The sequence below is a fragment of the Sinocyclocheilus rhinocerous genome, unplaced genomic scaffold (genome assembly GCF_001515625.1).
Source record: "Sinocyclocheilus rhinocerous isolate Xijiao unplaced genomic scaffold, SAMN03320098_v1.1 scaffold1561, whole genome shotgun sequence".
In the NCBI taxonomy this organism is placed as follows: domain Eukaryota; kingdom Metazoa; phylum Chordata; class Actinopteri; order Cypriniformes; family Cyprinidae; genus Sinocyclocheilus; species Sinocyclocheilus rhinocerous.
The window spans coordinates 630,076-700,358 of record NW_015652263.1 but is presented as its reverse complement, the minus strand read 5'-3'; the positions used below and the strand labels follow the sequence as shown (position 1 = coordinate 700,358).

The following is a 70,283-nucleotide window of genomic DNA, read 5'->3' as shown; positions in this document are numbered from 1 at the left end:
AAGGCTTGGTGAGCAGAAGAAACTTCTTTAAAAAACATAAAAAATCTTACTGATCAAAACCTTTCGACTGGTAGTGAAAAAAAACACAATTTCTAAAGCGCCTAAATGTCAAAATTAGTACAATATATTTGTTGAAAATTCTAATACTCTACACACTATTGAATTATTAGGCTGTGACTCATATTATTTTTGTGTTGCTGTCTGCTCTAGCTCCCTCCCTCCCTATACAATAAATCCATGTGAATATCTGTCTCTGCAAAATTTTTTAATGTAACTTTACAATCGATATTGATGTCAATATAAAAAAAAAAAAAAAAAAAAACAGGGCAGTGGGCCAAATCAGCCGCCAGGCCACCGGGAATTCTCCCGGTGCTCCCGATGGCTAGTCAGGGCCTGGTTAAGAACCTAGGATGCTAACACAAAGATTGCATCTCACAATTATCAATCAGTAATACACCCTTAGACAAGGTTACCCTCGTAGTTTATTTCACTGTAAGTTGCTTTAGATAAGTATCTTTCATTTGGCGGTTTTCTAGGCTCTAAAGACATAATGGCAATAAGCAGAGGGCCATGATGAAGCGCTGACCTTTAGTAGGTCCACCTTTCTTGCTGCTGGACTGTGTGATCTCCTCACAGCAGCCCAGCCTTCTCAAAGCATCCGCCAGCGCCGCCTTCAGCAGCTGAATCTCATCCTCCTGCAGCTGCACCCTCTGCTCCAGGTGAGAGATACGGTCATCCATCTCCATCCCACTCCCGGCTGACACATTATCATCTGAAAGAGACAGACAGAGAGTTATAGTATAAGAATCTGCAGAAAATTACATTTGTAGAGTTTATTCATATCTGTATAACTTTCTTTCTTTTTTCTTCTTGTGCTCCAAAGACAAAAGTCATACAGGTTTCGAAAGACATGAGGGTGAGTAAATGATGACTATCCCTTTAAACCAGTGGCTCTCAATCCTTTTTGACTCAAAGGCCCCCCATAGTCCAACACCATATTCAAAGGCCACCCAAAATAAGGTATATAAGGTATGATATTATAATATTTCCTTTGGTACCTCTGTAACTATGACAAAGCTGCTTGTTTTCAAACTTTTTTTTATCAGAAACTTGAATCTTTGATATATTTATTACCTACAATTAATTGTGTGATTCCTTATGTTTTAAATAAATAAATACATAAATAACAAGCAATAGTTATTAGGAGAAAATATAAATTCTGTTTACATCTTGTTTTAAGCATTTCAATTAAGTTAAAATATTTACAATATTATTATTACTATTAATATACGTAAATTTTATTTTAAAAATATATTACATTAAATCATCCTGCTGTCCCTTGAAAGTTTGCCGGGGCCCCCTGGTTGAGAAATACTACTTTAAGGTATTTTTTAACATTTTTTTTTATTTAATACAATTTGGATAGAGACTGCGGAAAGAATTTGGTTCAAAAAGTCACTCCAATTATCCTAAAGTGGAAAGTCCATTTTAATTTACAATATTTCAACATTTAAGTCATTAGCCCTGCTAGGAAACCTGGCTGTCACTTCATACATCCACTATAACAACACTGGGATCTAGTTGGTTGTAAGCAACTGAAAAAAATGGTAGTTCAAAGAAAACCTTGTTTGCACGAATAAAAATTTGTGCATTTTTAAGTGTCAAAACTTCTGTGATTAAATATATTTATCCATCAAAATGTGTTCTTACCACAAAAATCCATTAAAATCACTTGAAAACAAAAACTGAAAGCCTGAGCAAACAATTGAGAAAGTTTCAAATGCTAACAATGCTGATTCACTGTGGCAGCCATCAAATGTGTTTCATTTAAATATACAACATATAAATACACACAATAACCAAAACTAAACTGAATTTTTCTGTCACATTTCTTTTTTAAATTTAGCTCCTCAATATTTCACATAAAACAGTGGCTCCTTGTCTCTGTTTCAATTTCAAGGGCAATGCAACGGGCTCCACGCTAAGTGTGCATATATAATAAACCTCTTTTAGAGCCTGCACCGCTAACACATGGAGATCACAGCTGTAAAGCAGCATCAGCAGGTGGTGAGCACGTCAACTGAAATAATAAAAGTGAAAGAATAAATGGGAGGCAAAAGTGGAAGGTGAGAAGAAAGCAGGATAAAGCTGAATAGTGATGCTGGAAGACAAAAGCAGTCTGGAGGAAACCGGATGCTCAGTGACCGAGCGTGTTGAAATATTCATCATCCCGCTCTGCTTGTACTCCCCTCCTACCTGCCATTCCAGTCAGTACTATGTCCGCCTGTCAGTCACCCGCTCAGACAGCCTGATCCTCTGCAGCTCTCTAGGGGGTTCCTAAAGGTGCCAAACGCCTCCCTGGCCAAGGTTTCTTTCTCCCACCTTCCCCTTGGCTTGCTGGATGGCTGATCCCGTGTCTGGACCTCCCTTTCTCACCCTCCCCCACCCCTTTACCACTCAGTGCTGTGTGTAAAGAGGAGAAGGGTGATGTTTGTAACAGGACGCTGATTCCCGTCTCCTATGCGGTAGAAAACTGCTGGTGGTGCTGTTGGCAGAGAGAGAGAGCTTTGGCTCGACTCCAGACCTGTCTGATGCATTGGCCAGGCACTACCAGGAAGTGCACTGACCAGCCTCTCCACCAATGGGACGCTGAAGTGTGTACATGCGTTTGACAATTTACGACTTGTTGTTTTATACCCCTAGGGCGCATGCTCATTTTCTTAATCAATACGATTCACATGAGGGATTTTTACTGTACAAATTGAATTGCTAATATCATAGCCTGACCTCAGATAGCTATGCAGAACCAGTGTTTAATATCAGTCGAAGCCATCCAACTGTACAACACCGACAGATACTCTCTCTGACCCAGGCTCATCTATACCGTCTACCCATCCATCTGTCGTCCAGTCAAACCATCTGTCGCAGAAATTGACTTACTGGAAAACCCAAACAATGACCACTATGTACACTGATACCTATCCTTGAGAGAATCTGTAATTCACAAGAACGAAGATGAAATAGTCATTTCTAAGTGACAACAACAACATGCTGTGCACAATGGGCGTTAGCATGAGGATGCCATATAGTGATAATATTGAATTTGCTAAAAATTTTATTCAAGCATTTTAACTGTCTTTATTTTATATATATTGTTTTATGTATTTGTTAAATATTTTCTTATATATTTGCACCAGCCGTATATATACTGTATAAATAAAGATACATATTTATAACATATTTGAACATATTGAAATTTATTTTATATCAGTGGTTCTCAAATAATGGACCACAACCCAAAATGAGTAACAAGTCTGTTCTTCCAACACTAGGGGAAAACATGTTCAATTGAAATAATAAAATGCAATTAACCATATAATCATTAGGATAGCAAAATAAATAGGCTTACTGTCGCTAAAAGGGAGGAGAAACATCTTATCTTATCCACATCTTTTGGCTGTGGTTGAGGTCAAAGGCCATGTGTCCAAACAGACTTTATGATATTTTGATCCACATTCATCAGTTGGTAGACTGGCTAATACTAATGCAATATTCAGAACAATGTTTTAGACAGGTAAATCACATTTCTGCTGTTGTTTACAGTATGCATTTACAAAATTGTCAGACATGATGCATATAATTTTGCCTATGCAATAATAAATAAATATATATTTTTTTCTTTTTCTGCATTTCTCTTCTCGAGCTTGCTTCCTAATCTAATCTAGGTGTTTAATAAACCTGCCATTGTATATAATGAATATTGTTTGCTCTTTGAGAAATTACTTTTGCTTTGGATAAAAGCGTCTGCTAAATGCATGAATGTAAATGTAATGCTTTCATGATAAGACTCTATATCATAATCAAATCTGTTGCTCTGCTCATTCACAACTTGACAGTGTAAAATCTGGTTGCTTTGTAAATAAAAATCTTTTGGTTAATGTTTGTTAATGATTGAATCTTACTGCAATCCCATTTCAAATCAAAATCTTTGTATTAATAGTCATTATAATGCTGACAACAGACAAGATGTTTACTTTAGCACTACGGATACAATGTAACCCAGGTAAATCCATCTTAATAGGTGCATAATGTTATACACTAGATTACTGGATCACAATAAATAAGTAACTCAGTACATTCTTTCCACCAAAACATTATGCATAGCTGAAATCAAATAACAAAGGCCCAGAAAAACAAACTGAATCAGGATAAGAGGCTCAAAGCGTATCACCAGATGAGGGGAAAAAATGAATGAAAAATGTAAACACATGAGAAATCATGTAGCTCGGACTGAAATGCTCTAATATTTAACATGAGCCTGAATCTCTGAGTAACGTTAGATGTTCATTCTTGTACCCTGACACTGATCCCAACCGCACATATGCGATAAGAAAATGCCTTAGGGTAAAATAAAATTTGCATGTAGGCTATATAAAACTGATCATAATTTAAACAAATATATTCATCACTGACAACACTGAGACAGTTTCTTTTGTTGTGCCCTCGCAGGCAGTGACGCACCGACACGTCTATAACATTAGTGCTGGAATGTTCATGTAAAAACCGATTAATATCAAAGACAAAATTCGCTTACGTTATCGACCTGCGTAATGAAAACAAACCATCTCGTGAGGCTCTCTAGCGCATTCATTATGAATGCCCAGTCAAGTCGCTGCCAAACTTACCGTTGCAATACCGAAGCAGAAGCGTGTTCGTGTCATACAGGTTCCCACATGAAGCTACTCGCTCCGACATGTCCTTCTTCTGATCAATTCCTTTATTATTTCTCTTAAATCACCGGTCCTCAGATCCACCTGCCTACTTTCCTTACATACGAGTGAACCTTCACTACCTTTCCACCGAACAACCGACGACAACCTGTGCTGCCTGCGTTTCTATAGCAACAGCCTCAGCGCTGATCTGCTACCCCGAGGGAACAAGAGAGCATGTTTATTGGAGTCCCATAATATGCAGTCACTACTTTCATATATTTAGATAGGTTAGTCAAATTAGCAAGGCCTGAGGGCAAATGCTACAAAGATATCTGACTATTGTGCACAGGTATGAAAGAGATTTAAATTTGTATATTTAAATTAAATGTCATTATTGTCGCGTGTAGCCGGCTATTTATCTTGGGAATTTACTTGCTAATAATGGTGGTGGTGTCATGAAGTGCCCTTGACAGTCAAACAACTGTTTTTCTATTCTCTAACAGTAGATGGCGGTGTAGGTATGATTAAAACATATACGTTAAGCTCCAAATGTTTTTGTAGACTATTTGGCCAGCGAATACTACACTTGAGTGTCCCATAACATTTTAAAGCACCAGCGCCACAAAATCCCTGTTGCGATTAACTATTATCCAATAAAAGAAAACATAAAAATAACGTTGCTTTTTAAGCAGTCTCTTACAAGGTGGTGATGATAAAAAAGGAGATAGTGGGAAAAATATTTCAATGAGGAAAACTATTTTCAGTTCTTAGGGGGAAGCAAAACATTTGCAAGAAAACTAAAAAGCATTAGTATATAATTGTTCTCATATTGATAAATATTCTCCAAATCCTTTCAGGGCTCCGTAGATTTGGCCTGCCCTTCATGGCGCCATCTCTTGAGAGGAGCCAATTTACCAAGTAGGTCTAGGCACGAACACCAGTAAAATCTTATCGATAAATCATTGTCTGACTAGTGATATTACCGTATATCGACTTGAACCATGCCCTCATAAAATTTAGGCAAACATGTCGCGTATCCGGTGTTTCTTTCGACTGTTTAGATTCAGAACTAGCAATGTCCGATTCACGAATGAATCACTCTATTGATTCTGTTCAATTTCAAATGTTTTCTGCTGCGTGATAGCTTGAATCGGATCGCGATTCAGTGTGAATAATGTGAATACGGCATCGTTTGAAACAAAACTCCAAACTTTAGAATACCAAACAAATTGACCGCTTATTGCAATGGAACACCCATCACAATCCATTGAAATCAAACCTGCAAATACTATCGTTTCCCAGCGATTAAGAAAAACCTTTAAGTTCAACAACTGAATGAACGTGCCGTGTACGACTCCCTTCCTTCCTACTTCAGGACAGGTACGCTATCAAGACACGTAAATATCAAATACGTAATACAAAATAAGGGTGAACCTTTTTACTTGAGTCAGTGCACCAGTGGACTAGAAACGCCCCAGGTAGGCCTATGTGTAATTTTTAATATACATAGTTAAATGCCGATCAATATTTATTGCATATCCAATTTCTAAGTTTTAGTTGGGTTGCTTGTATTTTTCACATATTCTGTGTAGAAACTTAGTGTGTTTCTGGTATGAGTTCACAGCTTTAGTAACAATATTGCAGACTTTGGAAAGTAAATCCTTATTTGTTTGTTTGTGATTATTTTTAATTACAGAGCTGCAGGGAGTAAGCCTACATCATTGCACATTCTGTACCTTCATGTTTTTGCTCTTGTTGTCCTGTCTTATTTTGCCTGATCATGTTGTGGATTTTTCTTGGGTGCGGCCAATGAAGTGGAGGAGCAGAGTTCCAGATGTCAAAATAAGACTTTATTTAACAAAGAAACAAAGCCGGGAAGACAGTCACAGCATTCCAAATCATTCTCCCCCCGTCTCTGTTTGTCAGCTTATATTATATACCCTTTGTTCTCTCCAAATTTGGTCATTTTCTGTTTTTTCTTTGTTCCGGTTATTTTTTATTGGTTATAGATACCTGATTTGCCACAATTGTTTCCAACCCTTTTGGCCTTGTTTTTTAATGGTGGAATGTGGTCCGATCAGCCATTTTTTTAAAAAGCTTTTATTTCATTGGTTGGTAGTGGTCACATGAGGAGGTGTGCGTCAAATCCATCCACCTCCTCCTGATAATATTAGATTATTTCAAGTTCACTGGTGTACTGTCTAATGAAAGGTCCACTGTCTAATGAAAAGACCATTACACGTGTTCCTGATAATATTAGATTATTTCAAGTTCACTGGTGTACTGTCTAATGAAAGGTCCACTGTCTAATGAAAAGACCATTATACGTTCATCATTCCCCATCACTACATCCAGGGTTAACATAATTCAGCATATTAATTTATATACTGATTATTTTCACATAACGTTCAATAAAATTACACAATAATCACTGAACAACTATCTATTTTTGCATCAGTGAGTTGTGAATTCAGTTGACACTGAGGCCTCAACAGCCGTCTTTGTGTTTGTTTATAATTTCCCCTTTCATTAAGGCAAAACAAGTGAGGCTCTGCAGTGAGGCTCACATGTTCATTTTACCGTTTAATCATGAAGTGACTTAAGCCAACTGATTCTCAGACCATTTTTGAGCAGCTCTATCACACCCCTCATTCATGAATTAAGAGTGGTTATTGTTAACAGTGGCTTGTTAATGGCTCTATGGGTCATGCTTATTCGAATTCATTATGGTTGGCAGTTCAGGCAAATTGGTAACTGGTGTATTGACTTGATGTTTGGGGTTTATTTGCATGTGCACCACTGCTCAATTCACTTCTCATTTCATCCCTCACTGGCAACGTGCCAGGGGGAGAAAGAACAGAACTCTCATATGGATGTCAAATAACAAATGCTCTATGTGTGCCACTGTGTAAGGTCAGAGTTTTTCTGATTATACACAATTGGATGGGTGAATGGAGCAGAAAGAATTTTAATTGGGTTGTAGACAATTGGAGAATGAGAAAGATATGCATTGTGAATTTTTTATAGATTTTTCCGTCATTCTACTAAAAAGCCCCACTCTGCACACAGTGCAGCATTTGAAAGATTAAAAAAATGGTAACTTAAGTCTCAAAGTACTACATTTTCTTGACAAAGTGAAATAAAAAGCACAAATTACGCTTTGATATACTTCATAATTTGATGTGCACTTCAAAGGCGTGGGAAACTTGTTTGTAATTAAATTTTAAGAGGGATAATTTTCTTTAAAGAGATAATTACACTATCTACACAAAACTAGAGTGCTTTGATTTTTTTTTTTTATGTGATGATATGTCTTAGTAGTAAAGAAGATATTCAAATAATGAATATTTCATCCCATGGAATCAGTTCTCTGTTGGCATCCATTTGAACTTATAACTTAATGGCAGTTGCTTCGCTGGTGCAAGAAGTGCAATTTGCAATCTGCCATCACAGTCCATTACGTTCAACTGTCAAGAATAGATTGATTGATTGATTGATTTATGCTTGACATTAACCAGACACCTTTTCTCCGTGTAAACATCCTCCCATTGAAATTTCCACAAGAGATTTGTTGTCTTTTGTTTGTCATACACTTCCCAAGTGTGTAACTTTAAAATATAGTTGGTCCATGTGTGGAAGAGCGAATATGCAAATAATTTTGGACTTAAGGAAATACACTTTGAATCTTATCAGTTGGTTGGTATTATAAGTAGAGAATTTTCTAGTCCAATAGTACATTATATGCATACTTTAAGTCTGAAACTCTATGCTTATGATTCACTAATGAATTGATCACACTTTCAATAGAAGTGGTTTGGTTAGGTTTGTTTGGCATTGCACACTGGAAGATTTTTTTTTTTCAGTGTATCATCCAGGAACTACTGTACATGAAAAAGTAAGTGAGTCAGTGGTTCCGAGTCAGTTGTACCACACTGAATGTAAGCCATAGTAAAGCATACACAGCCCCAATTATTAATGAGTCACTGTCCGTCTTCAGGCTCAGACTGACCTCACTGTCCATGTCTTGCAGTGTGTATAGTAATCTATATACATATAGAGTGATAAAATGATCTGCCTGGCTAACATAAAGGTTTTGTAAAAATTTAAGTAATGTCTTGTGATTGGTAGCATAAGTAAGAATAGGATGAAAATGACAAACCAATCAGTAATGTTTTGCCTGTATGCCATCATTTTCCAGCAACTGTGTTGTATTGTGTGGTTTATAAAAGGGGTGTCCAAACTCGATCCTGGAGGGCCACTGTCCTGCAGAGTTTAGCTCCAACTTGCCTCAGTACACCTGTCTGGAAGTTTCTAGTAACAATAAGACCTTGATTAGCTGGTTCAGGTGTGTTTAATTGGTTGGAGCTAAACTCTGCAGGACAGTGGCCCTACAGGAACAAATTTGGACTTGTATAATTAAAATGATTTATGGTCTGTTTTCTTTTTAATTATATAATTTACAGCTATTAATGGAAATGATATTTTTATTGTATACGTTAACTTAACATTTGATTAAAAAAGTTTTAAAAATGTGTAATATAAAAAGTAAACTATACATCAAATAATTTTCAAATGAAATTAAAAAAAGGTTAAAATATGCATTTAAAATAAATGTTTTTTAATAATTCATTAACATATAAATGTAAACATTTTTGTGCTGAGTCATTTAAAATGTTGGCAGGGCAAGTGGAAATCTGAACTATCAGAAAAATACTTAGTGTTTGAGCTGATTTTGGCATGTTTAGTCTAATATGTCCCAATATTCATAGTTATTACTTAGAATGCCTTACAGTACTGTAGTAGATAGAACTTCAATCTTTTGGTCAATTGTTGACTCAATCAATACTGTAAATGTCACTTGAGATGCAACACAAACTAGTTTTGACAATGCATGCTGATCATTTTATCAGTTATACTTGTTTTGTCATGTCAAAGACACTGCATACACATATACTGTAAAAAATATCTTAATGCATGAGTAATACTCTTGATGCATGAGTAACTGCTGATGAGGAAGTACAATTGAAAAATCCTATTTTTTAATCTAGAATTTCTGCTTCTATACACCTGTCAGGACAAGTTCTTTGTGAACATGGCACTGTTGCCATGATAATAGTAAACAAACAGACCTACTAAAACAATAGATACACCTGAACACCTTTGCATCTTAATTCCCATTACTAGCTTTACATTTTTGACATCCTGGCAGGGTCACATTCCATTAGTTTGACGCATGACCAATAAAGCCTGGAAGCCATTTTCATTTGACGCAAATGTGGGGTTACTTCACGTGGAGGTCCCGACTGGGGTAGGCCTGAAGCTTCAGCTGTCCTGCTCTCAAAAAGGAATGCCCCAAAAATTCTCAGTCTGCCAATGTGTTTTCTTATGACTAGCAGCATGACATAACCACACAGCTGTTTCTGCCTGGAGCAACTCTGCCAGAACAAGACTATTGAGTATGTCCCTGTGGTAGTTAGTAAACCTTCTTTAACTCAATCTAGACTTTCAGTTTTCCATCCTCATTATCCAAGGTTTACCGTATTAACCTGCATGGACCAAGGTTGAAGAAAGTTTTATGTATAGGAAAATGATTGAGCTATTATACAGTAGATAATATATATTTTTCTTTAAAAGGATAATTCTGTCATCATTTACTCACCCTCATATCATTCTACTGCTCTATGCATTTCTTTCTTCCACAAACTCTAGAGACGATATTTCAAAGGACATTGGAAAACAAATGACATTAAAGCCTCCTGACATCCACTGTATGGCCAAAAATGTAATCTTCTTTTATATTTCAGAGAAGAAAGTAAGAATATAGGTTTGGAACAGCATGAGGGCGAGTAAAAAAGGTATGGATAAATGTAGAGGAAAAAGTGATTGTCAGAGGGGCTGCACTTTCGGAAGAAGAAAGAGCATCTAAAAGCTGTGCCCCTGCCAAGAAATGTCCTGCATCTATTGATAAGAATGTCTTGGCAATCAAGTACCTTTGCTCTTACTTGTTGGGCCTTGCACTCATCACAGAACCACTCCAGCTGATGGCCCATGAAATGCTGGTTTCTTTGGCTCTGAAAGAGTTCCTCTTTGCATTTAAGCATTAAGAGTAGACATGTTGATGGTGTCTGGTAAGATTTTTGTCCTCTTCTGATTTTCAAAACACCTGTCATCCTGTGATTATTCGCATTATTGTGAACAATGATGTCATTTCACAAAATATTTGGGTAAAGCTTTAATATAGGGACCAATTCTCAAGTTGCTTATGAGCATGCCTTTTATTAACGTACTGGCTGTTTAGTAGTACTTATAAAGCACATATTCTGCATGACCATATTCATATATGAAAACATATACTTTTTGGGCCCTATCATACACCCGGCGCAATGCAGCGCAACTCATTTTCCCATCCTGCGCCGCGTTGTTTAAATAGAAAATGCATTTGCGCCCATTTGTGCGCCCATGGCCGTGCTGGTCTAAAAAAAGGGGTGTGTTCAGGCGCATTGTTGGCACGTTGCTATTTTGAGGAACTGAAAATAGACTGCGCCACAGACCAACTGGAAACCTGGTCTAAAGTCTGGCGCAATATTTTTTCTTTGTTATTTAAAGAGCGCGTTAGTAATATGGGCCTATAGAGGGGTGCACAACGGCGCGTACACTTTGCTTATTACACACACAGGGACGCGCAGCAGCACACAAACATTTTTAAAAATGAAAAATTACATTCCGCCATGTAAATAGCGAACCTGCCACGGCGCGAGCGCAACTGGCTTTTAAAGGGGATGGGAGATGAGACTCTGATTGGTTTATTGCACGTTACGCCCAAAAAAACATCCATTACTCATTAAGAGAATAGCACCAACCGTTTTCCCGTCGTTAAACTAGCAAAAGTGGATTCGGACACGCCCTAAGTGCACCTGCGCGGTGCGCTTTAGACCATGCACTTAGATCGTTAAAATAGGGCCCAATGTGTGCAAAGAAAACACTAATAACATAGCCTAATTTATTCAGCAGTTCTTCTCCCCGAGTTACCGTCTTCCGCCATTTTGGAGCGTACCCCAGAACGTAAATCAATGCATGCTGAACATAAACAATGCTGAATAAGCTGATTAAGCTCTGGGGTACTCTCCAAAATGGCGGAAGACGGTAACTCGGGGAGAAGAACTGCTGAATAAATTATGTTATTATTGTTTTCTTTGCACACAAAAAGTAATCCTGTAGCTTCGTAAAATTACTGGTTTAAACCCCTGATGTCACATGGACTGTTTTACCAATGTCCTTGCTACGTTTCTTGCGTCGATTGTGGTAATATCATTGCTGTCTATGGAGAGTCAGAGAGCTCTCAGATTTCATCAAAAATATCTTAATTTGTGTTCCAAAGACGAACGAAGGTATTACGGGTTTGGAACGACATGAAGGTGAGTAATTAATGACAGAATTTTCATTTTTGGGTGAACTATACCTTTAACAACGACCTTACTAACTATTAATAAGCAGCAAATATTGGGAGGTTATTAAGGTCAAATTTGTAGTTTATGGTTTGTTAATAGCAAGAATTAAACCTTGAAATTAAGTGTGACCAATATTTGTATCTATGCCATCTTATTCTCATTACAATAACCCCTTAAACCCCTTGAAAAGAAAAATCGGTGCTTGGATTTTCAAAGCAAGGCTGCAAAATAGGCCCATAGAAACCATAAGTGGCAACATGCAAAAGAAATGGGTCTTTAAAAAAATCTACAATTCAATTATTAGATTGATTTAAAAAAAAAAAAAAAACAGTAATGTACAGTATGTGGAAAATAATGTGTTTTTTAACTTTAAACCGCATAAACACATTTCATTACACCAAATACACAAAATAATGTTCTTTTTAGCAGCATCATATGACCCCTTTAATGTCAGAAAATGCTGATAAAAGAAAACAAAAGATTTCGAGTTAAATGTTATGTTATGAAAGCCGTTGCCACAATCACTAGAATGAATGTTTTTAAAGACTCTGCCTGAAATGGCATTTTCATTTAGATTTTATATTTAGGTCATTTATACTTCATCTCATTTCTGTCAGTTCTGGTGATTGGCATGGATTGTAGGTATAATGGTGCCAGATACTGAGGTAATGGGAATTAAGAATGCAGTAAATCTGTGCTGGCAAACTAGACTCCTCAGATCAGCTCACTGACATGTTCCTGGATGATTTTGGGGTTTTGCTTCAATTGAGCGCAAAATTCCTTTTAATGGTTTGCAAAAGTACTATGTTCTGTTGTTATACTTTATTTGATGTATTTGGTATGATGTCAGACAATTTTTAGGAAGTTCAGGTAAATCATTTAGTTTACAACTGAATCATTTCAGTTGCATACAACAGTGCATCACATCTTGTTGTTTTCCATCCCATGCTAAATGTCAAACAATTATTATGATTTACCAGTATGCCAACACAGGATGTAAATTCTCTGCCACAAATATACACAAACAGTCACTCTTTGTCTTTTTGGGTGTCTATATGGGGCTCCTCTTTTTGGTTAGCATGCTTGCCTGGAGGAATCCCAGATGAAGAGTATAATCATTTTATTGATTAGTGAGAGAGACCTCCAGATAGTTATTTGTCAATTTCATTTGCTGCACACACAGAGCTTTGTGTTTTGATCTCCCCCCTCCCATTTTCAGATAAAGCTTTATTATTGTTATTCTATTGCGTGATATCTTCAAGAATCAAGCCCTGCTGTGGCTGATTTATCACTCACTCTGACACTTGTTCGTGTGTTTCATTGCCGTTATCTGAACATCTGATTCCTCACGAGCACTAAAGTACTGGACAGAACGATTGGAGAATGTGGTTTGTAATAATTATACCAATGAAAGATTATTTTGTGGCAGTGGCACGAATGTTGTGGAAAATATGTGAAATCACAAAATAGAGAGGACACTCCACTGAGAGTGCTAGGGTTTAATTTGATTTGGTTAATTGAATGTCAGTTTTTGCTTGAGGAAGTTTCCTCTTATGATGATTCACTACTAAAATTTACATTTTATCCTTATAATCAAAACAACAGTTACCACCCAGTTTAATTAACTTGTCTTGTTTGCTTAAGAATATTATGAAAATGGCTAGTCAAATGAAAGGGCTAATTTCTAAAACCTATTTTATTTTATTATGTTTTTGTAGGTTTAACAGAGTAAAATCAAAGTCTTTGATCAAAGCAATTTTTGTACATATTGTGATTTCATTTTATTGCAGACTTTTGTAGTTTAATAATTACACAAGGCCATATGGTGGTTTATTTTATTTCAAATTAATTGTTCAGCTATAAATTAACAAAAACATTTAATCAAAATAACTGAATATTGTAGCTGAGCTCATAAAGTCATCATGACAAACTTGCTGATCTTTTGTTTTGTACATGCAAAGCTGCGCTGTAATCGTTCTTTTTAGTTCGTAATTGGCTTCAAACAAACGATATAACAGTTCTTGTTCACATTAATAAAACTGATTAAAGATTAAACTTTAAGATTTTAAAAATGCTCAACTGCCAATTAGGTAGCGATATCCATTAAGAGTGTAATTTGCCATTCAGTGTGACTCATGGATTCAGTGCTCTGTTATAAATATCTGGTGTATTCGCTGTGAACATACTTTGGGTTGACAACTTATTCGGAACTGGCATACCTTGGGTAAGGAAGTTTAGGGTTAATTAACTGGGCATTCTGGGTATAGGTGGCAGTAAGTTACACTCTAAAAAATGCTGGGTTGTTTCAACCCAACTTTGGGTCAAATATGGACTAACCCAACTTTTGGGTTAAAAATTTAATGTAAAAATTTAACCCAACGGTTGGGTTAGTCCATATTTGACTAAGCTTAGAAATCGCCTATCTAGCATGTTTAAAAGTATTTTTTTACCTTTTTAGACAAACCTGGTGCCAGTCACATGAGAGGAATGTGCACACACAGGTACCTGATTCATTTAATCAGAGAATGTTTAATAAATGTTTCAGCTTGTATGTCTTCAGATATATTTTATATTTTGTGCTTTGCCTTAAAAATATTTCTTTTTTTTCATGGTTCTCCTTAGGCGTGCTGCAGTGCAGACCACAACTTCATGCTTGAATAGTGTGCACTGTGTTCAGAATCTCATTTTGTCGCTAAACCCATCATTATGTAGAGTCATGTGAGCAGTTCTAAACGCTCATTTCATTTTAATCCAGCAGTAATACAATAAAGAGCTCAAGTGTGGTAAACAAACACTATTACAGGTTGACCTGCCGACCTGTGGGGAATTAAACTGTCGTGAAATTTCTCTGGGGTTACCTACAAGGCCGGACACTCAGATGGCCTTCATTTATTTTCCAATCATGTTCATCTGACTAACATATAAACATTCATATAGTTATTCAGAGCATATCAGAAATGAAAATGCTAAATTTACTCCTGCAAATGTTACCAGCAGGACATTGACAAATCTCATTGTTCTTATCGGTTGTAAGTTCGGAGAGGAATACTGAGGATAAGTGGAAGGCATTTTAGTGCAATTCAAAGTTACAAAGACTAAAAGAGGAATGTTGCGTATTTGTAAAGATTTACTAATGTTAAGCAGGCTTAAAGCTTTCAACTGCTAAACTAATGCCACTCTAGACATGCTGATTATACAACATACTGGAGGTTGAACAAGGTCTTTTTAATGTATTTTTTATATAATATTTGAACCTTTGACGACCCCAGCTCCATCCATCCATCCGTCCGTCCGTCCGTCTACAAATTAGTGGTCAGTCACTTTTTATTATAAATAAAATATTTATGAATCACTTTAATTATATAAATAAGTGAAGGGGAATAATATTGTTTCTAAACATCTCGTTCATCTGTTCGTTTTCAATTTGCCTTGTTTTTTAATTGGTCTGAATTAAATAAATGACAACTCTCAAGAGGCCAAATTTTCATAATTCTTGTGCTCCTAATTTAGGCCGTTTTTTTAAAAAGAGTAAACTCTTCACAAATATCTGACAAAGTGATTGCCTCAGTACTTTTTTTTGAGTACTAGAAAAAGGTTCATCAACAGTGCTCAACAGACATTACTAAAACATGGCCACCGTCATCGCAGACCTGTCTGGAATGTGTTCATAAGCTAGAATATTTATCATTAAGCTACCGCGGTCGAGACCAAGTGTCACCTATTGTGAAGAAATTTTTTTTCATCTTGTTAGTTCATTTCCTCTCAAAGCTTTGCAGCTACTTGGCAGCCTTAGTAGAAAGTGTCAGCTAGTGGAAAGTAGACTTTAACTTTTGGAGACAAGAACCAATGTCTGGAGCTCATGCCTCTCGCCAACACCACCGATTTCTACGCTGTCAAACATATATTTAGAAATATATAGCTTTTTCTCATGTTTATTTTCTGATGGATTGTGTCTGTAGAGCACAACAGGTGGGTTCCAGAGCTAAAAATCCCATTCATTTTCTTCATTGAGAAATAGATTTGACTGATTCTGTATATAAACCTTTCAAAACAGATGTACTATGAGCTCGGAAAATATCAGTCTGCTATACTTCTTTTAAAACCATCAGCCAGCATTACTTCTCTAAAAATTAAATCTCATTTTAAAAGAATATTTAATTGTCATGTTCTAGGTGATTAACTTTATATTGTTTTTATACATTTAACTAATAATTATAAATCAATTTGTTTGATTTAATATGTTATTTGCAAAGCTTCATGGGATTGTAGTTCATTCATTCATAAAAGATATTAAGCACAAAGTCCTTTTCCTGATTTTTGTATGTTTATTCATTTCATTAATATTCATTCATTCCGTTTGTAATATAATTTATCTTGGAGCTGCTTGTTTTAGTTAATGACTTGGAACTGCATCTAGCTAACTGTATTAAAGTAGATTAAGAAATCTGATTTAACTGCATTGAAAAATATTTTGAAATCCCAATGAAAAAATGAATGGAAATATACTTCCAGAACCAAGACCACTAAAAAGTAGGCAATTGCCATTATGAGCTATCGCTATACAAATGTCTCTAAGCAAAATTGGAACATATGCAGTACAGTGTATGAAATATGTAACCATCAACCAACCCTAAAGTTATTTTTGTTAATGATATTTTTTATCTAGATTTACTGAACAAACAGAATATTATGTCCTTGTGTTTGTAGCTGTCTAAACTCCCTTTGATGATAAGGAGGCCACATGCCATGCATTGTCCATTTCTTCGCCCTTTAAAATGCAGATTTATGGTGCTTTTCCTCCGAAACCAAGGTTATTTTCTTGGTGTCGCAACTACTTTGAAATCAATATGCTTAAGTTGTTAAGAATGGCGCTTCATCTTCATTTACAGCTCTTAAACATGTTGTAAATATTCCAATGGCTGTCATTCCCTTTGGACAAGGATACAATTCTGGAGTATTGCTGTATTTCCGTTGCTCTTTACACTGTGGACTGATAAGAACTCCAAATAACATTTATTCATAAGACTGTCGTTTGTTTCTATACAGATAAAGAATAGCACATCAGCCCTCGCTCTCGCATGTTCACTGCATAAAGATGCTCCACTAATGTCTCACATTTTAATAATGGATATGAATGAGGAAAAACTCCTTATTGTCAGCATTTAGCCTGCATACTGTACAAGCAATATGCACACATCCTCGTTGAATGTGACAGATTTACAGGTATAAGCTGGCATCTCATCTTAAATCAGCCAGGAACAGACTCGTTCTCATGCCCTTGTGCATTTCACAGTGCTTCACCAACACAGAGCTGTGTGAATAATTGCTCCAGGCCGATAAACTGTTTTATGGATAGCAATAAATAATTGTCTATTTAACCTACGCTTTGCTGCTTCTGACATTTCTAGGACACTACTATGTTAATTGTTCACCCAATCAGAGCAGATGTTTAAAGAAATGTACATTAGAGCTGTCCAGAATTGTCAACTCTTACTCTTCATTTAACATTAAACAAAGTAAATGATTTGAAGATCTGAGATACTCATTAACCATTGTGTTCTTGTACCTGTGACTTTAAAATTGATTTAGTCATCTGTGTCATTTATGTTCACATTCGAACTTAACTTGAAGTATAAAAACTCAACCATTTGTCCCATTTGAGTCTTATACATTATACAAAATAATATATGCAAAATGAATCTACACTGCTCACTTAATGTAACCGGGCAGTCGAGACGTGAGACGTGCGGATCCATGTGCAAGCTTTTATTGTGAAACATGGTCATAATACAGGCAGGGTCGAACAACAGCAAGCAAGTATGGGACGGGCAAGACACAAGAGTATTCCTAGGAAAGACGTGGGTTCTCGATCTGCAAACAACATCCGGAGGGCTTGACAAGAGGGGTAGTCCGATAACGTGAGCAATAATCCAGATGGGAAACAAACAGTGTCTGAGCGGTGAAACAAGGGTTAATCCAAGGAACACGGGCAGGAATCAGGAAACAAGGCAACATGAAATGACAAGACTAAACTAGAACGAGAAACTAGGCTCCGTAAAGCAGCTATCACATGGTGAGTGATAAATGCAGAACAATACTAGAGATCAAACAGGAAATAAACACGGAATGGCTTGGTAAAGTAGCTAACACTTGGTGAGTGAAAAACGCTAGACAAAACTCGGCGTTGAATGGTGGTGTGAGACTGATTTATATAGTGTGTGTTATTGGTTTCAGGTGAGCTTGTGATTAGAGCAATGGAGTATGGGAAATGTAGTCCAGGGTGATGTGTAACAGTCTGTGTGGTGTGAGAGTCAATATCATGGGAGGGCCTCTGGTGGCAAGTGGATGGAAGTTCATGGACTGGATTCGTGACACTTAAACTGAATGTTGCTGTGCAACTTTTCACAGCACATGCACTTGGATGCAAATAAATGTTCTTTATTGGCACTGATGGTTCCATAAAGAATCTTTAACATTCATGAAACCTTGTTTCTTCTATGGCATTACCGTGAAAACGCCCTTTTGGAACCTTTATTTTTAAGAGTGTAAAAAAACTATCCCTTATCTGAATTGATTTTAAGCTAATTGGCTAATTCAAGTTGCTGATTCAGCTTATTTAAATGAAATCTATTTCTCTGCATATTGAGTGGTTACTGAAATGGAACAAGTACGGGAGAGAAACAGCGTCGGAGCAGTGAAACAACGGTGGAACCAAGGAAGAAAGGCAGAAACAAGGCAACATGAAATGACAAGACTAAACTAGAACGAGAAACTAGGCTCCGTAAAGCAGCTATCACATGGTGAGTGATAAATGCAGAACAATACTAGAGATCAAACAGGAAATAAACACGGAATGGCTTGGTAAAGTAGCTAACACTTGGTGAGTGAAAAACGCTAGACAAAACTCGGCGTTGAATGGTGGTGTGAGACTGATTTATATAGTGTGTGTTATTGGTTTCAGGTGAGCTTGTGATTAGAGCAATGGAGTATGGGAAATGTAGTGCAGGGTGATGTGTAACAGTCTGTGTGGTGTGAGAGTCAATATCATGGGAGGGCCTCTGGTGGCAAGTGGATGGAAGTTCATGGACTGGATTCGTGACACTTAAACTGAATGTTGCTGTGCAACTTTTCACAGCACATGCACTTGGATGCAAATAAATGTTCTTTATTGGCACTGATGGTTCCATAAAGAATCTTTAACATTCATGAAACCTTGTTTCTTCTATGGCATTACCGTGAAAACGCCCTTTTGGAACCTTTATTTTTAAGAGTGTAAAAAAACTATCCCTTATCTGAATTGATTTTAAGCTAATTGGCTAATTCAAGTTGCTGATTCAGCTTATTTAAATGAAATCTATTTCTCTGCATATTGAGTGGTTACTGAAATGGAACAAGTAAAGAAACCTATTGATAATTGCAGCTTTTTGGAGGCTATACTCAGGTTGGTGCTGTAAGTTTTATGAAAGCTACCTATGATGAAAATCCTCCATGAAGTACAGTAAATCTTTGTGCTCTAAACTCAATTTCATAGAATATTAACATATATAATCATCAAAGTGGGACTGTGATACTGAATGTCAAGGTCACTTACTATACTTTTTATGTTAGATAATCAGTTGTTTTCAAAGTAGATTTAACTGTAATACTTTGCGGTGGAAATTGTCTCCATCTAACAGGTACAATCAGAAACGATTGAAACAACCATTTGTGAGCATGAATTATATTTCGTATTTAAAATTAAGTTAATTATTGATGCTAAAACTCTTACAGAGTTTCTCTCCTGTCTTTGATTAATGACTTTAGCCTTTGCTTTGAAGTTTATGGAGTATCTGATCGTTATTCTAATGACTATGTGATGTCTTTGAATGTCTAGGCAAAACGAACACATTCTACCCTAGTGATTCTAGTGCACAAGTTCTTTATACCCTTTTTAATTTAGCCAGAATATTATGCAATCTACGGCCCTTTGTAGATTACATAATATTTTGGAAGTGTGCACCCCACTCTCTGTCAGGAAGAGACATTTTTGTGTCCATGACGTTGATTTCTCTGGCACATGCAGCAAATTATTCCTTACTAATTGGAGTGGTAGTTTCACCTTTTCCTAGTATAAAATAATAAATAATTACACTATAAAACTGTCTTAGATTACTAATCAGTGAATTAAATTCTGGAGCTTGACCTGGAGGAATTCTATGAAACTGTGCTTATATACTCTGTGAATGTGTCATCAGAGAGAGTATATTAAACAATGGTTGTATATCTCAAAAGGCAACTATAGCATGAATTATATTAGGGACTATTAATACCGATGTACATTCCATCTCTTGGCAAATATTTATTGGAGTCATTCTGGGTTTGGTTCATATCACTAATTCATAGTACTAATGTGTTTTAATCGCCCATCTTTACTGCTGCCATTGATTTGGGTGTGAAAAGCAGACAAAATCCCTTGTGTTTAAGGCAGGGATACAGGTTGGAATGCCAAACCTTCTCTACCAACAGTGACTCAACTGATACGGTTTAAAAGTAGAAAGTAAAATTAGATGACACATTAATCCCAAAATTTACCAGTAATTGCGCTATGCATTAACAGTGAATCCCACTGCAGATTTTCAGTTGCAAATGTATAAAACACATTTAGCCTGGTGGAAAGTGGGTCATTTGTGATTTACATGAATACAAAGGCTAAATATTAACACTGGGCTAACATTTAGTTAATTGTTAATTGACATCAAACCTGTCAGCTAATGCCTGTTATAAATAAAACTGGACTACTACAAGACTTGATCAATTTCTGCCAGACTAAATAAAGTAAATGTTTTATACATCTATCCTTTTGTTTTAATGCTTATGATTACAGATGTATTTCAAACATACAGTAATGTTTATTGTTATTTTTGGATGCAAGCCATGCAAGTGCAGTTTTTAAATGGAATGTTAACTTCCAGATATGTGAAAAAATAAAAGTTGGGTGCGGATTTGTTTATCATAATTGCTATTCTGGAATGCTGAATGTTCAATAGCCTGAATAATATTGTTGCTGCTTTGTAGGTTTTGCAAATGGCAGAATGGTAATGCTGCTATTGATAGCTGATGATAGATGATGACCTATTTTTGGCATGATGAACAAGCATGGGCTCAGCCCATGTGAGGAAAGTTTTATAACAATACAAACAAACATTTCAACACCAACAACATTTTACAGCCCACGCATTTTTATCCACATCTTTGTTTCATTTATGTTTTCCTTTCATGAATTCGGTTTAATTTCCCAGGAGTTATCGATTTAGTTTATGGTGTAAAATTTTAAAATAAAGTTTTTTTTGTGTGTGTAAAATAAAGGTTCCAGGTCAATTCTCATGAAGTGTGACGCAATTTTGGCTCCTGCCCCTTTAAAGGACAAGAACATCCTTCTGTCTCGCACCGTTTTGTAGGTGACGTGAGTCCACACGCTTCGTTGTGCGCGCTCAGACTGTCTATGTGATGGACGTGTGGAAGCGCAGATTCATTTCTTCTGACTTTGGACTTACAGAATGATTCATTTTGCCGAGAAGCCGAGCGAAACAACTTTTCTCATTTACGGAGGAAATTAGACTGGTTTACAGCACCTTTCAACACGACCAAAGGAATTCACAGAACATTTCTTGCTACTCAAGAACATGTTACTCTGAACGGTAGGATGGTGAATATTTACCATATTAGTGAAATTCTGATTTGTGTTTTGTGTGTCTATACACTATACCTGTTATGTGCTTGTAGCCATTTAATACGATTCTGATTTTCACCTAAGTGATATGTCTTCATATGGGTAAATTGAATTTCTCATGCTGTTAGGTTCATAACCGACACGCGTTTCACTTGCAAATTAATTTAGGTTGTCCATATGCTTGATGTGACAAGTTTTTAACAGTCGAGTTCTGTCTGTGTTGTGGTATTTAGTATGAATGATTAATAATCTCAGAAGAGCTTCCATTGCTTGGCGTTTTGACTAAATGTGCTCTTGTTCTCGATGCTGGGAACCAGTAAATAACATCTCAGCTAATAGAAACAGTCTTACTATGCAAGTATGTTTGAAATTGTTATATCCATAATCAAAGATGTTTATATAGCCTAATAGGTACGAGATGATGTGCTATTTTGTGTATAGTCGCGGTTAAAGGGAGTTGTTAGTCACGCGCAGCATTTAAAATGGTGTTTAGGCTACATTTGTTAACAAATGTAGCCTAAACACCATTTTAAATCACTCTGTTTTATTGTACAAAATAAATATCTAATTAGAACATATTTATTTGTATAACTTTATTAACCGTTGCGCGCATTAAAGTCTGATTGAACTCATTGTTTCACAGAGCTTGAAATTAATTAACGGCGTGCCAATGAAAAGAAAGCACGTGGGATAGTCTTGAGAAAACAAAACATGTCTCAACAGCGGAGCTCAAGACTTCTCTCGTACTGTCTGGCCGGTTCTATCCATAGACGGAATATATAAAGTGTATTTTAATACGCGTGTAATAGGCCTCTGTCAAGGAACAAATGAACCACAGTGTGTGGTAGCCTAAATGGAAATTTAATCACTTTCTCAAATTTTCTCCATGGCAATATTTAGTGCAATCTCAACATGCACAGCACAGTGGTTTATGATAACCCTGAAAAGCTGAGGAAGACAGACTTGTTATTATAGTAAAATATGCTAATAAAACGTCAACATTACAAATGACCCATACAACTTACCATTTTATAACAAATAAAATGAAATGATTAAAAAAAAAAATTTTTTTTTTAAATAGCCTAGTAAAACGTATTGTTGTTGATGTTTGTGAAGCTATAGTTATAGTTATGTAGAGGAGCGTGACCAGGGTTAGAATTGATCTAAATTGTAATGTGATAGGCAGTCAAAAAAAAAAAGGACAAAGGAATCAGATTACCTTTTTCCTCTTTAGTATTTAATTACATTATTACTGGCATTTTGGGCTCATGCATGATATTTATTCCTATTCCAGGCTGTTTCTCAGAAAATGCTGCCATCTGTTTCCCCTGGCTAACTATTTATATGTAATTAACTGAAAAATCAGAGATACTGAACATAATCACTCGGTTTTATTGTACAAAATATGTTCACAATTCATCACCATATATTTAAGTGCATTGTGTTAAATAGAAAAAAATCTCTGCCTAAGTTTTTGTTCATTTCATTACTTTAATTTTTACAATATTTTCAAAATATGAATTTAAAATTATGTGTGAATTATTACATAAAATTGAACAAGTTTAAATGAGTGACTGAAAATGAATTGTGATATAATGTGGCACTTTATGATTAGGGTTAGTAACAAAATAATATATAAACACAATGCACTAATTGCAATACTGAGGTGGGAAATTATGATTTGTTGAAAGTCTGAGATAAAAGTCTGAGCTTTATTGATTTTACTAAGAAACTTCTTTATTTTATTATGCTTCATATTAATATATACTCCTCTCCTACTGAAGTAATTCCTGGCACTGTTTGTGGGCAAATATGAACCCATTCATATGAGCTGAGTGTTAAAAGGAGACAGTCTTGGCATCACAGTAGGGTCAGAAAAATACACAGTGCTAATGTTTTTCACCACTTCATCATAATCATTATAATTAACAGGACTGTGTGTGTGTTCATGTGAACACTTTCCACTCTAAAGTGAAAACAGCTAATAAAATCCCATCCTTGAGTCCTTTATGCTCACACAGTCAAGAGTTTAGTCTCTCAAATCATCACTGGTTGTTCATTAGGGCATGCATACAGTAGTTTTGTCTGCCAGCCTTACATGCTTGATTTGAAACGCTTAGCGGAAACAATTACAGATGCTATGAAAGAAACTGTATCCGTGATTTGGCTTGCAGAATTGTCTGTTGCAGTTCCCGGAAACACATAAATATGCCGTAAGACCTGAAGAAAGCACTGTCCTATTTGATTATGCACCCTGTTTTCAAGTGCCAAAGGGTTTTACACCCATTACTTTTTTTGGTTGTCTTTAAATATTTATGTTCACGGCCTTCCCGTTGTATACCGGCATCGGTGTTTGATTTATTCCTGGATCGTACAATGGTGCTATTTTGATCATCTTGTTTTGTATTTCACTACTTTGGGATACGCCAGGCTGATCCTGACCACAACAAGTATAATGTTCCTACAGCTGTGGGTCTCAGGAGTATCTTGCATTTGCTTTTACCAGAAATAGAAACTAACTAGACTGTCTATTTTCAGATGATGTGTTAATGATTGTTTTGAAACATGTCGTCAGAGAGTGGATGTGCAGCGTGGTGGGTTGAATGTTGGGTGAATATTGCAGTGTTTCACGGTTCACTGAACGTCCACCGAATACTCTGTTTGGAGAAACGTACCAGAAAGGAATTCAATACATGATTTTCTCATTGAAAACGAGAGACTTGAAAATAAAGGTGTAGTTTTTGTAGTTAAAAGTGACGTTAATATTTTGTGAGATGGAGATTTCTGCTCTACAAAAAAATGAAAAATGCAGATTCAGAGTAAAAGTGCATATTTAAAAAAACAAAAAAAAATGAATTTGAAGTCATTTTCTCTGTGTCAGTGTTTTGCCTTTGTAAGGCAGTATTACAGTCTGAATTGTAATAGGAAATATTGTTTACAAATTTGGACATTTGGGAGGTACTATTATGTTCTTACCAACACACTCTCATGGCAGTTCGTAACTATTTTACATTTTGGCAAATTGGTGGTGACTTTTTATGAATTTGTATGATTTCAGTCGTATGTTTTCATGCAATATTCTTACTCCCCACTAATAGTTAGTTTTAAGAATGTACCTTTATTCTTAGTTTTTCTTTCAAAGTTGTACGCATTCATATGAAATGTAAAATAGGTTATGTTTTCTCATGAGATTAGAACAGGTACATACTCTGTTTTCAAGCAAAATATGGTTTCACTATATGCTTATTTTGACCTCTCAGAATTCTTCTACATGTTTTTGGCTTCCTAAAACAAGCAACTCAACAAGCTACTAATTTGCTGCTTATTAATAGTTAATAAGTTAGTTATTAAATTTAGGTATTAGGGATGTAGAATATGGTCATGGAGAATATGTGCTTTATAAGTGATAATAAACAGCCAATATGTTATTAATCGGCATGCTAATAAGCAACTAGCCTAGTTAATAGTGAGAATTGGTCCTACTAAACTGTCACCAAACTATTATATTCTTGTGGAACTTATTGTCAGTTCCAGCTTTAAAAATATATTTGATTTGATTTTGAATATTTCTGAATCACTCTGAATCAAACAAAGGCTGGACTGCATATGCCCACAGAGGATGCATTACAGTCCTGTAGATATAAATAATCTGATACAGCTAATGGAATATCCACGTTTTTACTTTTTGACCCTTCGAACTCTTGGGCTGGTTTTGGGAAACCATTTTTAATGTTCATAGATCACTATGAAAGATGTAGTATAGGAATGTTAAACAAGCTGCTTTGAACAGAGAGTGTATGCCATTAAATTTAGTACCCAGGAGGTCCTGGGTTTCAATGCTTTAATAGATCTCCAAACATGCCCATTCTGCATTCCAGTTCTCTGAGCGGAGAACAACACTCACCCATCAAACACAATACAGACCTTTGATGATTTATATGAATTATATTTGGCTTGTCAAACTAACAAAGCAACATCTAAATCAAACTATCCAATGGTTTAAAGCAATGGCTGTCTATTCTGTGCGGGGTGAGCTACATTTCTAGCAAAAATGCCTTTTGCAAACCACTGTGAACTTTGACGTATTGTTGTTCACAGTGATACAGTATTGTTGACGTATATCGTTGTTCATTCAAAATATTGCAGAAAAAGAGAACAATCAATGCGGGGAAGATGTTGTTTACGTCAAAACCGAAACCAAGCTGTTCACACAGAATGCATATTTATTGCATTTTCTAGAGGGACATCTATCACCGTTGCACTCGCGTCTCGCACAAGAGAGCCGCATGTTTAGAAAGCTATGTAAAATTAATGTAAATTCAACTTTTAAAAAAACATGTCTCAAGACTTTATGGCGGTTTTCCCCATCCCACTGCATCTCAAGTTTTTAAATGAAGAAAGTACTCTTTGTGATTGGTTTTCGGTGCTTTGTATTAAACTATACATACATGCATGATGCTGTTTTGTTTAAAGGTGTTATTTTATTATGCTTTGAAGAAACGTGCATAATATTTTGCTCGATGCGCCCTCTTGTGGCCTCAGGAGAGAAGCCAAAAGCTTTTTTTCCCCCCTAACTGAAATTATGCCTTTTAAATTCGAATATAATTTGAATATTGATAATATTTAAGTAAAAAAATCGAATTTAGTTTTTCAGCCATTTTGACAGCCCTATATAGTGTGTGAAGGTCTCTGAGTGCAGGACCACCTAAGACATAAGCTATTACTCTGGAGAGAAAAAAACAACAAAACTCTCTTTTCACTTTCTATTTCTGCCAGAGCTTTAAGTGAAGGGCAGGCCTCTTATAAGTCACCAATCCCCAATTCAGTTTGGGTTGAATTTCAAGTAATGTGAAAAATCAAGATGTACTGATGCTTTCCTTAACTTGCATTGATTGTTTGCTGGAACACGAGAATTTAGTTAAAAAACATGTTTTTTCCTATGGTTACATTAATGACATTTTTGCATAATTAGACAAAGTCTGGTCCTTATTGCAAATTATTTTACTTGATATGAAATACATGATGTCACCAGCTTCATGTTGGAATTTCTGTCTGTCCAAAAGTCATTATTTTACAGACAAAATTAAGTCATAAACTGTTCAAAAGTTTGCATCAATAAGACTTTTTAAAATAAATTAATCATTTTATTTAGCAAGCATGCATTCAATTGATCAAGAGTGACAGTCAAGGTCTTACATTGTTGCAAAAGATTTTTATTTCAGATAAATTTGGTTCTTTGAAACCATTTCATCAAATAATCCTGAAAAATATAAGTTTATTCAGAAATATTAAGCAGCACAACTGTTTTATATATTTTAATAATAAATGTTTTATGAACAGTAAATCAGCATATGAAGAGCTCAAATGCAAAAGTGCCGTTTGAAATTTTCTTCTAAAATTAGCATTTTTATCAGACTCCTTTGTGTGGGTTCAGTAATTTCACTTTAATTGCAATGAATAGGTTCTTTTCATTGCTGTTAAAGTGAAATAACTGAACATAAACATAGGAGCCTGAGAAAAATGATCATTTTAGAAGAACATTTTAAATGGTACTTAGAGGCTTTTGCATCTGAGCTCTTCATATTAGAATGATTTCTGAAGGCTCATGTAACACTGAAGACTGGAGTAATGACTGCTGAAAATTCAGCTTTGCCATCACAGAAATAAATGTTTTAAAATATACTCAAATAGTAAACAGGTATTTTAAACTGTAATAATATTTCACAATATCACCTTTTTTATTTATATTGATCAAATAAATGCATCCGTGGTGAGCATATGAGATTTTCAAAAGCTTAAATACAATCTGACAGACAACCAAGCTTTTGAACGGTAATGTAAGTGGGGTGGAATATGATTCAGGGCTGGTAACCTGATGGTTGCTGGTTTAAATCCCACAAGGAGTCATGAGATATCATCATTGAGACTTTGACTAAGAAACTTTACTCCAGGTTACTCCAGGAGGATTGTGCCTGTATTAAGTGTACTGTAAGTAAATTAATAATAAACTAAACGACTTTTTATTTGCTAAAGGACTACACTGTCTACTTACATTCTCTGTTATTTTTTTCATATTGTGATGTACAGTTAATCAGTGGGCCTAGTTGATTTGTCTGACCAAAATGATGACTGTTTTCCAGCAGCTCTGTGATGTTGTGCCTGAGCAGTGTTGCTCTGTTGATTGTCTTATGGAAACTGATATGCCTGGAATAAAACACAGGCGAATGCTCTTGCCTTTAAGAGATGCATTGTCTAATGACCTCTTTTCTTATCCTTAAATGGTTGCTTGTGAAATGTCGGTTGGTGTGCCATAAGGGTTGGCAAACTGTTGTGATTTAGAGTCATTTGACTCTGTCCAGGGTTTGGTGTAATTATATTTTTGGCTGGGGCACAAATGGATATCCTGGGTTAAGTATACTCGATGAATTAATCAAAATAACTTTAAAGGTTATGCAATACAAACTTTGCAGAATTGCTTTCTGGCCTTCATGGCTAATTTGTTGCGTAATGCAGCACTCCCCACTCCCCAGAACTTTAATGGTAGCATGACAACACAATCGTCACATAAATAAAGGCTGATGACATATGCTCAGAATGCTTTCTCAAACATCTAGTTCTAGGGCCATAGATGACTGGGGAAAACAATGCTAAATGCAATCAAATTAAAATGCAACAATTAAGCAAAATATGATTTAATAGGGAGGAGAAGTTTTGTTGTTGATATTACTGTATTTTGGCACAAATTCATCTCTGGCCCTCATCTTAAAAAAACACATGGTTAATCATGAATTGTGCCAAACACATTATGCAAAAAAGCATGACACTATTGAAATATTAGAGTCATTTAAATACTAAAATTGTCCGTTTTGATCTATTCTGTTAATGTGATGCAAATAGTTTTGTATAAAGATGTGTATAATAAATTCAAATAGTTGCTCTTTAATACAGTAATTTTGGTACTAAATTGGGTCAGTATCCAAACATTTGGGTACTGAAACAAAACCAGTTCAAAACTACTTCATTGTACCACGATTAGGGAAACCTTTGAAGGAAATATTACCAGTTTTCATGTTTATGTAACCAACTACATAACTAATTATATAATCATAATTAACAACTCAAGCATTAAGAATTTGAGCACAGACTGTACTCAAGGTCAAAGTTTTCCCTTTTCATTTAATTATTGAAATTACAAGTTTAAGAGGAAGAAGTAAACTCTGTTTATATTCCGCTAACAATGTGATCAGAGTGATTACATGGGTGTCCTCTTCCTGAATTTCCTTCTTTAAGTCCACCGTGTGGGTTTGTTTATACCCTCAGCACTTTCCAGCCTGTTTAACACAAAACCAACTAAATTATTCAACACCAACCTGATCATACATGATTTAGCAGGACACTCCTTTATTTACATCATCTGGATTAAGCAAAATGTTTCCTCCTTTTGAGCACGCTTGAAGAGACTTCAGTCAACTGTTTCTCAGGAAAGGAGCTCAAATGACCTTCCTCCATGAACCATGATCGATTGAGCTGAGATTTAGCAGCAGTGTCTGGATTTTGTTGTCTGCTGAAGGGCTCAGTCACCCAATTTTGACAAAGGCCGTGTTTATTTTTAGAAAAACTACTAATCTTTTATGTGGTTTCCTCATCTATAATTCATGTTCTAATCCACTGTATTTTGTGAATTTCAAGGGAATTTTCTCGGTGTATTTAGTTCTTCTGGTTTGCGCAATGTCATATTTCTCTGATTTTAGAGAGGGTCTGAAAAGTAATAATATAAAAAATTTTATTGCTCATAAATGTCTGATATTCTATGCTATTTTTAAATTCTACATTAATTAGATAAGCTTAAAATGCTAAAATAACAAAAAACGTTTGTTATTTGTTCAAGATTGCATTTATCAGTGTTCAATAAAACATAAAACAAGTCATGTTTTTGATATAATACCTTGAGTTGATACTCAAGTAAAGGTCTTTGCACACCGAGTCCGAAATTCTCGTCCAAAATTTTCGCACATTAAAAAATAACAATCACGTTTGCACACTGCCTCCAAAACTTTCGTCCGTCATAAACAAATTCGGATCGGGCTCGATTTTCTTCGTTTTCGTATCTGTAGCAAGCATTTTGATAGGAAAGGATAACGAATACGAAAAAAACCCAAAAAAAACACATGCAAAAACTTCAGACTATTTGTTCAAGATTGCATTTATCAGTGTTATTAAATAACTAATGTTTTTAAATATTGAGTTGAATTAAGGTCTTTGCACACCGAGTCCGAAATTCTCGTCCAAAATTTTCGCACATTAAAAAATAACAATCACGTTTGCACACTGCCTCCAAAACTTTCGTCCGTCATAAACAAATTCGGATCGGGCTCGATTTTCTTCGTTTTCGCATCTGTAGCAAGCATTTTGATAGGAAAGGATAACGAATACGAAAAAACCCCCAAAAAAACACATGCAAAAACTCCAGACTCCGTGTGCAAGGAACTTTACTCTTTACTGGCAGGTCTGGTGTTTCTGAAGTGGCTGACAAATTGCTTGTTTGGATTATGGAAAGAATGAACTACATATGTACATGTCTAAGGAAAAAGTGACAAACCTTTATGTCAAGTTAATGCAGGTTTGGGTCAGATGGGCTACTTTCATGTGTAATGTTTTATTGCAAAAGATTTAATAAGGCTACATAAAGTATAGGCAGAGACTGGAGGTTCAAGAGCTTGGAGCCATCTGGTTGTTAATTCTTTTCGAACTGTCAGATCTATGCTTCCCTTAGAATTCTCTGCTGTGTTTCGATCCCGAAGGGTGCAGCTGGTGGCACGTAGGTCTGAAAGAATGGCCTACCCTGGTTCTGGTTGGACGAGGGCCCAGCTTTAAGATGTATGGCCCCTGGTACCTGTCTTAGTGATGAAGAGCACCCCCACCATCTTCCTCCTCACTCTAGCTGTCCTGTGCAGAGCTGAGGTATTGATCAACATATACATTTTACAGCAAAAGACAGCAAGTCTCTGTGTGTGTGTGTGTGTGTGTGTGTGCTTACATAAAGCGTGTCCATAATACATGTCCCGCAATACCTATTACTTATGTTACTTTTATAGTGCTTTTTTGGCATTTTTGAACTTGAAGGTTTTAGTCTTTCATTGTAATGGACAAAAAATGTTGCAGAAGAGTGTTTTTGCAGTGATGCCTTAACCAGTTTTGGGTTCATCAAAAAAACTTTCAGTGAACAGTTCTTTAAAGAACCATTTTTTCTTAGTGTTAAGAACATTTTAATAATCTAAAGAACCTTTTATGCAATGAAAAGGTTCTTTGGATGTTGAAGGTTCTTTACGGAACCATCAATGTCAATAAAAAAAAACTTTATTTGTAAAAAGTGTGGCAAAAACCATGAATAACTGTCAGAATTTCTTGCATGTAGGGTGATGAATTTAGGACAATAAGACCAGAAACATGTATCAAAGCAGTAAATAAGGGCAATTTTGTCATATGTGTCTTTCAGAGTGTGAGTGGGAAGACGGTGAAGGACACAGTGCAGGAATGGAACAGGTATCGGAACGAGTGCATCATGAAGATAAGCTCACAACCCACCCCCTCGGGTATGCTTTAGCTCATCCCATCTGTGTGTGTGTGTGTATGTGTGTGTGTGTTTCTATATCAACATCGGAAAACAGCTAGTTGAGATTTACTATGTCTATAAAGAGACTTAAACACACAGAGAGGAATGTTTCACTAACCACTCTAAATGTTTGTCATGAATCTTTCTCGCAATATAAATCTTGCTTGCCTAAGGAGTGTCAATAAGGATAACGTTACACTTCTAACATGGAATTTGACAATTAGATATACAATTTCATATATAATGTAAGCTCTGACAGGAGTTATATAGAAGTATTGAACCTGTCTGGATCAGTGTCATATTCACATTAAGTCTATTTTCTCCATTAGGTTTGTTTTGCAAAAGCATGTTTGATATGTACGCTTGTTGGACAGATGGAGTTCCCAACACAACTGTGAAAGTGCCGTGCCCCTGGTATCTGCCTTGGTATGATCAAGGTATGGCTGCCAATAATAGTGCCTATTGGCATGGAAAAATAAAAATGTTTTACAAATTTCATGCAGTTCACCAATTTAATCACATCTTAAAGCTTAAAGGGATAAGTCTACCCAAAAATTGACATCACTCACTCTTGTGTCATTCCAAACTTAGATTTACTTGTGAAACGTAAAAGATGATATTTTGAAGAATATTGTAACTAAACAGTTTTGTTTTCCCTTGAATTTTCGCCGCTGGAGGGCGCGTATTCAAAATAAACAAAGAGACAAAGGCGTAGTTTGATGACGCAGTGACTGAGTGTGGAATTATGGGAGTTGTGGTCTTCATCCCCACAGCCGATGCAATGCGACGAGACTTGGGCAGAAATCATGTTCATGGATGAGCTAATGATTTATTAATGTAGTAGGGTGAGGCTGAAAGCCGTCGAAGCGAAACGAAACCGCTGACCGAGCGTGACACACGGCTCGAAAGCAGCGGCGCTTTTATTATGCCACAGTCGACCGCTTCCGCTCCTTCCGGTCGTGCGTATGTGGGGGAAAAAAAGCAGCGCTGTTTTATCATACTAGATACATTTGAAAGTTCTGTTATTATGCTACTCTGTGCGCTCGTCACCGGTCTATTAAAACACACAACATATTAAAGCATCTTTGGTGTTTCCATGTTTTCTACAAAACAAAATCGGAAAATCGAGGGAATTGGCAAGCGACCCAATGACACTATAGACACGACCCGAATTTTGACTCGTGTACAAAATTGCTTATTTCTCTGGATTTAAACATTCTTCGAAACATTTGGGATAATGTAAGTACACAAGTCAGCAAAATATATAACACTGTTCTAGTGGTTTTTGGATATTTTAATAAAAAAATCTTACATATTGTGCCTTTAAATCCAATTATGGGTTTTTCTGTATGAATCATGCAAAACCTGTATAATCCTAGGGTGTTGTGAGTGGGTATCAGGACATTTATATGTAGTTTCTAAGCTGTTCTTATTGCCATTTTATTTTCTGCCAGGTAAAAACCATACACCCTCATAATACAAAGATACAAACTGAGGTGGTACCCTAAGGTACAAAAGCTAAAAGGTACATCTTTGTACCTTATTTACCCCTAAATGGTACATATTAGAGGTACATACTGTCATTTTGTACCTAAAGTGTGCATAGTAGTATTTTGGTACATTAGTACAAGCACTAAATACAGTACTTTTAGTATTAGTATTTTGAAAGGGTACTGCTTCAGTGACAGTTTTGTACCTTTTTTCAGAGAGTGTTGCATTCTTTTAGAACATGCTAACCATAAGAATGAGCAATAATGGTGTTTTTGTTAGCACATTATGAATTATGCCGTTGGTTATAATTTATGTGACTGTGTTCAGTCGGGACTGAATTAATAAAAAGGTTCATAGTGGACTCTCAAATATTAGACATGTTTGAAAGCTGTTGTCTGTTACTGTCCTCTGTAGTGCGTAATGGGTTTGTGTCGCGGGAATGTGGTCCAGATGGCCAGTGGCTCACCGTCAACGACAGCCGCACATGGAGAGACCACTCACAATGCAATGCAGATGACAACCAGGAGAAACAGGTGAAGTGACCCCAAACAGAGCATTAAATGGTGTGTAAAATGAGAAAGAAACCTAAAAAGAGGTGTATATGGTTTATCAGTGGTTCTGAAGACCACTAATAGATTTTAGTAGATTGTATTTTTTTTCTATGTACTGTATGTAAGGTTTTCATTATAAGAAAACAGCTGTTCTGCTAAATATATTTTTGTGGAAAATCATAATTTTCAAGATTCTTTGATGAATAGAAAATTCAAAAGAACAGCATTTGTTCGAAATAGAAATCTTTGGAGCATAATAAATGTCTGCTGTCACTTTTGATCAATTTAATGCATATTGCTGAATAAAAGCATTAATTTCCTTTTAGCATTTTGAAAAAGGATATGACAAATAAAGTTTTGGTAGACCTCCTTTAGTGGTACTGTAATTTTTTTGACAGTTAGAGAGCTTAGTTTAGAGAAATATGACTAATCAGTTGATAAACATATCTAAAAATATTGTGAAATAAATAGGCATAATTAGTCACGCTAATTATGTAATTATTCATGCTATGTTAAAACAGTGAAATTAGTTGTTTGGCTTTGTTGAATTCAAGTTGCAATTCAGTAAATTCCACTTCCTGTTGTTCAAGTTCAAATTAAAATTCCATTTTAACCTCCTGCCCTACCAGATTATTATATAAAGTCAATTATCATTTCTTAAAATCCGAATTCTTCAGTGCCCTGTCAGGCGCAAGTTCATGCCATTGTTCAAAACGACTACAAAAAATGTCCACTGAAAGAAGCCAAGAAATGAATGTAACAATTTAGATTGTGATGCATAGAGGATTTATGTAAAATATGAAGCAAGCTGCATGAATTTTATGCAGTTCTGTAATTTCACGAACCAAAGCACTTGGAAAGCAGCCACACTAGTGTCATTTGCAGAGCTCTGCACTCATTTCTTATTGGCACAGCAGACTTTATCTCCTGCTCGCAGAGTTATTTTCCAGAGTTATAGGCTATTACTCACTAGTGTGATCCATGAATATAAAGCTATCATTACTCTTCGCCTGAGGCTTTCAATGGCTGTCAGTATGACAGAGTTAGAAAAATGTCTGAAAGTCTCTAAGAATGAATTACTCGGGGCTCTGAAGCTTTGCCTTCATGTCCCACGCAAGACGTCTGAGAAGGTTCTTCTTGCAGAGCAGTCACATGAATTAAAATGACTTATGTCTGTATAGTGCTATTCTTTTGCTCACTGTCTTCACAGGAGAATCAGATGATGATCTTGGCCTATTTCAGGGTGATGTACACAGTTGGCTACTCTCTATCCCTGGCCAGCCTGTCTTTAGCCCTTGTTATACTTCTCCTATTCAGGTGGGTGACAGCTTTTCTTCAGAAAGACAAGTAGAAAATGGCACGCAGAAGAGAAAATGAAACAACCCTCACAGTAGATCTAAAGGAGTTGGCCAAAAATCATATTATATCATAATATTCCAAGCCTAATTCGTTCACTGAACCTTAAGGTTTGATGATCACACAAGTCCATATCATAATTAAGATTTCATCTCAATTAATTGTGCAGCCCTACATATGCAGCATGCAGTAATGAATGTGTGATTTCCCTGAGGATGTATAGTCATTTTGTGCTTTAACACTTTAACATGAGGTCATTAGCTTAGCAGCAGAATTGCAGTTTCAGATCTCCATGAATAAAAGGAATTTCATGAGTTTCAATGTGGTCTTTGTAATATTGCAGGAAGCTCCGCTGCACACGTAATTACATCCACACCAATCTGTTTGCCTCTTTCATCCTGCGAGCTGTGTCCATCCTCACGAGAGACGCACTTCTCATGAAAGACGCTCCTGAGTTCAGGGACAACAAAGATGTTTCGATCGTTCTGAGTGACCAGGTAAGCAGAAATACAGTGACTCTACACATACTCGCTTGAGTGTGTTCTTATGCATTGCAAAACTTTACTAAAAAAAACGGTGCTGTTCTGAAATGGGGAGACAGTTCCTCAGGGTTTTTTTTAGACAAGTGTAAATTCATGTTCCAGTTACACTTAATGTTGACAAATTTTGATATTTAAATAAATGAAACATTACTTCTATTTTGTATTTTTGCATTAAAGTATGTTCTTTTCATTAAAACCAAGTATAAATCTCCTCAAGTTTATTGTTTTGTAAGCATTATTTATTCCAAAAGAAAAACTATAAGAATGCAATAACAAATTTCAGATTTCATGTATATTTTATTTGTGAACTGATCTTCAGCTGTTCTCTTTAATAGTCAACTTATTCTCTTATCATCAGTCATCAAAATTTGGTAAACACTGGTCACAGATCAGCTTATAAGTCATGTTTTCAAGTCCTTTCAACTTTGATTTTGACGTGACAAAGGAAGTTATCTAAGTGTGACAGTTGTACATGCACACTTTTTTATTGGTTTTCCCATTAACAGAATTATTTATTAATTCAGATTTGTGGATGCAGAATGTGCATAAAAATTAGGCGAAATTTATCGCATTAACAGCGTGATCAATTAAAGCATATTGGAGGCATTGCCTTCTCTTATGGGACTTTTCCCTATTCGTTCCCAATTACCCTCCACGAAACCCACCGCACACTTTAGGGGATGTGTTAAAACTCAGTGGGCTCAGGGGAGGCAAGAGAGACACTGCCTCCTGTCTTACCGTTTTATGCTGGTGTTGCTGTTGGACAGTGTCGTTTTAAAAAACAAGTGATTTATACACTTTTTAATGTTATATATTATAATATCTGTGTTGTTTTATCTTTGCACTGTGGATTATTTTACAATTTTGCTGCCTCGGAGAAAACGCCCCTGCTAAAAAACTATTAAAATACATGGTTTGGTACAGTAAACCCAGAGCTGGGTGGATTACTTACAAATTGTAGTCCGTTACTGATTACAGATTACATGATGAAAACTGTAGTTAGTAATGTAATCTAGGTTACTCATTTTAGGTAATATTTTCTGACTTCTTTTTAGATTACTTTTTAACTAACTTGTTTTAAACTTACCATTAAACATACCATATTGATATACAGTAAAAAAGCAAAGAGAAAGAAAATGTTTTCATACCAACATCATAAAATGCATTAGACATTACATTATACCAGGGTTTCCCTAAACTGGTCTTAATGTAAGCACTGCAGGGGGTTTGTGAGTTGATAAAAAGCTAATAATCAATTCAATCATAAAAATGTAAAATAAATTATTTAAACCCTTGAACACTAAAAATATAAATATTTGTTTACACTGACTGTCAGTGTGACCACTAAGCAACATCAAACTGTAAACATGCAAATGTGAAATATCTTCAGAGATATTTCATGTAAATATTACATGTCAACGTGGTTTGGCTAACAAAAATATTTGTTTCATACATGGTCTAATTGCTTGAGAGGTGCTTTCTTAATAAATTAAGAATGATTTGCTGCCATTGTGAATAATATGTAATCATGTAATCCATTTAAAGTGACTGTAATCTGATTATGAGCAATATAAAATGTAATATACTCTAATTACAAGTACTTGATTTTTGGAATCTGATTACACAATCCAGATTACATTTAATCAGTTACTACCCAGCTCTGAGTAAACCTCCATTAAACTCCCACAGGTGATGTCAGGCTGCCGTGTGGCTCAGGTTTTGATGCAGTACTGTGTTGGGGCAAACTATTATTGGCTACTGGTAGAAGGTCTATATCTTCACAACCTGCTGGTGGTGATGGTCTTCTCAGAGAACAGCTACTTCTGTGTATACCTCTTCATAGGCTGGGGTGTGTAATATGCATACTCCTTTTTTTTTGTTTTTTTTGGAACAATTATCATGAAAATGAGAGCGTAAAACTTAATCAATTAAAATATGATAATATTCTAATTTAAAATATTAGCATGTGAAATATTTAATTAAATACAGATATTTTCATCTTGCTGTGCTGTTTTGTATTTCATCTATTTTTTTTCCTAACAGGAACACCTGTGCTCTTTGTGGTGCCTTGGATAGTTGTTCGTTACCTTTATGAGAACACCAGGTAAGATGTGCCAAAAGTCTTGATGCAACAGCTTTCTTTCATTTGGTTAAAGATTAAGAGCAGCTTTGCTTAAGCATTACAAATGTGCCTGCATATTTCTCAAGGTGCTGGGAGATCAACGAAAATATGGCATATTGGTGGATCATCCGAACGCCAATCCTTTTGGCGATTTTAGTGAGTCTTTACCTCAATTTGTCTTAAATTTGAATTTATTCTCTGACTGTATTGATAGTCACTCACATATGCTTACAGATAACTCAGAACGTGGAATTCAACCAATGGAGCATCAATGTGGATCTGCCCCGACTTTGTTCCAGTGGTTATTTTTGAGTGAGAGATCGGAGAATTCCAAGTTCCGAGTTGTCTGGAACGCAGCGTATGAATAACCAGTTAAATATACTCTCGTTCATGTATTATACATGGATGACTCATTAGTCTGGAGCATTCTTGAGGATTGTGTTGAGGAACTGTTTTAGTGCACTCTGAAATGATTGTGGCCACCGATCCGCCACACTGGAATAATTTATGCATTTTCCTTCATTACACAGGATGAGAAGTCTTGTGTATCTTTACACTGAACTTTCTATGTGTAACTATTTATATTTAAAAAGAATTATGACCATGTTTTGCAGGTGAACTTTTTTATATTTATAAGGATTATTCAGATCCTCGTCTCCAAATTAAAAGCACATCAGATGAGATATACAGATTATAAATTTAGGTAAGAATATGACTGTTTTCGACAAATGAATTTATATTATTTTCATCAGTATCTGTCTGTTTCTTTTTCAGATTTACTTAATCTATTGGTGTTTGCAAAATGTCTGTGTATGAATTCATCCATGTTACATAAAATGGAAATGTGTGACAAAGTGCCCTATAGCAAGCTTTTGATGTTTCAACCTTTTTTAAAGGAAATCTTTCATTCTCTTCTTCAAATGTCAGCCTTGAGGGTAGCATGCATTTTAAGGAGCTTTTTTTTCTCACCAGAGACTATATTTCTAGCCTTCAAGCTTATATCCTGTTTATGCGTAATGGAATAAAATGTGGATTGAAATCTGACAATACATTGGTAACAATGATAGAGGCCAGTTAGATTCTTGATTTAACCACAGTGCCTCACTGTTGTCACTTAATCTGCCTGTGAAATCTCCCTTAAAACTTTTAAAAACCCTAAAAGATTTAGATTTTTTTTTTTTAGGTTTTTTTATTTGAAAGAATTAATATAAAAAACACATTCTTTCTAAAAAAAAAAAAAAAAAAAGAAATAAACCCTTCACCTGATATTAAATTTGGTTTTAAAGAAAAGTTGATGACATTTTGAGGTGAAATGGGCTGGATTGTGTTTTGAATAATCTGAGTCTTTCATATTCTTGGTCCCTCAGGTTAGCCAAGTCCACGCTGACCCTCATCCCCCTGTTAGGGATTCATGAGGTGGTGTTTGCTGTGATGGCAGAGGAACAGACTGAGGGCCTGCTTCGCAATGTCAACCTGTTCTTTGAACTCTTCTTCAATTCTTTTCAGGTACAACTAAGGGAATCAAGAGAGACAGACCGTGTCACAACATGGCCTAGTTCATACAGTGTGCTTACTTTTTTGTTTACCATACGCTATTAGAATGTAGTGAATGTCCTTACAATTAATGCATTTTGACACAACAGTTCCTGTTGCCCCACAGGGTTTTCTGGTGGCCATATTATACTGCTTTGTCAATAAAGAGGTAAGAGGAATCTATTGTAATTATTCATCTATTATTTTTAAGTATACATAATTTTAAACAAATTTTAATTATGTTTAAATTATATATATATATGTATACAGGGGCGTCATGCACTCATGATTTTTGAGGGGGCACGTGGGGGCGGGGTCATGCTTGTCATGTGACACAGTAGCCACGATAGCACTGTATAACTGATATAGGCTTATGTTTTATTTATTTTTTTTCCTTTTTATTCAAAACATTTCCAAACGTGTTAACTATACCAGGAAATATCTCGATTCTCAAATATTTGTTAGTAAATGCATTTTGCACCTTTATAGATTGTTATTTGATCAATAAATGCTGATGGGGCTGATGGGGACTAATAGTGTAATCTATTAACTACACGTATGGGTGTCATGCCATAAAATATTTTTAATACGACTGACTTTGTATTTAATGTGAATTTAATAACAATATTGTAAGTTACTAATTATAATACTTTCATTTTACAGAGAGCAAAGAACATTTTCATTCAGTCTAGCCAGAGTTCAGACATTCTCAAAAACTCCCATTAAAATCACTGAAGCTGTTTACACTGTGAAATGAATATCTTACTTGCATTCGTACGCACATCTGCACTTTGTTGCACATCCCCTTGATTCTTAATATTGTGTTGTTACCTGAGTCAGCGAGCAAGTGAACAAAACACCGCGTTTCAGCGATGACTCATCTGAATGCCTCTGATTGGCCATTGCATTCATAAGCTCAACAGAATCGTATGTGATTGGTTATAATGCAGCGCTGTACAAACGCGTCTGTCTCTGGCTCAGCGCCAGCCAGACATGAATTTAGCAGCTGATGCTGTGGCGCACTGAACGATCTAATCACACCGGTGTGATTGTATCAAATATAAAAAATATTATTCTGCTATTTTTTGTCTTTTGGAAGCTGCATTTTAAAATTCACTTGGCTCAGAAATCTGAGGGGGCACGTGCACCCTCACTTTGAATGGGCATGACGCCTCTATATATATATATATATATATGTGTTGAAGTCAAAAGTATACATACACCTTCTGTAAATCCTTCAGGTCCCACAAATTCTTTTGTTTTCCAGCATTTTTGTGTGTTTGAACCCTTTCCAACAATGACTGTATGATTTTAAGAGACAATCTTTTCACACTGAAGACAACTGAGTTACAGCTATTACAGAAGGTTCAAACGCTCACTGATGCTCCAGAAGAAAAACGATGCATTAAGAGTCTTTAATATCTATAATATTAATATCAGGTTAAATTTAACTTATTTTGTCTTCTGGGAAACATGTAAGTATCTTCTGTAGCTTCTGAAGGGCACCGGCTCTTAATGCATGGTTTTTCCTTCTGGAGCATCAGTGAGCGTTTGAACCTTCTGTAATAGTTGCATATGAGTCCCTCAGTTGTCCTCAGTGTGAAAAGATGGATCTCAAAATCATACAGTCATTGTTGGAAAGGGTTCAAATACATAAAAATGCTGGAAAACCAAAGAATTTTTGGGACCTGAAGGATTTTTCTGAAGAACAGCAGGCAGTTTAACTGTTCAGAACAAACAAGGGACTCATGAACAACTATCACTAAACAAAAAAACACCGCTGTGGATCATTCAGGTAACAACACAATATTAAGAATCAAGGGGATGTAAAATTTTGAAACGGGGTCATTTTTATAAATTCAACTATTATTTTCTGTTGTGGACTATATGTAAACATATTTTATGTGAAATATCTTATTCAGGTGAGTACTATATAAACAATAACATGCATTTTGTTATAATATGCTGAATTATTATCAATGATGGAAAGAGTTGTGGTGCATAATATTTTTTGGAACCTGAAATTTTTTTTGTTTTTTTATTTTTTTTAAATATGTTAATACTTTTATTCAGCAAGGATGTGTTGAATTGATAAAAAGTGATAGCGAAGACTTCTGTTGTTAGAAAATATTTCTAATTTTATATTTCTATTTCTTTTTGTAATAAATGCTGTATGCTTTTTATTCATCAAAAAATCCTGAAAAAGTATCATAGGTTCCAAAAAAGATTAAGCTACAACTGTTTTTAATGATAAATAATTTCTGAAGGATCATGTGACACTGAAGACTGGAGAATGTAGTGATGACTGATGAAAATAGAAATAAATAATATTTTAAAGTATATTAATTATAGAAACCCCTTATTTTAAATTGCAATAATCTGTCTATATAGTTTGTATTACGTTTTAGTTTAGTTGTAGTTTATTTAGCTTTAGTTATTTTAGTACTTCAACAAACTAAAGGAATAATGTTTTAATATTTTATTTTTTATTTATTTATATTGAATATTTTATTTATTTAGTATTGTTTTTTTATGATTTTAGTTTAGAATAACCCTGATATATCCTGTCTTTGATTCCAGGTACAGTCAGAAATCAAAAAGAAATGGCAGCGATGGAAATTGGGCATAAGCATTTTGGAGGACCAACGTAATACAGGTAGCAACACACAGCAGGGAGGTGCAGGTCCTCGGTGTCACCACGACCCAGCCTGCTCTCCAGACTGCCCTCTGGACAGTGGCAGCCAACTGTCCTCGGACCCAACGCCCACAAACACCCAACTGGCTGTTCAGCATCACTACCATCCCGGAGCAAAGAAAGGCAAGGCGTACTGCTACATCTCTGCCCGAAAGCAGGTTCTGAACGGGCTGGATGTGCCAGCATTACCCCACTGCGCCGGAGAGGGAGCAGTGACGTTTTCTGAGAACTACTGTTGAACCATGTGGACTGGACAAACAAAGCCAGATATCATGGAGTGTCTCATTGTTTTTAACTATCAAAAGGATATTACTACATCACGTTTCTCACATTACGCCTGACAACCCTCTTTATTTGTGTTTTTCTGGTTTACCACTATACCTCATTTTGGACTCTAGATTCATTCTGTTATGTGCCAACATTGTGGATCAACTCAAAGACTGCCTACTTTACCACAAAGTCATTTATATTTTTGATTGCATGAGGATTATCTGTTCAAAGTCCACAGGTAAGACACACAAACATCACCTAGCCTGGAAAATCACCAAATAGCCATCAGTATGTTAACCCCAAAACATTTTTGGACCCTTAAGCCACATATCCAATACCATTTAAGAATTTGAGGTCAGTAAGATTTGTAAGAAATTACTACTTTCATTCAGCAAGAATACATTAAATTGATCAAAAGTGACTTTTACGAAGTTACAAAAGATTGCTGTTTCAAATAAATACTTATCTTTTGAACTTCCTATTCATCATAGCATGCTGAAAAAGCACAGTTTCTAATATTAAGCAGAACTGCAGTTTTCAACATAGATAATGATAAGAAATGGATATTAGAATGATTTCTGAAGGACAATGTGACACTGAAGACTGGGGTAATTATGCTGAAAATTCAGCTTTACCATCACAGGAATAAATTACTTTTTAAAATATATTCAAATATGAAACGGGTATTTTAATTGTGATAATATTTTACAAATTTAATGCTTTTACTCTATTTATGAATAAAAAATTCAGCTTCTGTGAGCATTTTAGAACTTTGAAAAAATGTTGAATGGTAGTATATCATAACTGCAGATGCCACTTGGTTTTACATTTTGTTATTTAATTCAAAGTGTTTCATTTTTTGTGCAGTTTAAGAGCCCAAATACTTTTTGGGGAGATTGTATGTACATACAGTATAGGCACCAATAATTAACTTTTTTTTTGTCCATGAACAGCAAATCAGTACTAGACTTCAGTTCCCCTGACATTGTCACATCCTCGCCCTGATTTGATATTGTGCCTCTGGAGGTGTTAAATATCTAATATGAAGGTTTTATACGGCTCTTATGTAACCCGCTCAACCAGGATGGCGTGCTCTAGGCGTTCTCTTAAACAGCAGGAAATCTAATTCCTTTTTTATGCTTCTGCATTCCACTCGATGGCCTAATCTCCTTTCATTTAGTGCCATGACAGAACCCAACTGTGAACTGTATGTCTACAATAGAGTTTAAAGCGGATTACTAGGTATTTTAGTTAATAGGCAACAGTAACAACAATATTAAACATAGAAACTGTTTGTTTCCAAAACTTTATGACGGTTTAAATCAGAGTATGCCCTCATTTTTGAACCACTCACTAAGGACTGAGATCAATTCTTATACTGTACGCCTTCTTTATTTGTTACTTCGCCTGGACATTCTTTTTCTGTCAACATGGATAGAAGAGTGCAGTAATAATAGTGATATCTATATTGTACCTGAGCTTTCACTGTGATTTAGACAATAGATTATGTTGTATCTAAATTCAATTGTATCCATTAAGTGGAGGTGGTTTCACAAAGAGTTGAGGTTATTCCACGGCTCCGTTGACAACTAAAGCCACCTAGTGGATGCAGTGAGAACTGCACAGATGTGTTGTAGAGTTGTGTTCGTCTCCTGAAGAAATCTTTTATCACATTTGAATGGCATTAACCGGGTGCTAAGAGTCTGTGGTCATGCATGAATTTGTCAAAAATATTGGTAGGATGTCTTTGTTGTAATGTGGTAAGGTTTGTCTAGGTCTCATGAAGCCACTGTTGTTAAACATACAGTACGTAGTTATTTATCACACGTCTTTCACTCATGTTTTGCCCAGTAATCATCTACATATTACAGAATAAGGTACCGTTCACAGAGAACAGAGTTTAAAACGTGAGATGCAGGGCAGTGAAATGGGAAAAATCTGGGCTTTTTTTCTCATTCTCATCTTGTTTTTAAATGCAAATATGAATTCTGTGTGAATGGCACTTAAGTGTGAAAAAATAAAAGCACTGTGCCGACTTAAATGTTAAACAGTTGTTAGAAGTGCCAATATCGTTTGACTTTTAAAATAGTCATTTATGTCCTTCAAAACATTCCACAAATGTCATGTTAGGACACCTAATATTGTGTTTCAGATCCACGCACACTGCAAAAAGTGGGTTAACAGGCTAGACTCCTTGAGGACAGGAAAGTGTATGCTAAAATGTTGTATTTGCCACAAAAAAACACACACACACTTGTGCAATAATATCATTTTGGACATATTTATTTCCATTAAAGCATCAAACTGAAATGAGAATACGATGAATGTTTTCTTTGTTCATTTTGGGCATGTTCCTCTATTTCCTAGGAATGGCATAGCAGTCGTATGTGCGGGGCATGCGGCCAAAACTGCACTTTGTTGGTGTTGTGTCGAGTTCCTCTAGTGGCACTGTGGCTTTGAAGGTGAAGTGCTGAAGGAGGGAAATGAAGAAGTTAAAGAGCTCTATACGAGCCAGAGCCTCACCAAGACACGCACGCTTGCCTGTCAAGAGAGCAGACAGAAATTATTCTCCATGTATCAGCCATTTTATTGTCTGTGATTTGCCCTTTAAAGGATTAACTGATTTAACATGGTTATTTTTGTCCTAGTATTAAAACAGTGAGAAACATAATTATTCAGTTTTCTATGGAATCCCGTTTCTTCCACCGAAAATCACAAAATTAAAAAAAAAATTTGGGGACAAAAAGTCACAATTACTTTGCTTTTTGGAAACAAAAAAACAGAATTGTGAGATGTAAACTTGGAATTGCAAGAAAAAGTCAGAATTCTGTGTTTATATTCTGCAATTCTGAAGAAAAAGTTGCAATTACCTTTTTTAATTCCATGGCTAAAACGGGCTTCTAGGGTGGGCGATATGGCCAAAATGTTATATCACGATATGAGTAATTTTATTTCATGGTAGTGATATATATCACAATATAGTTATTTTTGCTTTAAATAAGGTCTTTATGATATCACATTTTTTGATACCATAGAAATTTCATAATTCTTGTCACCAGTGTCAAAATCACAAAAAAACTAATAATAGCCTAAATTTTTTAAAAAAGTATAAAATAAAAACCTCAAGCTCACTGAAGACATATAAACAGTCCGCAATTAAATAAGAGTAAGAAACTAATTACAAGCAATAGGACAAAAAAACTACAGTAAAAAATAAACAAGAAATGCCACATATTGTAAAAAGTAATTGAATGTATAAAAAAACTGCATATTCTTCACTGTGTAAAGTAAATATATATTTCTTATTATTAAAGTTAAAAAAGTGATTTAGTCCAAAGCAGTGAGATTTTCTCTCTTTTGTTGTTTGATTAACATGAATGACAGACAGGAGGAATATTAGACTGCTGTCACTTTAAAAGCTGCCTGGATCCAATATACTGTTACACATGTGTTTTCTTTCTCAGCTGTTTGCTTTCACTTAAGACCTAAATTACTGTGTTTATAAAGATACTTGCAAATGACGGCATTTTGACACGTTCAAAATGTGTGTATATTTAACTGTTCAAAGCCTATGAAGTGGCAAAAATAACTGTTCAATACTCCCTCACTCACATGCACGCACCTCTCTGACAGCACACGCTTATAGTGAAATTAGTTCTCTTACTATTAAATTCACTTGTTTTTAAACCGCAATGCTTAAAAAATTTTCGTTATCAAATAGCACAGCAAAGTCACATGGGCATGTAACGGCGATAGAGATGATAGTCGAAAAACTCTACTGGTTGACAAATTTCTACCGGTATATCGCCCACCCCTAAGGGTTAGTTTTCATATAAAGCACAACATTTTTATGATCTAATATGCACAATGAAGTTCTAAACGCACCCATGCCAAATACAACAAATGCATCGTTTTTCTGAAATCGGCCATCTGCATCCAAGAAGTTCTCTGGATCAAAGCAATTTGGGTTCTTCCACATTTTCGGGTCTATAAGCACAGAGGATAGCAGTGGGAAAACCATGACCCCCTAGAAAAAAAAGTTTATATAACAAATAGACAAACATAAATAATAATACATAATTAATAAAGATCATGTAAATACATAAGAAGAATACTTTAGGAATGACATAACCATTGTATTCAGTGTTACACATCATCTTGTGCGGGACAGCGATGGGGGCGAGATCCATATTGCGCTGAATCTCGTGGATTACCGCATCTGTATACGGCAGGTTTTGTCTGTCCTCTACTGAGGACCAACGGTCTCGTCCTACCACCTCATCAATTTCCTTCTGAACACGCTCTGTACAGAACAAGTGAAAGTAAAAATAGGCTTGGAAAGAGAAGACATTTGTTTGATCTCACCTTGAACGTCTGGGTGCTTCATCATCAGAAGCAAAGCGTGTCTGACGGTGGATGAAGTGGTTTCTGTGCCGGCACTGAACAAGTTCCATACCAGAGAAATCAAATTGTCAAAATGATATTCTGTGTCAGGATTGTATTTCTCCTGTGATTAATAATTAATACTAAAATCACAGAATCTCAAAAGCAGAATATGAGCAAATATTTAAATGGGCCTGTTTGTTGTCTGGAAAAAGGATAAATACAGGTGCATCTCAATAAATTAGAATGTCGTGGAAAAGTTAATCATCACAATTAAAAGAACCAAAGACTTAAACTACTTCAGTCTGTGTGCACTGAATTTATCACAATTTGAGTTGAATTACTGAAATAAATTAACTTTTCCACGACATTCTAATTTATTGAGATGCACCTGTATGTTTCCATTTATTTTTACCTCTTGAATTTTTAGCACAAAGGCATCAAGTCCTGTGGGCACGAGGGGTCCACATTATTTATCCGTGCCTTGGCCTGAAGTTTACAGTACTCTCTGGCCTTGTCTACGTCTCTAAACAGCAGGTGATGTTTACCAGGAAAGAGGCTGACTAGCTTAGGAAATACATTATAGATCTATAAAGAAAGAAAATAAAGCTATTTATGCATGAAATATTCAGATGACTTACAAAACCAAAATATTATAACAAATTTAATTCAGATTTGGCTAAACAAATTCACTCATATTTGTTTTACTACACTCTAAAAAGTTCCATTCCACAAAAGGTTCTTTATAGTGAAAAAAGGGTTTTCTAAGAACTGTTCATGGGAAGGTTATTTTGGGGAAAAACACTCTTAACCTTTATTTTTAAGAGTGTGTACAAAATATACATGAAAATTAAAACTTCTTGGAGTACAATACCTGTCCAATAGGGCTACTGAGGACAGTGAAGACAGAATTTACTGTCTGAAGGAGAAACTTAAACTTGATCCTCAAATTCAAACCTTTGCCCAAAGACAATGCTGCAGATCACATTGGCCACGGTATTAGACAGCATGTCTGCAGGGCTGAAAGCAGAGCCTTTGAAGAGAAAATAACATAAGATCAAGGTACTAAGGTCAAGAGTTTTCAGTTTATGTCAACTGATAAGTCGAATATAAAAGAGGACATGCAAAGAATATTAAATGATTTTACCTTTACATTTTTAAACATTTCCACAAGTTTCTCAGCCTCCTCCCTGACCCGTTCCTCGATGCTCCTGCGGCCCATTCCAAAGTTCTTCAGCGTCATAAGAGTGAACCTGCGCATCTCCTTCCAACGGTGTCCACTGGTGGACAGAACCCCTGAGACAATGTTAACAACATTTCTAGTGTTATGTTAAACAAAAATGTTTTTTCCAACTCCCTGCTCTCTCCAACTCCCAAAAATACTAATTAAAGTGTAAAGATTAACAATGGTCTAGAGAACCTACCATATCCAAGTGTGATCTTCATCAACAGGGGATAGGTGGCCCTGCCGCTGAATTCTTCACCAAGACCAATCATAGTATCCTTTAGGGCTTGATATCCAGAAATGATCACCACAGGACTGTTTGCCAACCAGATAGTGAATACAGAGCCATACTTCTTACTCAGCTAAGGGAAGAACAGCAAGAACCGATGAATAACCATGAATAATCTTTATGCAAATGTATACTTATTTATAAGTGGTACAGATATAGTATGAGTTATAATGTGCTGTAGTCAGCAAGTCAGAGGGCAAAAAAAGCAAAAGCACAATTCATCTTTGAACGACAGCAGTAAAGGGAGCCTTTGTATAATATTCAGCCCTATACATTGCATCTTTAATACTGTCTGGCGAGAAAGATTGAGAATCTCACCTACATTTTAAAATTTTCTGGGTAATTAATTAATTTATTTATTTATTTATATAATGATTTTTTTCCAACCTAATGAGTTAAAATGCATATCCCAACAACCATCCAAGCAGAAACACCTGCTAATTATATAACAGAGTTATTGTATATTAAATACTGACCTTTAGGTAATACTTGTATGGTTCCTTGACATCAATTTGAAGTATATTTCCCAGCAGTGGATATGGAGTTGGTCCTGGAGGCAGCTGCCCAATGCTGCTCTGCTTTCTTTGACTCTTCCACAGCAATAACAGCACCAAGCCAGCTGTGACAACGTATAATACATTTGTCAGTGTCAATGTTATCTTTTAACAACTGTGAGGGGAAAAAAGTTTAAGCCTCAAGTAGCAAGTTCTAGAATGAGCATCAAGTTCGGTTGAGGAGATGCGGAGAGGAGAGTGGTCCAGCCGTGAGTCACAGCCGTGACGCAGGCAGAGAGAAGAACAAGGCGCAGCATCCTCTCCATCCTCCATAGCACAACAACGACTGACAAAAGAGTGGAAGAGAAATCGCGATTTTGAGGCTTGTTATCAGGTAAGAAGGCTATAATTTCGCTGTATCAAGTATCTGAAATCTTCGCAAAATATAGCTGGCCATCGTGTTTTTCCGCGTGAGAAAAACAGCCTGCTTTGTTTTTCATGTGCTGCGTGACGGAGCGTCCATGTTTTCTTGTTGACACAAGGCAAGACTGACATGCCTAATAAGGCAATACGAGAACACACTGCGTCTGTTTTTATATATTTAGACGCGAGATACAGATTTGAGATAATTTTGATTTATTTATCGACGATTTAATCAATAATATTAAGGGATTGAAGACTGTGTCGATTTCATTTGTGCACGATCCATTTCTGAATTACGCCCCTTTTTGGTAGAAAGCACAGGAGTAAAATACAAATTAAATATTCAGCAGTCAAGCAGTTTAGATATCTTTAAATTATATTAATCTTTTATTATGCTGTTATTTATTCAATTTTTTCTATAAAATTAACGATTCAACTGTACACAGATATTAGCATAATTTGCAGTTTATGTATACTTGACTGTTATGAAATATTATTATGTGGTTGCATTTTATTGTCTTCTTGGTAGACCTATTTTCCATTTTTGCAGTAGAACAAACTTTAACTCTTAACCTTGCAGCCATTATGGAAATTCACCTTTCCAAGCATTTTCAAAAAGTTTTGAAATCTGATTGAAGTGTCAGTTATCATTACAAGAGGTAAAATCTGTTACCATGTGGTCTATTTGTTAAATTGACATCTTTATAGTGAATAAACACCATCCTGTCTCCCACAGTCTGATGCAATAGAAGGACATTGAAAGCACTACCACAAACAGCTAATGTGTGAGCTTATTCCAGAAGCAATTAAAAACCTTTGAAGGAATACATAATATATTATTTAAAAGAGCAAGTGATATTGAAGCTCATATTCACTTTGATCTTTGTTTTGATGAAATAGTATTCAGAATAGATCAGAATGTCTGGGCATTTCGTGAAATAGGCAATAAGGAATCACAATAAAAGCTCAATAAGATCTGATAAATTAATCATAGAAAATATGTTTTTACAGAACAAAATCTAAACTCAGTGGAGGAGTAAAATCTATCATATAAGAACATGATTAATGGGCTTTTGAAGGTACCCCATTAATAAGTATTTAGATTTTATTATACGTCAGTGGTAGTTAAGTTGCGGTCTGCACACGCAAACAAAGCCAAAACCTAGATATTTTAGGCAATATAGAAATCCTGGCCAGGACGCGTCCTGGGAAAATGGCACGTATGGTCACCCTAAAATAACATGAACTTGAAATGCAGTGTATTTTCAATATTCTCTTTGGTCACATAGATTGCAGGCATACTGATGTTAAAAACCATAAAATATATCAGTTGCATGAAAAATACTACATGTCATGGTCTGCTTTCCAAATATTTGGGGTAACTTCCAAAAGATAAAACAATGTACTGTGTGACATAGTGTTGGGCTAAGTCTAGCATTCTCTGGTTAATTCCCTGAATGTTATTTTGATGGCTGATTGAGCAGAATACAGTTACGGGAATCTAAGACATCAAAGTAAATTGCAATGACTTATATTCAGCATGGATCTCCAGTAAGATGGCGCAGTGGCTTGTGAGGTCCGGTCTCTCCTCTGTTCCAACAGACAGTGCTGGAAGCAGTGAGTCACTCATCCTCTCTGCCAGACTCCGTACTAAACTTAGAGCCTCGCTGGGAGGAATAACTGTGGCGTAGAGGTTCATGATCATACGTCTCATATCATGTATACTCACTTGTGTTTTTGAGGAGTGATCAAACAAAAAGAATATTGAGAGTGTCAATGAAGGCTCGGTTCCTTTAGGGTGTGTTTACAGGTGGCTGCTTTGGTTTGATTAAAATGAACTCCGGTGCAATTGCTCTGTTAGTGCAGTTCATTTGAATAAGGATGAACGCTGCCATCCAAACCTTGGTGAGCACCTAACTCGAACCTGCTTTCAAATCTCTGGTGCAGTTTGACTGATATATGAGTGCAACATAGACCAAAGACATCTAGCGAACCTGATGTCACAAGATGTGACCTGGTTGTATGTTGCACACTATAGTTCAGTACAGGCATCATGGCATTGTTTTAAATGCTTTACACATTTTATAAGCTCTTCATCAGCTGGTAAAAATACCACCATATGTACACACATGCAGTGAGCGTGTGCTTGCACACAGCATTGATTTGGATGTTCGGTAAGTTCACAAAAAATCATAAAAGCTGTCCAATTAGGTTGTGACTGTATCTTTATGCCTTTTGTTTTGTATCTTTAGGTTAGGTATTAAAAATGACAGCGTGAACGCTAAGCATACCTAAGTATCATTTTCTTTTTTGGTGTGGACCAAAATAACCAAGAGAACCAAACCAGTGTGATTTTTAGTGGACAAAATTATGAAAATCAAGAAATAAATCAGTTATCATTGCTGGGTTGATTTTCTTGTACACATTTTATGAGCACTGTTCTATCCAATGTCTATAAAAGTTATGAAATTGCACTCTGTATTGTTATTTTTAACTATGCATTTTTAATGTACAGGCCCAAACACATAAGCAGAATGACTAAAGAGGAAACTTCTGAGGTGGAAGAGGCCCAGCCGGCCTCTGAGTTCATCAGCCCTGCTCATGAACCCCGCAAGAAACCCATAGTGCATACATCTGCACAGGCTCCACTGCCCAAGGACTATGGTGGGTTCCTCATCCTAGCAGTCAGATCTACCCAAATATATTACAGAGAACAAGAAGAAATCCTGAGCTACAAGTTAATAAAATTCCACAGCATAATGTAGTGGTAATTTTATTGGCTGTTGTAATAAATCCCTTTATTTATTATCTTGCATTTTGTTTGCTTCTATTAAAGCGTTTACCTTCTTTGATCCAAATGATCCGGCCTGCATGGAGATTCTGACAGACCCTCGGACCACAATCCCAGAACTGTTTGCCATTATCCGCCAATGGGTTCCACAAGTTCAACACAAGATTGACGTCATAGGCAATGAGGTAGTATTTCTTTGGAGTTGTCAGTAGTATAGACAGGAAACGTCCTGAATATGTGGGCAACTAACAAAACGTATTTATTTTACTTAAAGGGATAGTTCACCCAAAAATGAAAATTCTGTCATTAATTACTCACCCTCATGTTGTTCCAAACCTGTAAGACCTTCGTTCATCTTCAGAAACCTAATTAAGATATTTTTGATAAAATACGAGAGCTTTCTGGCCCTTTATATACAGCAATGCAACTACCATGTTCAAGGCCCAGAAAGGTAAGGACATCGTTAAAATAGTCCATGTGACATGAGTGGTTCAACCATAATTTTATGAAGCTACGAGAATACTTTTTGTGTGCAATGGGTGAACTATCCCTTTAATGAATGAAGACAGTGAACCATGAATAAATGCCATTTGTAGATACATATTGAATTTCTATCCAGCTGCGGGTATTTTTGTGTAATTGATAAACTGATGATAAAGAGTCTGGTTTCTAATCCATGGGTTGTGCTTAAACTTGTTGAAGACTTTTGTCCTCTTCACTCTTTGTGAGAGTTTTTTTTCCAAATGTTTCTCAGCTTTCTTTTTTTCATCTTTCTTTTTTGAAGTTCCAAACCTGTAAGACCTTCGTTCATCTTCAGAAACCTAATTAAGATATTTTTGATAAAATACGAGAGCTTTCTGGCCCTTTATATACAGCAATGCAACTACCATGTTCAAGGCCCAGAAAGGTAAGGACATCGTTAAAATAGTCCATGTGACATGAGTGGTTCAACCATAATTTTATGAAGCTACGAGAATACTTTTTGTGTGCAATGGGTGAACTATCCCTTTAATGAATGAAGACAGTGAACCATGAATAAATGCCATTTGTAGATACATATTGAATTTCTATCCAGCTGCGGGTATTTTTGTGTAATTGATAAACTGATGATAAAGAGTCTGGTTTCTAATCCATGGGTTGTGCTTAAACTTGTTGAAGACTTTTGTCCTCTTCACTCTTTGTGAGAGTTTTTTTTCCAAATGTTTCTCAGCTTTCTTTTTTTCATCTTTCTTTTTTGAATCATTTACACACTGGAGTGCAAAGTTTAGATGCTTAGAACAAGATGTTATATTGTCACATTTACATTAAGCTCTATATTAACTTTTGCCAAAGTGATTTGATTGCAGTACAGGAAAATAAATGTCAGCCGATTGAATTGATTTTACACATGTTGTACTGAGAAAGGGTCACAATGTTCATTTACACATTTTTTATTCAAATTGACTAACATTAATTGAAGTCTTTGTAAGCACTTGTAAACACTCATGTTCATATGCACACCATTGAGTGTGGTTGTAAAGATGTATGAGTAATGGATAAGGAGGTGTCTTGCTGTAGATAGGTGTCCCTAGAGGAACTGGAGCTGCAGGGATTGATGGCAGTGGCAATAAGCCTCCTACATTTGACTGATCTCTACATTGAGTCCTGCCCTAAATCAGCTCTACCTGTCAGGTCTCGGTGAAGAAGAACTCTCACTGCCCACCAGTGGGTCAGGCTTGTGGGTCTGACATGTGATGTGTAATCAAAGTAAAGGGTTTCATAATTTCAGAAGGTTAAAAGTTTTCACGACCTTCCTAACAAGACTAGCTTAAACTAGCCTTGTACCTCTTTTATGCTGATTTCACTGGTGTCAGAGAAAAAACAGAAAATCAATTTTTGAGTTATATTTTTCTGCAGGGAAATCACAGGTAGAGGATCAAAATTGTGAAGATTTTTAAAACATAATTTCAGATACATAATTTAGGATAGATGGCATTTTTCATATTTTTTACTTGCACACAAATCTTTTTGATGTCTTTTGGCATGGTGTGTAAATGGACATGTGTTCATTTTCAATAATACTGCACTCTGTTCAATGGGATTCTTGCATATCAGCTCCAAGTTTTCCACAAAATGGATGCTATATATTAAGAAAATGTGACGTTAAGGATGACTCAGCAATAAGGCTTCTTTCTATCACATATCATCAATATTATTTGGCTTAATTTTTCATCATTAGAGTGCATCTCACTAATACGGCTCTCATCCAGCTTTGAAAGTGGCCATGACCGTAATTGCCTGCAAGTCTGCATTAGTTATTAATCGGCTTCCAGTTGCATGGAAGTTCATCATATGTTGATCAGCTCTGTCACTTTCAGATATTAAAGCGAGGTTGCCATGTGAATGACCGTGACGGCCTGACGGATATGACTCTTCTCCACTACTGCTGCAAAGCAGGAGCTCACGGAGTGGGTGAGTGACACTGGAGTTGACGGTTGGAGGTCTTTGCCATGACTTGCCTTGCAATCCACAATCCAAATCTGACATTTCTCTGTAATTGAGGTCATTAAAGTTGAACAGCTTCTAATTCTAACTCCGTTAATAGCTCTAACCTTGCTGTGCATTGCACTCTTGCCAACATAATTAAAGCAAATCTAGCCTGCAGCACGTGACCGTTGCTATAGTTAACCATGTGTTTTCCTTTCAGGTGATCCTCAGGCAGCGCTCCGGCTGTCCAGTCAGCTGATAGCTCTGGGAGCTGATGTGAGTCTGCGCAGTCGTTGGACCAACATGAACGCCCTCCATTATGCGGCTTACTTCGATGTGCCAGAACTGATTCGTGTTCTGCTCAAAGCCTCCAAGCCTAAAGGTGAATTTCCAAAGCAAACAGTGTTTGTATTCATGACGGCATCTGAACTTTTCAGTAAGCCAGATGCTTTTTGAAACAATCTAGCCACATTCTCACACACAAGCTGAGGTAGAAAATGCAAAGTAGTTTAGTCATTTAGAAAATGTCAGGTATCATGCACAAGCAAATGATGAAGTGGCTAATGAGTATTTGGCCTCTCATTACATATTCCACTAATAAAGTAGGGTGTCCTTCAACATATCTGTCGCTCTTCTCTCCACACAGTGCTCAACTCCACCTGCAGTGACTTTTATCATGGCACAGCCCTGCACATCGCCGCCTCCAACCTCTGTCTCGGTGCTGTCAAGTGTCTGCTGGAGCATGGAGCCAACCCTACTGTCAGAGTGAGCATAATGATTTATACTTCACTTGAGCTAATCAGCCTAATTGGCTTCGTTCATTTTGAATGAGTGTTTCAGATGTCTTCGTTGGTCTGTTTTCAGAATACTCTCATCAGTAACCAGATCATTTTAAATGGACACACTGTATATATAAAATAAGATTCACAAATATATTCTACCATTCAAAAGTTGAATGGGGGTTGGTAAGATTTTCTAATGTTTTTGAAAGAAGTCTCGTGGCTAACCATGGCTGCATTTATTTGATAAAAATACAGTATAATGTTGTGAAATATTATTACATTTTAAATATCTATTTTCTATTTGAATACATTTTGAAATGTCATTTACTCCTGTGATGGCAAAGCTGAATTTTCAGCAGTCATTACTCCAGTCTACAATGTCACATGGTCAGAAATCATTCTGATATGCTGAATTGGTGCTTAAGAAACATTTCTTATCATCGATGTTAAAAACAATTTTGCTGCCTAATATTTATTTTGTGGAAAAAAAATTTCGGATTCTATGATGAATAGAAAGTTCAAAAGAACAGCATTTATTTGAAACAGAAAACTTTTGTAACATTATAAATGTCTTTACTGTCACTTTTGATCAAATTTATGCATCCTTGTTGAATACAAGTTTTAATTTCTTTCAAATTTTTTGACCCCACTTATTGATAACTTATTGACACCAAACTGTTGAACAATAGTGTATATTTACTAAAAAAATTACGAAAAACTGCACTCTGACTTTTGTTATCGACCCAGTAGGCAATGTAATCTCAAAATTATAAATAGTGGCCTGATTGGACTATCACTAACAGATAAACTCTCTGCATATTACAGAATGATAAGGGTCAAGACCCTGCTGAGGTTGTTCCTGACCCCATGGACATGAGTCTGGATAAAGCTGAGGCCGCCATGGTGGCTAAAGAGCTGAAACAGTTGCTGCTGGACGCAGTGCCGCTCAGCTGTAACCTGCCCCGCGCCACCCTGCCCAACTATGACAACATCCCCGGCAACCTCATGCTTTCCTCCCTGGGCCTCAAACTAGGGGACCGTGTGGTGCTGGACGACACAAAGGTGAGATTAGGAGAGTCTGTGTGTTTAAAGACTTTGCAGTGTCTGAAGCACCTAGGAGAAGATAGGATATATAAATAAAACACAATGCCTCTTTTCTGCAGGCTGGCACCCTCCGTTTCTGCGGCACCACTGAGTTTGCTAGTGGGCAGTGGGTTGGTATTGAGCTGGACGAGCCGGAGGGCAAGAACGACGGGAGTGTGGGTGGTATCCGCTATTTTAACTGCCCCCCAAAACAAGGTGTGTTCTCTTCATTTCTGTATTCGAAAAGTTGTTTTATAATTATTGTAATGACGACAGATCTGATTACAGTATTTGGATGAAATAATCTGATTTCTAGAGTTTAATATTTGGTGTACACATCTATTCTTCAGGCATCTTCGCCCCTGTGTCAAAAATCAGCAAAGCTCTTGAGCAGACCCCCTCTTCAGTCACCTCCACGCCAAAAACCCCTCGCATGGATTTGTCTCGTGTAACCGGCAAGATTAAGAAAGAGAAAAAAGAGAAAGACCGTGAAAAGAGTGAGTGATAACATCTATATATCTAACAACTATCTATTTTATATGTGTGATTTGAATTCTGTGTTGTTCAGTGTTCATCTTCTATTAAATTGTCATCGAATCAGTGTTTAGACCCAAGTTAATGTGTGACCACTTAAAATAAGTCTGTTATGTTTACCAAGGCTGCATTTATTTGATTAACAGTAATATTAACAGGGGCGATTATGGAATCGCCCTAACCTTCCCCCCGTTACGGTGCCCCTGAATATTACCAGTAATATTATTACAATTCAAAAGAACTTCAATTCAGTTTTCAATTGGAATTTATTATAAAATGTAATTAATTTTTTTGATGACAAAGCTGATTTTTTAGCAGCCATTAATAGTCTTCAGTGACACATGATCCTTCAGAAATTATTCTAATATTCTGAATTTTCTATTAAGATAGAAAACAGTTCCTTTAAATTGTAATACCGGTAATATTTCACTATATTACAGTTTTGTACTGCATTTTTGATCGAATGTAAGCCTATAAGCCTTGGTGTGCATAAAAGACTAGTGTATATCTGAAGTTTGTCATCTAAGTTCCACATTTGCTTTGCTTCTCCACCAGCCCCAAGAAAAAAGTCTTTGTCCGGGGTCAGTTTGGATCCTGATGGAGTCAAGGTTGAAGTTGGGGATCACGTGTTGGTGGCAGGCCAAAAGCAAGGGATTGTCCGCTTTTTTGGCAAGACAGACTTTGCTCCTGGTATGTCTAAGCGAAGGTCTGAGATAATGGTATAATATAATGATATAAGAATAAGCCTGACATGATGATTTGCACTTCTCTTATAATTAATATGAAATCACATATAAGTACAATAATGTGCAGCAAGTATTTAGAATTGTGTGTGTGGATTCTTGTGATCAGGATATTGGTTTGGTGTGGAGTTGGAACAGCCCACTGGAAAGCATGATGGCAGTGTATTTGGTGTGCGTTACTTCCACTGTCTGCCCAAATATGGGGTTTTTGCACCACCATCCCGTGTTCAGAGGTAAAATCTTCAACATGTAACAGAAAAAAAATGTTTTACAGATACACAACTTGGGTTATAGTAAATAGGGATATGTTTTACTGCTTTGGTTATAGAATATGAGCACACCATGCCTTTCATTTAGCTTTTATTACTGAATAGCAAACACATTTGCAGTAATGTTTCACTGTTTATGAAGGGATAACGAAAAAGTACCAGAACAATGTTAGGTAGGGTGACCATATGTGCCATTTTCCCCGGACGCGTCCTGGCCAGGATTTCTATATTGCCTAAAATATCTAGGGTTTGGCTTTGTTTGCGTGTGCAGACCGATCGGTGTATGCCATCGGTTCCTTGTGTTTTCGAAATGCTGTCGAGGTACTTTGAATCAAAGCAATATAGAAAGCCTGGCCAGGACGCGTCCGGGGAAAATGGCACGAATGGTCACCCTGATGTTAGGGGTTGAGTCCTAATTAAATGTGCTAAAATACCATCTACGCTATGAAGTCTTTGTAAAACCATCTATTATAAGGTAAAAAACAGAGACATTTAGTAAAATGTATATTTAAATCATTTTGTTGTACAGATTAATTCTCCAAAAAGACATCAACAGTATAATTTGATTTTTTTATCTTGCAGAATTGCAGGGCCCAAAGATCCTCAGGGTGATGGGACACTAGTGAAGAAAGTCCACCAGGTGACTAGTAAGTACAACGATAAGAGCATGTTCTTCTTTTCTTTGCCTGTTTTTAAAGCAACACTGCTTCACAATCAGAGTGTGTGCATTTGTATGAATAAACAACATTAGCTCACAGTTAGTGCTCCGTCTTGTGTGTATCTTGTTGGTTAGGAATACAGTGACACCTACTGTCCATAATATGTAATAGCATTAGCAATAAGTACTTTTCCCGTCTAAAGTTTAAAATTCAGCTGGATTATTGCATGTAGCAAAGAACAGAAATATATGACATTTATTATACAATATGTATAATACAATATGAATGAACAACACAGTCTCACATGGCAGCCTCAGCTGCATGGTTATAATATTTGTCTGTGTTCATCCTCCTATACAGTGTCCCAGCCGAAGCGTAATTTTAATGCGATCCGTTCTCCAAAAGACATAACATCTGAAAGTTCCATATCCAGGTATGCTTCTGTCCCATAAATAACACATCCGTTTGGCTGCAGCTGGGAATCTATAATGTATCCTGTGATGCAAGATTTTACAGCATTTTACATTCATGATCCGTTTCTGTTATAGCAGGTTGCTGTTCTGTTGCTGGTTTCCCTGGATGCTCCGTGCAGAGATGCAGTCCTAAATCCACTGGTTACATCTTTAATTCTATCTCCCCCTCTTTTTCTGTTCCTCCTCAAGATAAAATCTCGCCCACTCTGTGTACTTCCATTATTCGTATGTGCTTCTCTCTGTGAAGTACCCAGACTGCTGTCCCGCCCCTTTGACGGCAACTCAATAGCAAAAAAATAGTGCCTTGTCAAGTAACTAACGTCCTGCATTCCGATGATTGAATTATAGACGAACAATCTTTTATGAAATCAAAATAAGGGAAAATCATTCCTACTAAAAGCCATTCGTATCTCTCTATCTGCTCGGGGTTTTTTTTTTTTGCTAAACCACTGTGGGTAGATTATTGGCAGTATTCAAGCTTGATAATACAGTCATAATCCACAAATAACTAGGCTTGTACGTCTATTTTAATTTGTAAAGGTGCTTTTTTGTTTTGTTTGTAAACATGCTGTTGTATTATGTACCTTTGCTGTCTTACTTTACAGTATTTTATAGTATACAGCCTTTGTTTCCTAAGTTTCAAATGCCTTTAAGTGAACTAGTAGGTGACATATTATTAGTAAACATAAAAATGTTTCATTGTAACTGTAGTCTGAAAATATTGATGCTGCCAATGTGAAAAAGAAGAGGGTTTTGTCATTGGAGCCTAATGCTTTTTTCATCTACAGTGAAACTGTAAGCATATAGCTTAAAATATATTAATATGTTGCATGAAATAAGCAGGCATGGGCACGTTTTTAGGTCATAAACTGCTCTGAAATGAGGTGAGAGGCCTGCTTTAGATATTATTAGCTAACAAATCACATTTCATTTCATTTAAATCAACCAAAGCGCAAGCTCCATGATATAGCAAAAGCTAAATAATCTCTTACTTCAGAATAATGTACTGTTAAGAACCACTTCAATAATGCAACACTTGAGAGGAGGCATGTTCATTCTTGACCTTTCATAAAAACGAGGTGACAATAAGCATTCGTTCATTTTATAAACCCAAATAACCATACGAATCACAATCATGTTTCTCTCACCCCAAAAAAATAAATAAAACAAATTATAGTTCATCTAGTATAGTTTAAAGTGAAGTACAGTTTATATTTTAACATAAATCCTCATCTATCGTCTACAGTCTACTGTATAAAAGCTGTTAGGCCAGACTACCTATTCCTTCTCTCTCAGTTTTCACTCGGATCAGTTTTGTAAATGCTGTTCTTTAAAATCCTGATTGTGAAAACAGTATGTGCTTATGATATTGTAATTAAGTGTGTGGGTAATAACAGCAATATTTACTCTGTGTCAACATGCTATATGAATATGGATAGAAACTCTGTCTACTTTATTACCACCTATGGAAGCACAGCATGAGTAAAAGTGTCTGTCCCTAATAGATGACCTGGGATCAATTAACAATAGGTGAAATCACTACAGTGATCCCAGAGCAGACAGATTTTGTCAAGGAGAGAATAAAAAAAACAACAGCTTGGCTTGTGCACTCTCCTTTCTTGTGAACACTTGGTCAACTGCACTGATTTACAAAAAAGAACAACTTGCAAAATTGAAAATGTACTGCTTGAGCAGGTCTGAACAGCTTTTGATTTCTTCAGCCGCCTTGCCATCATTTCATTAAAGAGCAACTGAATCTGTGTGGTAGGTTTAGCAGTGACACTGTAGTGAGCAGAATAGTGCATCTTCTGATGGAGTGCAAAGGTTAGCTCACAACAAACCTGAAATTGTGCATTATCATTTTGTGACTTATAGAGTACAGTATATTGTTTTGTGGTGACTTAAAGTTGTAGAAAGCATCATTTACCTTAATTTCAGGACAAGTCACACATTTTTTTATGCCAAAAGGAGAGTAAAAGTATGACTGTAAATTGACTATTTCATATGTAAGTATCTCGCACTGACTGGCTCACCCCCCACGCTTTCAGAGAGTCTCAATGTGACATCAGGCATTGTCAGCAAAGCTTTCTGCCATTTTCTATCCAGTTGTGTAATTGGTATAGTTCATTTGTAAACATTTATTTGTCTGAGAAAATATATATTTTAATAATTTCACAAGGTACTTTTTTAACGTCCTGTGCTTTGTGTTTTCGTGTTAACTATAAATCAGATTAATGTGGATCTTATCATGAATTCGGTTTTGGATTTGATGGACAACATAACTGTAGCCTACTGCATGCTGTGTATAGACCTACATTTGCAGGTTTCTTTTTCCTACAGTATATCAGCATGAAAAAGCTTATTAATTAATTCAAGTGAAACTCAATCCTGACTATATGACTAATAAACATTAGTGTTTTATACTAAGTTTGACTGTGTTGTTTTGATTATACTTTTTTCTGGACTTTATAACTCGAAATTGCGAGTTTAAATCTCACGATTCTGAGAAAAAAGTAAAAAAAATTGCGAGATACAAACTCGCAATTGCGAAGTCAGAATTGCTAGTTTATATCTTTTATCTAGTTTACATCATGCAATTCTGACTTTTTGTCTCAGAATTGCCTGATACAAACTCGCAATTCTGACCTTTTTTCCCCAGAATTATTAGATAAAAAGTCGCTATTAGCTTTTTTATTTTTTATTCAGTGGCGGAAACGGGCTTCCATACATTTCGCAAAGGCGAAGGGACAAAATCAACGAATGCCGGCGCGCATGCGCATCAAAGACGGCGCAAATAGGATAGGAGCTAAATTAAATATATTTCGTGAAAATATTTTGCTTCTTCAAATCACGTACTCCAACAACAGCACCATAATTAAAATATGAACAAATAAACGAAACAAGTTTATTTCGCTGAGAAAGGTGTTTATTCGTATAAAATGGTCTACATAGGCCTATTTTTACACTGTAAACAAAAGTGTACTTTTAAGAACAATGCTTAAAAGCCATTGAGTCTGTGTTGATATAATTCAGTCATAAATTAATCTGATTCAGGATGATCCTCTGGAGCGCTCCTCGTGCTTGTGCTTTTGTCGGGGCAGGTTGTCTGTCTCTTTCTACGTGCACGTCGATTCTTGAACCAGACCTAAAATTAAGAATATATATACATTTTAGTCATTTTATTTTCAGATATAGGCCTAAACGTTAGAAATGACGTTAAAAAACGTTAAAATGGATTTTAGTTAGTTTATGTAGTATGAAATATCATTAGGCTACAGATAAAGAGCGCTTTCTTACCCTCACAGTCTCCTCGCTGAGGCCGGTGTTTTTGGCTAACTCCTCCCGGGTTTCAGCGCTCGGATAGTCGGTGATTGCGAAGAGCCGCTCGAGCGTCTCCGTCTGGTTCTCGGTGAAAACCGTTCGGATTCGACTGCGCTGTCTCTGAGCTACAGTTTGGTGGCAGTGATTCTCAGCTGTACCACAACCTGAAGGTAGTTTTAAGAAATAAATACATTATAACCAAAAAAAAAATGAATTACATTTTTAAAATAAAGTTAACAAAATGAAGGGGAAAAAAGAAAGAAAAATGCATACCTGACACGGCAAAAGGCCACGGTTGAGCTGCATAGTAATTTGAATTAAAAGGCGGTTGATAATAGGAGACTGGAACACAGCAGCTGTACATTCCTGCATTCCACGATGGAGATGGAAAGTTCATCATCACTGCTGCATGGTCACCATGACCTCTAGATCCATCCTGGTAGAGCAGGTCCAGTTTGGTCAAGTGTCCTGGGAAATCCTGAGAAGATGCTGGATGATCAAGTCCAGGTGATTCTGCTGTTTGTTTGCTGGCGTCTCCCAAGATGTAATCAATAGAGAAGTTAGAAAATTTCTGAGTTGCCATGTTCAAGTAGGGGCCTACAGAAGCTGCTGTGACTGTGTAGGCCTACTCTTGCTCTCTCAATAATGACATGGAGCTGGGGAGTTGTATTTGTACCCCCTGTATCGTTTTAACTAAGGTATTAATGTATTTAATATTGGTCCATTAACACCTCTTTGTAAAGGTTGAAGTCAAAGGAAATTAACTTTTGAAGATCCACTTTGAAGATCCTTAAACCCTTTTAACCTGACAATTGAAATTCACCTGCGATGATACTTATGAATGTTTGTTGATCACACTTCAAAACTTTGGTAGAAATTAGTGGCCTGTATCAGATTATTGATTTTATACAGTTTAACGACATTACAGAAATAGTTTAATATGTTTAATATAATGTAGTATGATAAAAATGTCTATTTTGTATATATAACACTTTTTAAAAACGTTTTACTACATTTTGAATTGTATTTTATTTTGAATTGTATTTTGTTTTAATTTAGCCTAATAAATAAATAATCATTAAAAGACCATAGAAAAGCCTATGCAAACAGATGTATGTAAATGTATACGTTAATGGTTTTTAGACTTATATAAATGTACAATTTCAATAAAACTTTATGTAAAATTATAATCTAATTTGTGGGCACAAATATTATGCTACGTTAATCTTGTTAGTTTATACTGGATAAAGTTTTATAGTTTATACTGAATGAAGTTGATCTTAATAGGTCTGAAGAATAAAGAAATAACTTTGATGACGCTTGTTCAAAGGGACACGCGCGCTTTGAAATTGTGACGTCATCATCCGCGTTGACTGACGTTAGAAAGATAAAAGTATTTTTATTTGAGCTTTTCAAAGAGGTCAAAAGTGCTTTGATCTGTTCCTTCTTTAATGTCCATTTTCATTTGTGTTTGAATAATACTTTAACTTATACTAATAACTTATAGGCTACTCTTGGTGCTCATAATGAAAATTATCAATGTAAAAAATTACACCAGTCAAACCTATTATACTGACTGAAACATATCTATAATAAATAAGTGAATAAATGTCGCCATCGTGCGGTATTATTAAGGAAGTTTGATAAAACAAACAAATAAACAAACTAAATAAATAAATGTCTTACAATAATTTTTATAAAAAATAATATAAATAATTGCTTTACTCCCTTTTAATACCCATTAACTGCACTGTTTTACGATTACATACCAAGATAACTTTGATTCCATGTAAACAATATTAACTGATAGTATTTTTTTTAAATAGTCTTTGAAAGAAAACATTGCATTATCATAGTATTACTAAAAAAAAGGCAAGTGTCTGTGGATAGAGGAATTATTCAAAAACCTTCAGCGTTACATATGTGCTGCATACTAATAAATCAGGGTTAACTCAAGATTAAATGATCATGGTTATTTTAAAGCACAAGCCGCAGCTGTAGCTTAGAGACGTCACATGCAGTTAGTTGGTTTTGACTGAGAGAGTGTGTATTTTACAAACCAGAAGATTCTCCCAATATAACTCAGCTTACATCATTAACATTTAATTCGTTTTAAACTACTTGGGTTTACAAATAATTCACATGAAAATCCCACTGAGCGGATATTGGTTTTGCCTCTTTGCCAAATGAGATCATTTGATAATCTGCAAGGCCCACACAGCACATATTATATACAGAAAATGAGAATTCTGTACGTCCTTCATTGTACTGAAGATTTTTTATGTATTAAACACAAACTTGCTATTATGAACTTCAATGAGCTGGCATATCCCTATCTGGATGGAATAGATCAGTTACAGGAATTTTGTTTCAAGAATCTGTGAATGAGTATAAGATCTTTACATATGAAAGGTTCTTGGCCTTTCCATTCAGATCATAACAACTTGTAAGCTCTGTTTGATACATTAAGTACTTTCATTAAAAAAAAACATCAAATCAAAAGAGGGATTACTATTTCAACCGCAGGATAAAAGAGCATAGGCCTACATATTTAATCAGTCAGTATCTTTCACAAAATCAGTCACACAACAAAAGTATAGAAACTCACACTAAACAAACCTCATTTGCATGATAAAGGCAGCAATCTGATTCAGAGCATTGAACTGAATCATATGGTTGTCCCATATGCAGTTCTGCATATGTTTATAGAGAACATCCAGTGTGGTTGTAAGCATCCATCTGCACAGCCAGGATTTGCACAGTGCCACTGACAAGCATTGATATGATTTGGGCCAATAGGCAATTAACAAATGCATGACCTCCTCCAAACAGAGCTGGATGTTCATTGAGAACTTCCAACTATTCAGCTCTGCCAAATCAAACTGATCTGGGGATGAAATTCAAGCTCTAGAGAGTTAGATGTGCATCCCAAAAACACAAAAGGAAGTTTAACTATCTAATCTGAAGCAATCCATCCAAAGCACAGACAAACGATGGTGGCTTTGAAGGTTACTTGCTGGCTTTTCTCAATGGGGTGCACTTACTACAATCAAATGATTTATGATCGAAGGTAAGACGTTGTTTTAGAGAATATTTGGGCCACAACATTTGTACTGTAGTCTGAGAAATAGACCTGGCATATGGTGTTTGGATTTAAGATTAGCCGAGTCATTCTTTACTGAGGAAATAAGCCCTGATGGTATCTTTTGCTTAAACTGCATCTGGAAAAACGGAAAAATTCAGGCAGCTTCGGTCTGAAGAACAAATGTGTTGCTCTGTTTACTTATAAAGTTATATACTAGATCATGTTATTGCAGCACCTAAAGGAATAGTTCACCCAAAAATGAAAATTAGCTGAAAATGTACTCACCCTCACAATTAGAACAGATTTGGAGAAATTTAGGATTACATCACTTGCTCAGTGAGTGGCTGCCATCAGAATGAGAGTCCAAAGAAGCAGTTCACTCATTTTTAGTGTGTGTTTGTAAGAAATCCCTCAACTGTCATTTCTGGCCAAAATGCGAGTCCATAATCCATATAACACATCCATATGCACCAGCACCAACATATTTGTTTAGAACTGTTTTGGACTGTTTATGCTTGTAAGCGGTGCTTGATCTGTGCATATTTCTCTTCTGATTCATACAAGACAACTTTTTAATTGGAGAAAGCAATATTATGAATGTTAGCCAGAAACAATGGTTTGAAGTTAAAAATGTCTTAACGATGGATTTGTTTCTTACATATACCCAGCATTTCACTTCACAAGACTTTATTTGATGGACTGGAGTTGTGTGGATTACTTGTGGATTATTGTGAGGTTTTTATTAGCTGTTTGGACTCTCATTCTGATGGCACCCATTCACCTCAGAGGATCCACTGGTGAGCAAGTGATAATGCTAAATCTCTCCAAATCTGTTCCGATAAAGAAACAAACTCATCTACATCCTGGATGGCCTGAGGGTGAGTAAATGTTTAGAAAATCTTCATTTTGGGTTGAACTATTCCTTGAAAAAACAACTAGCATATTTTTCACATGTATTGGATCAGTGAGTCCATTTGCATGTTCTTTTATTCCTCCAGTGCCTGAGAGTGACAGCCAGCTGAACTACACGCTTCTCCTTGACTGTTCCAGATGGCTGGAAAAGCAACTCGTGTCTCATCCCAAGAAACTGTGTCTGCATCAGGTCAGCTTGATTTGTTACCCCGCCACAAAGCAATTAGAATTATGAACTGTGTGTCACGAATTCAGTCAAGCATATGAAGGTCAGCTTTTCAAATTCAACTCTACACAAGCTCATATAGTGAGAGCTGATCAAATGTCACTGAGTAAATGTAAGCTAGGAAAAGGTATTTATCACAATGGACAGAAACCACAGGAGTTATATAACAGTGGCCCCTGAAAAATATTTACACACTTAAGATGCACAGTATTATTACTGATAAATGTATATATGTCTTTGCAATGGATAGTACAATATCAAACCATGTGGCATTGATTTTAAAGAAAATTATCAAATTTTTAGGTTATCTGAACCAGGGGTTTACAAACTGGGGTACAGGGCCCCTCAAAAATGGTGCTAGAATTCTGATAGAGAAAAAAAATGCTGTGTATTTAAAAAAAAAAAAAATTTTCAAGGAAAAAAATCTCCATTTTCTCATCACTGCTGTCTTGCTCTGTAATGCACATTTTGAAAAAAATTTATCTGCTTGGAAATGATATGTATTATGAAAAATGCTATATATACACATTTGAACTGAATTTAAAATGTTTCTTATACATTATAATAACTTATTTTAGACAACTATTAGTTCTAGTCCTCTAAAATGAGAGGAGTTCTATGTTTAAGCCAGTAAGGTGACTGTTTTTATGTGTGAGTCATATGAATCATTCACTCAATTGATTCTTTTAATCACACTCATTCATTCAGGAACGGAACAAATGACAAGTTGACATGCATGCAAGGTCAAAAAACACTTTCATTGTCTTATAATATGCACTTATTTTTTTACCTTACTTGCTCAACGACTCCCAAACGATTCGTTTAACGATAAATTTTTCAAAACTCCTCCTTTGCGTGACGCTAATCTGCGGTGATTGGTCCGATTAGTTTCATTTTCATTTCATCATGACAGTAATGCCTGATAAAGCAGCGTTTGTAAGCACAGTGCTCCTTTGTGTACAGCATTACCGGGAAACCGCTATTTTTACAGCTTCAAAAGCTGCACCTAGTGGCAAAGAATGAATTTGCATTTTCTGACGTCAACATGAAACGGCTTGGGATTCGTTTTAAAAACAACAGGTTTCAATGATTCAGAGTCGACTCTTTAATTCTTTTGAGAGACAATAACTTTATACACGGTGCACTTTCAGATTTAAAACATTGCAGGATGTTTTCATTCACTTAGAGCTGTGTTACACACTGCAAGAAAAGGTAATTTTCAAAAATCCATAATAGGGGCAATCAAATTATTCAATAATCAGATTCTTCAAGAACGCTGATTCATTCAAGTGACTGCGTCGAACAAATCACTGAATCAAATTTACTTTGTTCACTGGTCATTGCTAACTCTTGCTGGTGTGTTATTGCGTTAAAAATATTTCACTCATTTATTTTGGCTTTAGTACATTGACATAGGCCTATAAAAGTTAGAAACAACATATTGTCTTTATAAGGTACTTTTTATATATTTTTTCTTGATTATGATTGTAGGCTATACAATATTTAAATTTTGGGGGGGGGGGGCAATGATGCCAATTGATTTTATTAACTTTTTGAAAACACCTGATCTGAAGAATACAACTTTAAAATACCCATTTGAGACGGAGCATTCACCTAATTTTTGTAACGTTTTCCTGATCAGTTGCCAATCTACTTTAATTTCTGCGCACGTACACTACGAAAAAAAGGTCAGTCTGCAGGAAGTGAAATAGAATATTCAGTTTGCTCTAGAGTCGCTTACGATAATAATCTTTCTCCAGAGGGCTGTGTTATTACTGTTTATTTTGAGTCGATTAATCATCTCTGCAACCCGGTTCTTCTGACCGAACATGCTCAGCAGACTTTGGAGGCCACACAAGGTGACACAAGGAACCGAGAGAGATCAGCTAAAACATTTAACAACCAGGACAAGATTCAGACAACACAGCCTTCTTTTTGTGACGGTGGGGGCATCTGAGTGAGGATGCTAAGGCTCATTTCTGCGCGTTTCTTTTCTGGTTGAAACACAGTGGTGACCTAATTTCATCTGCTTTGGCTCGTGAGTTAGCAAATGCGAACAAAGCTTCTGGTGTCATTTGAAACCCCTCCAAATAAGACATCTTATATTAGCACACTCATTTGACACGCTTTGAGGTTTACAGTAGGCCTACTGCAATGTCGCTTTGGATAAAAGCGTCTGTAAAATGACTAAATGTAAATAAACAGTAAATGTAAATGCAATGAAAGGAAGATACTGACAAAGCCCGAGATCAAAGGATGACGATGAATGTGTTAAACAGTTCACGGAACGACCAGAAGAGGGAGACATTCTATTAGAAGACTTGCATATGGATGAAGGCATTACATAATTACAATAACATTGAATGATTCATTGGAAGAATTGAGTTAATTTATGCAAACTAACAGAATTGTGTCATACTTTCTGTTTGTATCGCTGATGCTGTCTGCAGGAAGGCAGCAACCATTTGAACACAGCCAGAGGTGAATATTAATATATAATTGCAAAAAGCTTTGAAAGTGAGGTCACAGGCAGAAACCTAAAAAGAAGGTAAAAAAAATTTATGCAAACTAACAGAATTGTGTCATACTTTCTGTTTGTATCGCTGATGCTGTCTGCAGGAAGGCAGCAACCATTTGAACACAGCCAGAGGTGAATATTAATATATAATTGCAAAAAGCTTTGAAAGTGAGGTCACAGGCAGAAACCTAAAAAGAGGGTAAAAAAAATATATATATATATATTTTTTTATTTATTTATTTATTTTTTTAACCACCACAGACTGTGTATAGAAAAGTTTCACACAGACAAAAAGATCAAGCATTCTTCAAAATATACTCTGTTGTGTCCATACAGCTTTGGAACAACATGATGGTGAGCAAATGATGACAGCATTTTCATTCAGGGGCGAACTGTCCCTTTAAATCATAGCTCTTGGTTTATAACGAAGCTTATGACCTTTTCACCTTTCAGTCTCAATAGACACATCTCTATTGTTTTCTGCTCATGCAAATTCGGGGGCTGCATAAATAAAGCAAGTAAATGCACTCCACTGCATAATTACACTGTGTTTTATTCATAATTAGCAGAGTGACCGATTCATTCTGACGTGAGCGATGAATCACTGGACCCCTCCCCACTCAGTGTTATGAACATATGCGAGAGCTGTACCTCCTTACTGGGCGAGGAAAGAAACCAATGGTGACTGCATGAGTGAAGGTTGGCCGGCGGTTCGGTGTACCCTGGTGTATTAGTACCGTCTGCTCACACATGCTCTTCAAGGGGGCTAAATGGTGTCTTGCCAAGTTCATATCTAGCAGTTGTCAGACAGCAGATACTGCACTGGCCACTTATGGGACCTTTTTCTTTGTTTCCCTGTAATCAACAAAGGGTCTCATATAGGATATCTGCTTATTAATATACAGTGAGCTAATCCATCCCTCCAATAAAACATATATTCATGCTGCAGTTTCCTAGTCAGTATGTATTGAGCAGCTTATTCTGAAAGAAAAACACGGCACAAAATAATTTGATGCCTCGTGTAAAGGCTGACAAGAGGCAAAAATAAAGGCTAAATAAATGCTGACCAAGTCATCCATGTTTTTTAATCATATCTTTGGATTTAATTCGTTTTTTAATATTTCCAGGTTATAAATTTCTTTTGTAGTTCACTCCAGGTTGCCCTGAAATTAACCATGATATGTACTGAATATTTTGAATACTGCATCATCACTGTTTATAGCCTACCTACAGGCCTATATGTTTTATGAAAAGTTTCAGAATACAAAAATACCGATTAGAAAAATATGCATACTACGTCAAATGCTACATCACACATTCAAACTTCTGTATATAGCAACTGAGTTTATGATTTTTATGGCCTCCTTTGGATCATAAAAAAATCTATTTACAGGCCTCTATTCTGCTTTCAGGTGTGTTTTCTGAAAGGTTTCAGAAATTAATGAAATGTTCCTGAATGGAACTAACTTCCAAAATAATAAGGGAATAACAGATATAAATGCACACATATTTTTAAATATTTGCAAACTTTACAAATTTTTAATGTCATTAAATAATGTAATTTA

The 70,283-nt window shown here is 36.0% G+C and overlaps 4 protein-coding genes, 1 long non-coding RNA gene and 1 pseudogene across 9 annotated transcripts in view; 3 read left to right on the top strand and 3 right to left on the bottom strand.

Moving 5' to 3' along the window:
- LOC107714163 (echinoderm microtubule-associated protein-like 1) overlaps positions 1–4,925 on the bottom strand; it is a 5,269-nt gene extending 344 nt beyond the window's left edge. Inside the window, exons 1-2 of one of the 2 annotated variants that reach the window (XM_016519915.1) lie at positions 4,686–4,925; positions 587–772 (exon numbers count right to left, since the gene is read on the bottom strand). In XM_016519915.1, coding sequence (XP_016375401.1) covers positions 587–772; positions 4,686–4,755 — 256 coding nt within the window. In that variant the 5' untranslated portion in view covers positions 4,756–4,925. Of the gene's footprint in view, positions 1–450; positions 773–4,685 lie in introns of those variants that run through there. The other variant, XM_016519914.1, reaches the window with a different exon arrangement.
- A 9,431-nt stretch (positions 4,926–14,356) lies between these two features.
- On the top strand, positions 14,357–14,830 carry LOC107714162 (uncharacterized). Its single transcript, XR_001636960.1, has 3 exons — positions 14,357–14,384; positions 14,619–14,661; positions 14,783–14,830. It is a non-coding gene; the product is annotated as an uncharacterized LOC107714162 (long non-coding RNA).
- A 6,775-nt stretch (positions 14,831–21,605) lies between these two features.
- On the top strand, positions 21,606–44,486 carry LOC107714193 (gastric inhibitory polypeptide receptor-like). Of its 3 annotated transcripts, XR_001636966.1 has the most exons (15): positions 21,606–21,837; positions 30,671–30,830; positions 31,366–31,462; positions 31,812–31,919; positions 33,388–33,506; positions 34,735–34,841; positions 35,224–35,377; positions 37,112–37,271; positions 37,466–37,526; positions 37,631–37,700; positions 38,159–38,247; positions 38,912–39,050; positions 39,205–39,246; positions 41,658–42,280; positions 44,410–44,486. XR_001636966.1 is itself a non-coding variant. In XM_016519961.1 (14 exons), exons 2-14 carry the CDS (start codon positions 30,774–30,776, stop codon positions 42,009–42,011), a joined length of 1,557 nt encoding a protein of 518 aa, XP_016375447.1. In that variant the 5' UTR covers positions 21,606–21,837; positions 30,671–30,773; the 3' UTR covers positions 42,012–42,440. The 3 variants fall into 3 exon arrangements, 2 of the variants coding, with proteins under 2 accessions (XP_016375447.1, XP_016375448.1); XM_016519961.1 differs by lacking the exon at positions 44,410–44,486 and having other exon boundaries at positions 41,658–42,440; XM_016519962.1 differs by lacking the exons at positions 31,812–31,919; positions 44,410–44,486 and having other exon boundaries at positions 41,658–42,439.
- On the bottom strand, positions 44,399–50,555 carry LOC107714158 (cytochrome P450 2M1-like; annotated as a pseudogene).
- Positions 48,655–61,077, top strand: clip3 (CAP-GLY domain containing linker protein 3). 2 transcript variants are annotated; one of them, XM_016519960.1, is made up of 14 exons: positions 48,655–48,827; positions 51,372–51,520; positions 51,693–51,832; positions 54,005–54,098; positions 54,334–54,495; positions 54,760–54,878; positions 55,721–55,957; positions 56,059–56,194; positions 56,329–56,475; positions 57,068–57,202; positions 57,365–57,488; positions 58,107–58,171; positions 58,544–58,616; positions 58,735–61,077. In XM_016519960.1, the coding sequence occupies exons 2-14, from the start codon at positions 51,391–51,393 to the stop codon at positions 58,787–58,789; spliced, it is 1,617 nt and encodes a 538-aa protein (XP_016375446.1). In that variant the 5' UTR covers positions 48,655–48,827; positions 51,372–51,390; the 3' UTR covers positions 58,790–61,077. The 2 variants fall into 2 exon arrangements, with proteins under 2 accessions (XP_016375446.1, XP_016375445.1); XM_016519959.1 differs by having other exon boundaries at positions 48,656–48,827; positions 58,732–61,077.
- A 612-nt stretch (positions 61,078–61,689) lies between these two features.
- Positions 61,690–62,560, bottom strand: dharma. Its single transcript, XM_016519913.1, has 3 exons — positions 62,251–62,560; positions 61,954–62,141; positions 61,690–61,801 (listed from the first exon to the last, which is right to left on the bottom strand). Exons 1-3 carry the CDS (start codon positions 62,558–62,560, stop codon positions 61,697–61,699), a joined length of 603 nt encoding a protein of 200 aa, XP_016375399.1. The 3' UTR covers positions 61,690–61,696.
- Positions 62,561–70,283: the final 7,723 nt, after the last annotated feature.

Excerpts from the sequence above, each read along its gene's own strand:
- LOC107714193 (XM_016519961.1), top strand. The coding sequence starts at position 30,774 with ATGAAGAGCACCCCCACCATCTTCCTCCTCACTCTAGCTGTCCTGTGC. Across the intron at positions 30,831-31,365 it reads CTGTCCTGTGCAGAGCTGAG|AGTGTGAGTGGGAAGACGGT; the intron begins GTATTGATCAAC and ends TGTGTCTTTCAG. Across the intron at positions 37,272-37,465 it reads ATACCTCTTCATAGGCTGGG|GAACACCTGTGCTCTTTGTG; the intron begins GTGTGTAATATG and ends TTTTCCTAACAG.
- clip3 (XM_016519959.1), top strand. The coding sequence starts at position 51,391 with ATGACTAAAGAGGAAACTTCTGAGGTGGAAGAGGCCCAGCCGGCCTCT. Across the intron at positions 56,195-56,328 it reads TAACTGCCCCCCAAAACAAG|GCATCTTCGCCCCTGTGTCA; the intron begins GTGTGTTCTCTT and ends TCTATTCTTCAG. Across the intron at positions 58,172-58,543 it reads GAAAGTCCACCAGGTGACTA|TGTCCCAGCCGAAGCGTAAT; the intron begins GTAAGTACAACG and ends CCTCCTATACAG.
- dharma (XM_016519913.1), bottom strand. The coding sequence starts at position 62,560 with ATGGCAACTCAGAAATTTTCTAACTTCTCTATTGATTACATCTTGGGA. Across the intron at positions 62,142-62,250 it reads GTGGCCTTTTGCCGTGTCAG|GTTGTGGTACAGCTGAGAAT; the intron begins GTATGCATTTTT and ends AACTACCTTCAG. Across the intron at positions 61,802-61,953 it reads TCAGCGAGGAGACTGTGAGG|GTCTGGTTCAAGAATCGACG; the intron begins GTAAGAAAGCGC and ends TCTTAATTTTAG.